This window comes from Capsicum annuum, chromosome 7 (assembly GCF_002878395.1).
Source record: "Capsicum annuum cultivar UCD-10X-F1 chromosome 7, UCD10Xv1.1, whole genome shotgun sequence".
NCBI lineage: Eukaryota > Viridiplantae > Streptophyta > Magnoliopsida > Solanales > Solanaceae > Capsicum > Capsicum annuum.
The window spans coordinates 216,016,650-216,088,738 of NC_061117.1; the positions used below are offsets into that span (position 1 = coordinate 216,016,650).

At 30.3% G+C, this 72,089-nt stretch overlaps 5 protein-coding genes and 1 long non-coding RNA gene across 9 annotated transcripts in view; 3 read left to right on the top strand and 3 right to left on the bottom strand.

Moving 5' to 3' along the window:
- Window positions 1-5,162: 5,162 nt before the first annotated feature.
- LOC107878510 (heavy metal-associated isoprenylated plant protein 39) lies at window positions 5,163-6,330 on the top strand. The gene is made up of 3 exons (XM_016725530.2): window positions 5,163-5,438; window positions 5,529-5,613; window positions 5,778-6,330. The coding sequence occupies exons 1-3, from the start codon at window positions 5,433-5,435 to the stop codon at window positions 6,080-6,082; spliced, it is 396 nt and encodes a 131-aa protein (XP_016581016.2). The 5' UTR covers window positions 5,163-5,432; the 3' UTR covers window positions 6,083-6,330.
- Window positions 6,331-18,420: 12,090 nt separating this feature from the next.
- Window positions 18,421-20,315, top strand: LOC107877364. 2 transcript variants are annotated; one of them, XR_007057861.1, is made up of 3 exons: window positions 18,421-18,549; window positions 19,258-19,342; window positions 19,865-20,315. XR_007057861.1 is itself a non-coding variant. In XM_016724021.2 (3 exons), the coding sequence occupies exons 1-3, from the start codon at window positions 19,106-19,108 to the stop codon at window positions 20,158-20,160; spliced, it is 387 nt and encodes a 128-aa protein (XP_016579507.2). In that variant the 5' UTR covers window positions 19,003-19,105; the 3' UTR covers window positions 20,161-20,315. The 2 variants fall into 2 exon arrangements, 1 of the variants encoding a protein (XP_016579507.2); XM_016724021.2 differs by lacking the exon at window positions 18,421-18,549 and adding an exon at window positions 19,003-19,111.
- Window positions 20,316-25,476: 5,161 nt separating this feature from the next.
- LOC107876868 lies at window positions 25,477-26,976 on the bottom strand. The gene is made up of 3 exons (XM_016723691.2): window positions 26,939-26,976; window positions 26,719-26,803; window positions 25,477-25,874 (listed from the first exon to the last, which is right to left on the bottom strand). The coding sequence occupies exons 1-3, from the start codon at window positions 26,945-26,947 to the stop codon at window positions 25,609-25,611; spliced, it is 360 nt and encodes a 119-aa protein (XP_016579177.1). The 5' UTR covers window positions 26,948-26,976; the 3' UTR covers window positions 25,477-25,608.
- A 13,023-nt stretch (window positions 26,977-39,999) lies between these two features.
- Window positions 40,000-42,036, bottom strand: LOC107877365. Of its 2 annotated transcripts, none has more exons than XR_001676342.2 (5): window positions 41,882-42,036; window positions 41,389-41,507; window positions 41,239-41,277; window positions 40,532-40,585; window positions 40,000-40,266 (listed from the first exon to the last, which is right to left on the bottom strand). It is a non-coding gene; the product is annotated as an uncharacterized LOC107877365 (long non-coding RNA). The 2 variants fall into 2 exon arrangements; XR_001676341.2 differs by having other exon boundaries at window positions 41,389-41,523.
- A 20,555-nt stretch (window positions 42,037-62,591) lies between these two features.
- On the top strand, window positions 62,592-67,983 carry LOC107878511 (subtilisin-like protease SBT5.3). Of its 2 annotated transcripts, none has more exons than XM_047415493.1 (11): window positions 62,592-62,741; window positions 62,853-62,962; window positions 63,056-63,153; window positions 63,365-63,532; window positions 65,022-65,130; window positions 65,615-66,149; window positions 66,259-66,356; window positions 66,456-66,701; window positions 66,796-66,913; window positions 67,005-67,218; window positions 67,310-67,983. In XM_047415493.1, the coding sequence occupies exons 1-11, from the start codon at window positions 62,649-62,651 to the stop codon at window positions 67,843-67,845; spliced, it is 2,325 nt and encodes a 774-aa protein (XP_047271449.1). In that variant the 5' UTR covers window positions 62,592-62,648; the 3' UTR covers window positions 67,846-67,983. The 2 variants fall into 2 exon arrangements, with proteins under 2 accessions (XP_047271449.1, XP_016581017.1); XM_016725531.2 differs by having other exon boundaries at window positions 66,799-66,913.
- A 1,343-nt stretch (window positions 67,984-69,326) lies between these two features.
- Window positions 69,327-72,089, bottom strand: part of LOC107877366 (cytochrome P450 724B1) — an 8,551-nt gene continuing 5,788 nt past the window's right edge. The window contains exons 6-9 of the mRNA XM_016724023.2: window positions 71,990-72,068; window positions 71,727-71,833; window positions 70,909-71,030; window positions 69,327-69,637 (exon numbers count right to left, since the gene is read on the bottom strand). Of these exons, the coding sequence (XP_016579509.1) occupies window positions 69,544-69,637; window positions 70,909-71,030; window positions 71,727-71,833; window positions 71,990-72,068 (402 nt within the window). The 3' untranslated portion in view covers window positions 69,327-69,543. The remainder of the gene's footprint in view (window positions 69,638-70,908; window positions 71,031-71,726; window positions 71,834-71,989; window positions 72,069-72,089) is intronic.

Sequence of the window (72,089 nt, forward strand, 5' to 3'; positions counted from 1 at the left end):
AGAGCAATGCTTTCTCTATTTTAAAATCATTCTTGTCCATGGTACAAACACAATTTCAAACTAGAGTTAAAACCATTAGTGTCATACCCTTTTTTTTAACTTCGAAAAAAGTTATGTTTTAAGTTCGAAAGAATTTTTATTATTGAAGTGACAAAAGGTGAAAATTTATTCCGAAAAAGGATTATTTATACTCTCAAAACTCAGAGTCGCCACTTGGCATAATCCGGTGTGCCAAGTCACCTTTGAAAAATCCTTTTCAAAATGATTTGACTCTTTAAAACTGGTTTGTGAACAGTGATTCCGGTTAAGGAATTCTGTTGACCGAGGGAAAGGTATTAGGCACCCCTCGATCCCATGGTTCGACCACGGTCGCTTGGGGGAGCGTATCGGCTAATTTTGACATTATGAATATATAAACTACACAAAAACACTCAAACCAATCAATCAAACAAACAAAACAAATCCGAAATTATAGTGTCCAATCCAATTATTACAACCTGAAATAAAAAAAAGGACTGAAAAGTAAACCTGCACTAATCCTAAACTACGCTTCAAGGCTTTACCCGATGCCTCGGGCCTTCGTCACGAACATCCTCCAAGTACATAATACGTCGGGACATTCTCCGGTGAATAAGTACAATGTGACCTCGGGGCATTCCCTGGCGAATGAATACATTTTTCAAATGCGAGAAAAATAAACTATTCCACAAATATTTCAAATCATTCAACCATACACGATTTCTACTTTTGCCTACCCAACTTAAAATTTGCCTATTCCGTCTCGACCTAAAATATGCTACTATCAAGTTCGATTAATGTTTATTCTAAGTCAAACAACAACCCACGAATCAAATTAACCAAAATTAACCTTTCTATCAAGTGTCGAATCCCGTTCCCTTTATTTCCAATCAATTAACCAAATTCAATATAGGAATCAACCAATCAAGCCACAACAATTATAGTAACTCAACACGCTCAAAATTTATATTATCAATCCATCGCGAACCAAGGAAAATCACGACATCAAACATCACATCACGATAAAATAGAAAGAGATTGAGTTGAAGAATTGTACCTCAATTTTATTTCAATCCACTGAATTGTTCGAACGAAGCCAACGAACTCAAAACGTCGATTCAACGAACTCAACATGGATTCACTAACTCGACTCAATCAAATTCCAAAATAAATACCCAAGCAAACCCGAAACAGTCCCCGCAAAATTACAATAATTTTGAAGGATCAATCACCGATTCCAGGCATTTTTCGGTGAGTTTTCAAAGCTAACTCAACCAGAGTTACTGTTTTCTCGGCGTCGGATCTCCGGTGAGCTCAGACGATGATGAAAGATAATGGACGGACCAAAATTTGGACAGCAGTGGCATTTTTCGGCGAAGAATTCGCCGGAATAGTCAACCCGTGTCTTTTTTCTCTTCTCTCTCGCTCAAATATCTCCCTCTCTGACCAGTTCTCTCTCTCGATCCGCCTCAATTTTCTCTCTACCTCTCTCAATCGATCTCTCTCGACCTCCTTTTGTGTGTGCGTGTTTAGTTTGTGTGTGTTGTAGTATGTGAATCCATATATCATGAGGTGTGGTTATCGTGTGAGTGTAAATTATGGAATCAGTGAGTTTCGTCTGTATTTGATGGGAATTGTTAGTGAGTTTGTTGTGGAGAAGATGATTGTGAGTGTGAGATTCTTCTTTGTGGGTCCCGTATATATATGAATGAAGGGTGTGATGTGAGTTGTGAGTGTAATTTAAGTGGGTCCCTTATTTGTGAGTGGTGTCCTCCAAGTTGTTGTGATATCTTTCTTATCCCCTTTTTTTTTTTTGCTTTTTGGAGAAGAAATGTGAGGGGGGTCACGTGGGTAGGAGAGTGGGTTAGGGTAGTGAGGTGTGAGTTGGTTGAGATAAAATTTGTTACTAAGAGAATAATTGGGGATTGAGTTTGTTAAAGGTTGTTAATTTTTGTATTTTTGTGGGGTATAATCACATGGGTGAGGATATGTAGTAAGGTGAGCTAAAAACGAAAAAAATTTAATTTTGAGAGAGACAAAATTAAGTGTCTACAATTAGATCTGATAATGCTCTAGAATTGGGTACAAGTTCACTTACGTCGGTATATTTTTCTTCTATGGAGATCCTACACCAAACTACTTGCGTCCACACTCTACAACAAAATGGTGTTGTGAAAAGGAAGCACAAACACCTTTTTGAGACATCTAGAGCTTTACTTTTCCAATCCAAGCTTCCTATTGCATATTGGGGAGACTGTATATTAATCGCAACTTTCTTAATAAACAGATTTTCTTCCAAGGTTTTAAATCTTAAATCTCCCTATGAAGTACTTTTTGGGAAACCACCTTATTATGCTCTACTCAAGCCTTTTGGATGTCTTTGTTATGCATCTACTTCATTTCCTCTTAGGTCAAAGTTTGATCCTAGATCCACGAAATGTGTTCTCTTGGGCTATCCTTTTGGGAAGAAAGGATATAAGCTTTTAGATTTAACTATTAGGAAAATTATTATATCTAGGGATGTAATATTTTAGGAAAACAATTTTTTCCTTTTCAGATCAGTCTATTTCCACTCCAATTTTTCCTAACTACTCTACCACTCCATTCAACGAACCTTCTATTGATTTTTTATTTCCTAAGCACACTGTCCAATCTACTTATATCAGGGAACAATCTTCTTTTTCATCTCCCGTTCCTGTTAATTCAGCTATTCATGTTCCTGTCGAACAAGTTCCTACAAATTCTATACCAAGTACTGCTTCTATTATGCCTTCTACACAACCAGCTTCAAGGAAATCCACCAGATTGCACACTAAACCTTCTTATTTGGAGGATTATGTGTGCAATCATGTGTACTTACCTAATCTCACATCTTCTTGTTTTCACGGTTCCCTTAACCCCTCAGTTTTGCCTATTTCTACTCTAACTTCCTCTAATCAGTCCCTCATTCATTCTTTTTCCAGCATTGTTGAACCTAATCATTTTTCCTAGCTTGTTTTACACCCATTTTGGCAGAAAGCAATGGCTAAAAAGTTTCAGGCTTTGGAATCTAATAGAACATGGGATGTTGTTGAATTACCTAAAGGGCATAAAGCATTGCCTTATAAGTGGGTTTATAAGGCTAAATAACGCTCTAATGGGAATGTTGAAAGATATAAAGCACTACTGGTGGTGTGGTTAGGGGATATACTCAACGAGAAGGCATAGATTTCACCGAGACTTTCTACCCCGTAATTAAGATGACTACTGTTCGGTGTCTTTTGGCTATTGCCATTAAAAAGGGATGGGATTTGAATCAATTAGACGTGAACAATGCATTTCTTCATGGAGACCTACAAGAAGAGGTCTATATGAAGTTTCCTCCAAGATTATGTGCTCCTAGTCCTAATCATGTGTGCAGGTTGCGTAAATCTTTGTATGGGATGAAGCAAGGTTCTCGGCAATGGTATTCTCGACTCATTGCAACCCTTAATTTCAAAGGATATTCTCACTCTTTAAATGACTACTCCCTATTTTATAAGAAATCTGACTCTGGGATCACTATATTGGCTGTTTATGTCGACGATATTTTGGTCACTGGCAACAACCCTGCTGAAATTCAAAGTCTGAAAGTATTTCTTGATTCAGAATTTCAAATCAAAGATTTGGCTTGGCAAGTTATTTTCTTGGCATAGAAATCATTTGGGAACAACATGATTTAATTCTGAGTCAATGAAAATTCACATTAGAATTGATTTCTGAGTTTAGTTGTGCTGATCTTCAACCTGTTAACTCTCCACTGGATCCCACTTGCAAGCTTCGTGCAGATTTAGGTGATCTTCTTTCAGACCCTACCATTTATCGGAGACTCTTGGCAAATTTAATTACTTGACCCATACCTGATCTGATTTGTCATTAGTTGTGCAACATCTAAGCCAATTTATGCAACAACCCCGTCGTCCCCATTTTGATGCTGCTTTACATTGTCTAAAGTATCTTCTTTCGACCCCCGGGCTTGGAATTTTCATGTCCTCAGATTCTTCCCTTCAATTGCTTGCTTTTTGTGACTCCGATTGGGGAGCATGTCCCGATTCACGTAGATCAGTGAGTGGTTTTTATATTATTAGCCTTGGGGGATCTCCCATCTCTTGAAAGTCCAAAAAGCAGCCATCGATTTTCCTTTCTTCTGCCGAAGCTGAATACAGATCAATGAGATGAGTAGTTGCAGAACTTACTTGGCTCGTTTGTCTTCTTTCTGATCTATCTGTCAACCCTTCTCTTCTCACTTCTCTTCATTCTGATAGCAAAGCTGCAATTCACATAGCTAAAAATTCGGTCTTTCATGAACGGACGAAACACGTTGATTTGGATTGTCACTTCGTCCGACAACAATTCCTTGCCGATCTCAATTCTCTCTCATTTGTTCCATCAACTTGCCAAATTGCGGACTTATTTACTAAGTCTCTCTCTGGTCCGCAACACCATTGTATTTTAGGCAAGTTGGGTATGTCTTCCTCCCCCTCCGACTTGAGGGGAGATGTTGGAACCAAGAGTTTTATCGACAAAAGGAATGAAGTGAAAATTAAATTTTTACATGGGTAAATTATGGAAGCAACGATTTTATTCCCCTAATTTGTATACAAGTCAGCAAGTTTATTTCTTTCTATACTTATTGTTAGAAATAGGATAAATATGGTAGGTATATATTAAGTGTATATTTTTCTATAGGGTAAATATGGTAAGTATATATTCAGTCGATTAGAAATTTTTGTATATATACGTCCTTATATTACAGATAAATTGACTCAATACAATCAATATTTTTCCAATTCGTACAAGACACTTATCTAATATAGAAAAAAGCATTTTTCTTAAACAGAATTACAAAGAAAAAGTATATATGACACTTGAATTAAAATAAAGGGAATAATTTTCATCCAAACATATACCCCTCTATTTCATTTGAGGTATATTTGACACAACTTTAATTTAAGGCCATAATATTTAAACGTCTTCTTTAATTTCTTAAATTTTGTGTGAAATCAAAATAAATTATTCTTTTTTTAAATGAAGAAAGTATCAAAATATCTTTTTGTGACCCTAAATATGACACATAAAATTTTTTGGGATTGGACTATAAAAAAAAAATATGGTCTCATACAATCAACGTTAAGTCATCCTCATGACGTGCAGATGTTGGCGAGTGACTGAATCATTCTTCTTGAATACGCGTCATTTCTAATTTAATTTACACTAACTACTGTTGTACTACTCCTACTTTATTTTATCCAACTACTATAAATACCCCAAGAATATACAAGTTATTCTCCACTGCAATTTCCCAAACATTTCAAATATTCCTTCTCCTCTCTTTCACTCTCTCTGCCTACTGAATTATATTTCTAAACAAGTTCAGTTTCCACCCAAAAAACAAAATGAAGGTATGCAAATTAATTTGTCTAATTTAATTTTTTATTTTTAGTGTATGATTCAACTCGTTTATTAACTTATGCTGTTAATAACTTGTGCAGCAAAAGGTTGTTATCAGATTGTCTTTGAGTGGAAATGATCAGAAATATCGAACCAAGGCCTTCAAGATTGCTGTTTCCCAATCAGGTACTATAATATCTTTTTTTTTTTTTTTTCATATCTCCATCAAAGTCTGGCATTAATAACTGAACAGGAAAAAAAAAATTACATGACAAGATGTCACGATTTTCTTAGTGATGTGGTGCTTTTTGATACAAATTTAGATATGTTTTATTTTATTTTTAACTTAGGTGTGGAATCAGCAGCTATAAAAGGGGACGATAAGAATCAACTAGAAGTTGTGGGAGAGATAGACGCGGCGGCTCTAACGAGCTTGTTGAGGAAGAATTTGGGTCAGGCGGACCTAGTGAGCGTCGGCCCGGCTGGTGGTGGGGGCGATAAAGGGCCCAAAGCTGGTTCAGATAAAATGCATGAAGTTGCCGCTGCAATGGTTCAGTCACAACCTGCCTTGTACTATTATGCCTATCCATCTTATCAATATCCTGTTTACAAAGTTAACGATCCGTATGACCAACCCAGCTGTTCAATTATGTGAATGCCAATTCGGAATGAAAGAGATTATGGATTCTATAATCATCTCAAGTTGTTGTATGTAAGATAATAATTCAATTTAAAATCGAATATTTATAGGTAGGTATATAGAGTTTAAGAAAACTTATTGGGTTTCTGTGAACGAACAGGCGAGATAGTGGATCCGCCCCTATATGTCAGCCAAGTTTTTGGTCTGGCTAGAGAGCTTAATGGATTATCTAGTAGATGAAAAGTTTTGGTTTTCTTTTTTCATCTTTCTGAGTCTTCGTAAATCCATTGCAAATATTAAATATATGAATTTTTGATTGTATAATTTAAGTGAGTTTATAAATGTATTATGCACACACAATAAAAAAAGAATTCGGTTGAAACAATTGAACTCATGCTCCCATCCATCTATGTCTATGTGGGACAGTAATCAGCCGCAGATACACAATAATTTTTCTAGAATTTTTTATTTAAAAGAAAACAGAGAAAAAAAAATAACTAAATTGTTTTTAGTTATATTGAAATTAGTTATATTGGAATTAATTATTCTAGAAAAGTTCTCCTATTTTTTTTTTAGTGATTGTTTGATTTGTGGTACTAAAAATGATAGACATTGAATTCTTTCTAAGAATAGATAGTTTGTTTACAAAAATATCCTTCACCTTATTTGTCTTAATATTTTTATGTTAAATTACTTATTTTGTCCTAAATTTCATAAGAATTTGATAATCCTATTTTTTTTAAAAAAAAAATTCATCATAAAAAAATGTGAAAAAGAATTATTCGCATCTTACATTATTTAGTATCATTAATATTTGGAAAGTTAAATTGTATTTTTCAAAAAAATTAAATTTTCAAACATGTTTAACTATATATAAAAATATTTTTTTATTTAATAATTAAGCACGTACTGAGCTAGAAAGGAAATATCAATATACTTTAATTACTTGTCCATGATAAATTTGATAGAAAAATGAAAATTTAAACTAAGATTAGTAACTACATAATACAAACACAATAAATCCTCGGATCAATTTTGAATTTGATGATATAAATAGTTAAGCTCATATAATTGTTAAAATTTATCATAATGAACGAAAATTTGTAAAGTAATTAAAATTTAAATTAGAGATAAAATTGTCAAAATAATTTAATGTAAGGACTATCAAAATCTCACGTTTTCTATTACACTATATATATATATATATATATATATATATATATATATATATATATATATATAATGATAATCAAAGGACTTGGAGGGTAATTTTATCATTTTATGATTTTATCCCAAGAATTATGGTAGAATTATTTATACCACTTCTTAGGTAGGATAACTTATTCCGTTACTATTTATTAATTTTGGAATTAATTATTCCGAATTTAACAACTACATATAGCATCAAAAATTTTATCTCAAAATTATTATTTTATCTAAAAACTATATATTTAATATCTCACACCAAACAACCCCAGAGAATTGAATATGAAATTATATACTACTAAACAAAGACTCAGAAAGGTTGATGACTTGGAAGGCGGATTTGGGAACAAGAGGGTAGGCTGGTTGGGGCCTAGAACTAGAAGCAATGGTCTCTTAAGACAGCTAACTTAACAAGTTACGTGGCACTCACGTTCGTTCTAATTCACGTGACATTTTTTTTTCTAAATTTGTTTTGAAACGAAATTAAAACTAATTAAAAACATAAGAGGGTCGAAATAAACATTATATTAAGAGGAAAATTATCAGCGTGCATGGTAACTTTATAGCTAGAAAGAGTCCTGAATACCTTCATTGTTTCAATTTATATGACTCACTTTTTTTTAGCCGATCAAAAAAAGAATGACAAATTTTAGTAACAATTAACTTTAAAATGCGTATTTTACCATTAATAAAATAATTTATAATCACACAAACACTTATACTTATTTTAGACTATAAATTTCAAAAAGTCTTAACCAAATATATATCATCAACTAATTAGTTATAGGAACAAAATTGTCAATAGTGACATGCTCTTGGACGGTGATCATTCACCTTCTTCGAATTATCAGGGCAACTCATCCTCCTAAGAATTGTCAATAATTTCAAGATTTCACTAAATAGTGAATATAATATTTTAAAATAACTTCTTGGTCTCTGGGTCAAAAGGAAAGCAATATTACTTTTTTCGTGTGAACAAGTCTTTAAAATATTACTCATAGTAAAAGAAACGAGTTAACGAGATAATTTTATAAATTGTATGCGAATGCCTCCTTTTATTGCAATTTTAGAGCTAAATGATCGTAGGAAGAGTCAGAATTTAAAATTTATCATTTTATAGATTTGAAATATTAGTTGTTTAAAGTAAATGAGTTCTTAATTGTAATGATTATACATATTCAGTAAATTTTTTAATACAGATAGAAGGTTCAGATCAAAATTATTGAATTCAAACATTAAATAGATTATTGTATGATTTAACTGCTTCAATTTGCACTCTTGAGGCATTTTCCGATATGGTCTTTCTGTTCCCACTTGTACTACCAATGACTCTTTCAATTCATGGCCTATTAATAAACGAAAAAGGAAGACTGACTTATTGACCCAAAATCAGGGGCGGGGTCATTGAGTCAACGTAACTCCATAGTTTTTTTTTGTTATATCATTTATAGTAGTGTTATATTTTTTAAAAAATATTTAAATACAGATGTGTGAACTCATGCTTGAAATTTTTTTATAATATTAATATCATATTCTCTCGAAATCCTGAATACGACTCTGACAAAAATCTGACTATGTGAATCATAGGACTTACAATATTCCTTATTGCAACTTCCCAATAGATATCAAAGTAGATCTTGATAGACATTCACTATAATGCAAATACATTTATAACACCCCCCCTGGATGTCTAATTGGTAGATAATGTGCCTCATTAAAACCTTACTAGAAAAAACCCAGTAGGAAAAAAATCTAGTGAAGGAAAAAGAGTACGCATCTCTAATAATACGCATTTCGGCTGCCTCATTAAAAACCTTACAAGGAAAATCCAGTGGGAAAAAACCTCGTAAGGAAAAAAGAGTACAACAAGTATTAACTCCCATTAATGAGAACATCCTTGACCTTTGCATCTCGATCTTGTGCAACATATTCTTGAAAGTTACAATTGGAGAAGATTTGGTGAATAAATCAGTCACATTGTCAGTTGAACGAATCTGTTGCACGTTAATATCATCATTCTTTTGTAGCTCATGTATGTAGAAAAGCTTTGGCAAAATGTGCTTCGTTCTATCTCCATTTGTGAATCCTCCCTTAAGATGTGCTATGTATGCTGAATTATCTCTGTATAAAATTATAGATAGATTGTCATATTTTACTCCACATTTTTCTCGAATGAGATGTATCATGGATCTCAACCATACACATTCTCTCGGCTTGCTTCATGAATAGTTATTATCTCAGCATGATTCGATGAAGTGGCTACGATAGACTGCTTTGTCTATCTCCAAGATATGTCAGTACCACAGCATGATTTGATGAAGTGGCTACGATAGACTGCTTTGTCTATCTCAAAGATATGTCAGTACTACCACATATGAACACATAACCTATTTGAGACCGAACTTTATGCGGGTCAGATAAGTACCCAACATCAGCATGACCAATAAGATTGGAACTGCAATCTTTAGAATAAAACAAGTTCATGTGTTTTATCCCATTTTGATGTCTCATAGTAGGAGCAGAAATAAACCTTGCTAACAAATTGACTGAAAAGGCTATAGGCCTTGTAGTATTTGCAAGGTACATGAGTGCATCAATTGCACTAAGATATGGTACTTCATAACCAATCAAATTCGATATATTTTGAATTTCAGCAAATAATCTATTGCTTTGAAAACTCTCCAAGAGTTCCAATGATGTTAAAGCAATAAGCTTATACAATATAAGGATTATAAAAAAGTTTTCCAGAAACTTTTATATACTTCAAGCATTTTGAATCCTTAAAAGTTTTTCACATAAGTTTTGTCAAGTGACAATATTCAACATTTCATGAGTGAAATCTTCAAATATCTGGACTGCAAATCAAATAAGTTTAATACTTTCCAAGATGCATCATTTCATGTCACTTGATAAAATGTTTCTACGTCAGCATGTTTAAATTAACGTAGAATTAAGATCCTCGTAATCTTTCACAATATTGCGTCAATATTGTGTCAAATATATTGATGATATATCATTTAGTATTGGTTCACAATGTGACATAACATTTTGTGATCTCATCACTTCATTATTTTCAGGTACATGAACCTCTCATAAGGTTTCATGAAGTGTTATGTCGTAGGCTCTTCAAGAGCTCATTGCCTTCTTATTATGATTAGTTGCTCCTTATTTTTCAAGGACTATTTCATTTGGAATCGATCAGTCTGCCACACTTCACGCATGCATAGACTTTGTCCTTTAGGAACACAAAATAAGAGCACTTGCGCTTAATATGAGATGCATTCAACATTTGATTTGAATTATCTTTTGGATGAGGATATGGTGATAATTCCTAACATATTTCATAGCGCTTATAATCTCCCCCTTATGTTAGGAAAACTAGCATGCATCCTCTACTTCTTTGAGGAATCCATCTATGTGTATTATGGTATATTCATTAATCGTATACCGCACATCAAAATTATTAGATGGAATAATTAGTTCCCGACCTTAAACCAATTGAGAGGGAAGAAATAATCATAATTTATTGATCTAATGCATACAAATGCTATTGCAATATATCATATTTTAAACTAATACATGAAATTTTGTTCTCATTAATAATGGTTTATCGAAGGCATTCAATGTCAAACCATCATCATCAAGATAACTTTCTTGATTGCACAATCTGAAAATTATGTTCTTAACTCAATTTTATTGAGCAAGCAACTTTATGAATGTCAAACTGCAGGTTGACAATGAATGTACATGTGATCATCTTATTGATGCATCTTTTCAACATATCACATGATAGATGAACGGGCCCTTATTCACCTTTTATTCTTATCAGATTTGAAGGGATCCAATCTCAATATTAGTTGGTCCAACTAACTTATCATGAGAACAAACGACATAAACAATTCTTGAAGAATATTCTAGTTCTTCAATACATGCACATCTTCGAGATGTCACAATCGTTCATATCAATTTATGAACTTTTATTCTAGTAAACTCCTAGTTTACCATGACATGTACTTTTTCTTTAATAAATTTCAGATTTACTATTACATGAATAAATTTCAGATTTACTACTTCAGAAGTAGATTTCAAAATTACTCAATCTCTTTCGGAGGTGAGTTGTGATACAGTCACAATCAAGTGCACGTTTGCATTAATAAGTTTTTCATTCCCTAGGAATGGAATATAATCGTGCCTTAAGTCTATCAAATTTTGAAAGCTTAGAACCTTTTTCAAAATATTGTTACTTCAGGAGCAAATCGAGGCATACATATGATTTAGAGAATTTTTCTCTAACATATCTTATGATCATAATACGCGTGCGAAAATATCATCACTTTTGATGATCATTATCATATTGTCCCTCCACGCGTATATTCGTGCATTCAATCACTTGTCTTCTTTCAGACATATTATCTACTGCTACCACATACACCTCAAAAATGAAGTAAGTTGTCATATTTCAGACTTATCATATATTGCTACCATATTCATGGAATGGAGCATATTTAATGGGTCGAATTTCATGACTTTTCACCCAATACCCATGATTTTGTCTTAGCCATAATCATCAGTATGGTATATTGAGATTCAAACTCGATATCTTATACATATAAAGGCGTCTTAGGCATAAATCGATGGGACTTGAACCCACCATATTATCATTCTTTTTTATAATATTATTTTTGAGGAATAAATTAAAAATATAAATGGTTCCTAACCAATTATTTTTCCTCAAATCCAATAATAATTATATTAATAGTAGCAAAAGAAAGATAACATAAAGAATTACTAACCTTGAAATCCTTCATATTTATAATCTCACATATTTGGCAGAGTCTCGTGCTGATAACATAAATTAGTTAGAGACTCGAAAACTTGTGTAGCTACGTACGAACAAATCTCAATTGGTAAGAGATTTCGTACAGATCTCAATTGGTAAGAGACTTTGTGCTGATAACGTGTTATAAAATAATAAAGAACAATAAGAAGAGTAAAGAGAATAGAGATATTGATTCTTATTTCTCTTCTTGAGGGATGAGAGATCATATGATTGTAAATACAATGAACAAAACTCTTCTATTTATAGGAAAAATTTACTCCTAGTTTGAGTAAAAAACAGATGCTTCAAATCCTAATAGATATCAAAGTAAATCTTGATAGACATTCACTATAATGTAAATACATTTATAACAATTACATAAATATCAAATTTATTACTAAAATCCCCTATTTTTTTACTTTCTCTCTCATTCCTCTTATACATCCAAAAAAAAAAAGAATCTTTATCATTACTTTATCTCTTTTTTTCATAATTACTCCCCTTTTTCTCTCTCTTTCTCATTTATTGTCTCTCTCTTTCCCATTTACTTTCTCTCTCTTTTTCATATGTGCTCCATTTTTTTCCATTAAACAACTGATTGTTTCTCCATTGTTGAATACCTTTTTTCACGCTCAAATTCAAGCAATCGTATACTTAGAGGTTACTAATTTGTAAGTTATCAAACATTTATTGGACTTATATACTGATTTTTTTCAATAATTTTTAGTTTTTTTTTCAACTTTACCAAATCATAGTCTGGTTTGATTTTTGGTTGCATGTTTGTTTTTTATGAAATTAATTGCTTTTACAAATCCATTTCAGTGTAATAGTTCGATAATATCATTTTTTTTCATTTATTAAAAGTCAGATCTTTGCATTTTTGTTTTAAAGTTGTTAGTTCTTATTCGGATTCTTTTTTGGTTGCATGTTGATTTTTATGAAATTACCTTATTTTGCAATCCCATTCTAGTTTGTTAGTCTCTTTTTTTCATTTTTTTCATATAATTCAAGTCAGATCTTTAAATTTCTTGTTTATAGTTGCGATTGCTTAATCAATATAATATAAATTTGGTAATGGATTTTCGTCCTACCTTTAGTTTTGGACTTAGTCAGTTAGATGCTCAAGAACAAAATATTTTCGTTGGTTTTGTTTCTTGCATATTTGATATTATACATTTATATTATTTGATTATACATTACTTTATTTTTTCAAAATAATGTATAATATTAGTCTTCTGCTTTATATTCCATTATATTATACAATAAAAAGATGTACATAAAAGAGGCAGTTATTGCAATAAGTGAAATTATACGTTGTGAATGTTTGAATATTGTATAAGGTGACATTATACATTCTAACTTTGATCAAAGTTTTGCACTTTTTAATATTGTATAAGGTGACATTATACATTCTTACTTTAGCCAAAGTTTTGCACTTAATAGTGTGATATTATACATTATGGAATACTACATTATAATGTATAAGTTTTAATATATCAGTCATTATACATTACTTATTTTGAAAGGTGACATTATACATTCTAACAAGCATATAGGTCATATATAATTAAGAAAAAACTGTGTATTATGACATTATATATTACTGCAGATTATTTTTTAAATGCATAAGTTACCCTCATACATGTCTAGCTGTTGTTTGATTAGGGTCTGATTTATTTTTTTAAATGTATAAGTTATCATCATATGTGTGTAACTGTTGTGTAATTAGAGTCTGATTTTATTTTTTCAGGGCATGAAATATCGATTGAACCGTTTAAGTAAATTTAATTTTTTTTACATGTATAACGATGTTATAATTATTGAACGGACTGTGACTTTATCGTATTTTTTTAAATCAGGGACTGTGGCGTCTTTGTGTCTACCTATGTAGAAATATTAAGTGAAGGGCAGCAAGTCCATTCATGTGGGTTTGATGCACACTATGCTTCATTACTATGGCATTACGGAGTGACAAAGGCAAAAGAAGGGTACACGAGTGATAATGAGGATCCTCATCGGTCGTGGAATAGTTATCTCCAAACAATTGATGAAAGTGCACTTGTTACATTAGAGTAACATTTTTTTTATAATAGTTGGCATTGAAACAACTAATTCTTGGTTTTGTAGTTGATGTTAAACGGTTACAATGTTACTTTTTGGATGTTAATTCACATTTTATGGATGTCCTTATTCTTATCATACATATATAACTTCTGAAGAAATCTTTTGCAATTACTTACATTATATTGTAATATTACTAATATAGTTTGGTAGTTATTGAGTTTGCCTTACATTTTATTATATATTACATATAAAACTAAATTATAAAATAATATATGTTATTGTATATCAACATATTGAATTTTTAGCAGTGGGTAAATTATGTTATAAGTTAATAATACATTGAACAAGTGTTTCATACGTTAAAATATATGTATTACATAACATCATACATGTTGTTAAACGTTCATGACTTAATAGAAAATAAAGAATATATTTAACGTCATACATATTTATAAACTATAACACTATATCATACATTATTAACATATTTTTAATGTATTTTTTACATTAAATGCTTTGTGAACATATCATACATTTACACGAAAGTATAATCTATAACCATACACATAAAACAAAATGGAAAAGGCCACTTAAATTATCATGATTTATGTTATATAAGTCTATCATTTCTTATGTTGTTTAAACAAAAAATAATACATGTAGTCAGTTAAAAGTCATTATTGTTAGTAAAACATCAAGCATGTTAATAAAGTATAATAGTATATCATACATTATATATATGAAAGTTTAATGTATAATTATGTAATACACATTACGTTTTAATAACTATTTACTATAATAGTTGTCAAATTACATAGTATATACACACCCACAACGTATGTGTAAGGAGTATGAATAAGGATAAGACGCCTTCAACACCCACTTACAGTCTTTGTTACAACAAATCAGTACATAGCTTCATAAATTTTTTTACACTGAGTCAATGGATTAAACAAACATGTTAAAAATAATAAAATCAGAACAAAATGCAATTTCTGTAAGTGCGGCAGTTTTCATTATACACATAGACGAATGTATAATCAAATATTATACATTCGAATGTTTACTGGAATGACACAGTTTCATTATACAATGATTTGAATGTATAACAACATATTATATATTCGTAAGTTTACTGGAATGGCACAGTTTCATTATACATCGTCTTTAATGTATGCTAACATATCATACAAAAAGGGAGCAAATGTAATATTGAAAATTCCCATAACCAACTCAAAAATATTTCACTATTTTCCTAATTTTTGCAATCTTTAATAAGAAGCAAAGGAAATTCTCATAAAACAGTGTTAAAGACAAAGCTAAACCAAAAAAAAACAAAGAAAAAAATAAAATAAAAAGTTATCAGCTAAAGAACATCACAGTGATCAAGCAATTAACAATTTTGCAATTCACATTCATATTATTCACAAAAAAAAAAATCAAGAAGCTACAATTATTAAGCCCCAAAAAAGGACTCTGAATCAACCGATTCTGATGATACCCATTTCAGTTGTAATATTTACAATAAATTACCCATGATATATCAAAAGGATTTACAACTAAACTCTCATCAGTGGAAGATAGATAAAAGAGAGTGCAAAAAATAAAATGAGAAAAAAAGAAAAAAAAAAAAGTAAAGCGAGAAAAGAACCTGAAATTGTGGGAGAAAATAGTGAGAGAAAAAGATAAAAATAAATTGGATGATTCTATTCTTTGGAAGATTTCAGATTTCAAAGGTCAAAAAAGTCAGCTAGCTAATTATTGCCATTAATTAAGAAAAAGTAAAACAATTAATGATTTCAATTACCTTAAATTTAGGAATGGATGTTTCATCATACATTCGTCAATGTTTAATAGTTGGGCGAATGTATGAGTATATTTGCCAAAATTCAAGAGAGAGAAAACAAGAGGGAATTTTATATAATTACTTTCATTAACTAGGGGATTTATGTTGTTTACCCTTTATTTTTCTTTATAAAGCCCAAGAGCCCACATAATGAAGGTAAAATTAGCATGTCTAATTTAATTTTTTGTAATTTTATTCCCTCCGTTTAAAATTATTTCTCTTTTACATGTTTTCTAGAAAATATTAGTTAGGATGTGTCTTTAACTTATTTACCCTTTATTGGTACTTGAACATGAATTATTATATCACCCTATAATTGAGGTGTTTGTAGCCTTCATGAACAATAATAACTATTAACATTAGAATGAAAAAAACTAATTAGTATTATGTCGAACTTTTAAGACGACAATTAGTAAGCGTTGGCCCTGCTAGTGGGGAAGCCAAGAAGGACGATAAAGCTGGTTCAGATACAAAGCTCGGAGATGCAGCTATATCTGGTGACACAGTAGCAAGCTCCCTTGTACCATTATACGTATCCGCCTCAATATCCTGTGTATCAAGTTAGAGATTCATATGATCAACACGATTGTTGTATAATGTAAACAGAAATATGGCTATTATCTTATTTTGAATTGAGTGTATATTATAGATACTCTGCAAAATTTAATAGCACTGAAATTTCTGATCGAGCTATAATATTTTCAATATTGAAAGCTTAATTGACGTAATATTAACTTAACTTACCATAATATCATAACTACTTAAAATCTCTAACTCTTTTAAATAATTACTTAAATTTTTCATTTTACTTTATCTGTACTTTGATACAACACATTTTCTCCTTCAATTTGATTACCCATTTTAAATTCTCCTCCACCACCACTGCAACTCCTCTGTAAAGCTTCCACGTCCGTGACTCCTACCGTTGAGCCACCATCTCCAGTCATCTCCAATCAAAAATACCACCGGTGGACAACCATCAAAACGTAAACCTCCCAAAACTTCATCTTTTCTAGCGAATGTTAGAGAATTTTGCCGAAACAGGTGGAGATCTGGTCAGAAATATTTGTTTTCTCCATTTGAAGAATTTCACGAGGAGGCTAGTAGAAGTAGGAAAAAGATCAGGTGTTGTAGCTTCACAAAAATAAAAGGAGATGAAGATACATTACAGGACCCTCTAAAAAAGGGTACAAAAGTTACACATATTGTAATAATTTTGTATTAATGAACATAAGACTTATGTATTTGATTGAAAATTTGACAAAAAATATGCATCAAAATAATTTTGTGTCACTAATACACAAGAGTTATGTATCAATAACTATTGAGGTGTGATTTACTCCCCGGTTAAAGAGATTTTCGTTATTTTTCTTTTTTGTGCTGCTTAATTAGTAAGTAATGTATGTGTGAATGTGATGTATCCAGCAATAATTAATGTATCTGTCTAAATAGAATCTGAAATTTATAGTAATTTTATTAAAAGTTGAAATACGAAGTAATTAGCTTAAAAAAAACTTGAAGTTTATGAAATTTACCCAAAAAAATTAATTCTAATAAGATTGCCCATGATTACATACTTTGTCATTCCTCAGGAATTATATCTAACATAAAATTCAATCCATGAGCTATGGTTAAATCCTAATTTTGATCCTTGTTATATATAACATTCAATACGTTTAGTTTTAAATAATTAAAATGTGTTATTTTAATGAATTTATGTAGAAAATATGGTATATTTAGATTATTTTTTTTGGAAGTACATTATCCTCAAGTAACGAGTTATAATACAATTTTAACGTATACATGTATAATTAAGTTATTGAATGGTTTATACTTTACAAAAATTGTGATATTCACAAATAAAAAGATCAAAAATAGACATTTCAAATAACTAAAATCTAACTATACGTCAAACGACTATACGAAGTATAAAATCAATCTTATTGATAACTGACGAATTAAAAGTACTATTAACCTTAAAAAAAAATAGTATCATGTCAAAAGAAAAACATACTCCATTTAATTTTTAGGACTTAAACAATGTTTTTTCGCCCAAATTAACTAAGCAAAAATAACTAGGTATATTACAATTTAGCAAATTATAATTTGTAGTTGAGCAAACTATTTCAGTTGACATCTTCCCGTATTGCGTCTACATTAATTTTCACTTACTGCTATGACTTTTTATTCTTGAAGATTGCAGGGAAGATGACTAATTATTTTTTTTTTATAGTAATATGAAAACCAAAAGGCATATTGACTAATTAAGTTTTCTGGGACCCAAAATTTTGCTTGTTCATCACACATCAAAATGATTAAGTCATATCCCTGACGTATACATGATGGAGAAAATAACAAAACTGGTCCCTTACATTTGAGAATAAATTTAAAGTAGTTCCTTGAATATATACATGAACAATTTGTTCATCTAAGTTTACTTAATATGAATATTTTTGGTCTTCGTTTCATACATATCCAAAATATTCCATCTGCTAGACTAGGCGAGATATTGGAAATAAGAGATTTAGCAAAAACGCACATTCGGAGGTACAATTTCTATTATTTTTTTTGTGTGTGTGTATGTGATTGTCTTTTGAAAAACAATTTTTGTTATTTATATCTAGTTTTGATATCTAATGTAATTTATTATGTTGTAGTTTCTACTATTTAATGAGACTGTGATATTCCGACTTTAAATTGTATCTCTTTCATAGTTTCCCTCAAATCTAACAGACAGAGATTATATCCTTTTTTTAATTAAAGACTTGAGAGGATCGTTCAACTTATTTATCTATAAATGTTATGACACACTAAAACTGCTCAAAAATATATATTAAGGAGCCTCTTTCAACCTATCCAAAACATAAAACTTTTTTGTCATTTTCTTTTCGTTTGTTGATGGATGAGATATTTATTTTTTTCAAAAAAATAAATAAAAAATCTTAAGGACGTGTCCTTTTCGTGGTGTGATCAACTATAAATACTCCAAATTTAGAAGTATTAGTTGTCCAAGCCAATTTCTAAGCATTTCAAGATTTACAAATCTCTCCCTATTGAAATAGTATTATATTGTGGATCAAGTTTTTTATCAAGATTAGCAAAAATGACTGTATGCATGTGTTGATTCTTGAGCATACTTAGTTTAATCTAAGTTTTAGTTTTATAAAATATATGTATCTTGCATTACTTTTTATATTTGTGGTATCATTTGAGTTGCCATTACTGGGTACTGACATAAATTCATAAATTGGACAGCAAAAGGTGATTATCAAATTATTCATTGACAGGAATGATCAAAGATCTAGGACCAAAGCCTTCAAGATTGCTGTTTCTCAACCAGGTATTAATTTAATTTGTCTTCTTCCATTTTCTTGATTTTAATGATTCCAATCAAAATCTTGTGAAACTTATTATTAAAGTTGGGTCTATGTGGGGTGATAAATTAGCTCATAAAACAATGATTAACCCATTTCCTCTTAGTCCAGGTGAATTGTGGTGTGGGTCGGTTCAAGTTAATTCATCTAAAAGTTGAGTTGAATTGAGTCGAATATATAGTCCAAATTGATCCATAAGAAAAGCTAACAATATATTTCAACAAATAAAATTGATATATTAGATATAACCATAATAAAGAAAATTATTTTGTTTGATAACTAAATAAATCATTAAATTTTTTTTTATAAAACTAAAACTTGATTAGAGTGTCGTGGGATTAGACTACCACCTATTAGTTTAGCATATTTTAATCCAATTAATTTCAATTCAAGTAACTGAAAAATTACGGATCTATATTTGATCTGTTTCAAATTCAGCTCAATTTGTTTACTTGATATCTTAATTTTATTATTGTGCTTTTACCTAGGTGTGGATTCAGCAGCTATAAAGGAAGGTGAAAGTTACGAATTAGAAGTTGTTGGAGAGCATATTGACGCAGTAATTCTTACCAACTGCCTCAGGAAGAAATTGGGCCACGTCGAATTGATAAGCGTTGGCCCTATTGACGACGACAACGACAACGACAACGACAATACCGTTAGCACAAACTCCGATGCAAATCCTCAACCCAATATATATAGTTATTTCCCCGATTTTGGCGCACCACAATACCAAGTTTACGAAGTTAGAGATCCAAATCCAGAATGTTGCTCCATTATGTGAATGCTAATTAATTAATTAGTTGAATTATCTTACATTTATAAAATCATCAGTATACTGTATATTCCTTTGAATTATTAGAGTTTTATTGAGGTGAATCAATTAATTTAATGTATGATTACTGGGTTTTATATGATATAATATTGAAATCTTTTATCAAATTTAAGTTATTTACTTTTTACCTGTTATATCGGTAAGATCGTGAAATTAGCTTGTCATAATAACAATATATTCAGTGTAATTATATGTGGATGAAGGGATAAAATTTAAGTAGGTTATACCACTGCCTTAAAAGTAGAGAGGTATTCCTTTTGGTTGTTAGCAATTTTTTTTTGTAAAATTTATGTAACTCCCGATAAGTTTATCCATATTTACATGTTATCTCGATTTTTTTAAAAATCTCATAAAATTCCTCTTTTTATAATTTCAGATGCATATAACATAAACGAGATACATCTTATTAGTTGACTAATTAGCTTAAATTAAGGGTTGTAATACATCTTATTAACGACTAGTAAATCATTAAATTTGTCATTAACTCAACCAATCAACTAGATAACTAAAAAAAAATCTCCCAAAAAATGGTAATTAGTTAATAATTACAATTTTGAACAAATTTATTTCCATAATCATTTTAGCATATTTATTTTGCATCTTCTTTTTTTGTTTCCGAGGTTCTTGATTCTTGTTGAACTATTTTCAATGAATATTTCTGTATTATTACATCATTTCGGTGTTTGGAATAATGATGTCAAGTACGAAGGCTATAAGAGTGATGACATCATATTATGATTATTTTTTTTCATATGCAGATTCATTCTTCTCATTTTTTTTTCTTTCGTGCTAATCATTCTTTTTCAACTATTTGCAATGAATATTTCTGTGTTATTATGTTATTTCAGTATTTGGATTAGTGATGTTAAATACGAGGGCTATAAGAGTTGATTTCGGTCATTGTTGTAGAACTTGAAATCAACAAAACAAGGAAAAGAATAAAAATCTGATACATTGTTGACGGAAACTCGTCTCCCTTACTTATCCGTAATGATATAAGGTGTAAAGCTATACATAGAGATCCCAAAAAGTATGTCCATAGAATGTTGTATATGTATTCATAGTGATATGGGTGTAAAGTTATTCATTTCTCATAGAATGTTGTATAAGTATTTGTTATTTTAGATTCTTGTATGTCTTTTGGTTAATATGTATCTCATAGAATATTCTGATAGTATTAGTATGTATATTTTTTTTGTTTTTATTAATTGTATCTCTTTGTGATAATATGTATCTCATGGAATGTTTGGTTGTATTAATTTGTATCTTTTAGAATGCAGTGGTAGAATTACATATACATATATTAACATATGTCTATGTATCTGTTAAACTAATATCTTTTATTTTATGTTTTAACGTACAATGAGATATAAGTTGATAAAACGTTATTGATCTACTTAAATATGTATTCGTCATATATGTATAATTGTAACAAACTTGTATATGATAGAAATAACCATATATATGTAAAACACTTCAAACAACAAAAAACTACCGCAATATGAATTATAGATAAGTTCAAAGATATAAAACACTTGAAATAATTCCTAAAAAAGTTATTGAATGCTTACTATTCAAACAAAACACTTCAACTTTGATTCAACCTACAAAATCATCCTCACTATTTATTGAAAATTAATAGTTTAGATGACGAAAACATGCATCTCATCTTGATTGTTTTGCTTAATCTCAAGCATAAGTAAATATTTTGTAATCTGTCCAATGTAATTGAACGGTAAAATATTGAGATAACAATAAAATATCGCCTCGACAAACAAGTCAAGTCCAAATTTGTTATAAAAACATCTATAAAAAAAAGATACAAAATTTATCTCTTACAATCATAACATGTATCTCTCTTATGCATACTACATTCAAAATTTCCAACAAAAGATACATATAAGAAAGGTGTTACATAAAAAGAGATACAAAATGAGAAAAAAATATTGGATGCATATAACCCGATCAACATCAAAAATCAATCACCAATTTGCTTAGACAAATACTTAAAGTGTTTACATATTTGCACCTAAAAACAACATAACTAAATCTACTCAATGGAAATCACTTTGTTTTCATCTAAAGTAATGAAGTTGAATTTAGGTCTTGGTGGATCTCAGTGTCACTAATATAGACATTTTTAGCCTTGACATATCCATAATTACACAAGTATAAAGCATATCTCATTCAAAAAAATTCAGCATCATTTTCATAATATGATACTTATAGTCCATCACTTAGAAACTTAGCTAATAAAGTAATAAATAAATCATAATTCCTGCATAATTTAACATTTATTAGTAGGCTAGAACATTTACGTGGTAAATGAACAGAAAATGTTAAATAAAAATGATACAATAAAACTGTAGTATAACAAATTTACAAATAATAGATACATAATTCTGCACACGTAACATAACTAAAATAAACAACACATGTAACATAACTAAAATAAACAACACATGTAACATAACTAATATAACAAGAGATACATAATTTTACACATGTAACATAACTAAAATTAACAGGAGATGCATAATTCTGCATATTTTACAAATTAAAATTAACGAGAGATACAAAATTATGCATATATAACTGACTAAAAATAACAATAGATACATAATTATACACTTTTAACTGACTAAAAATAAGAAGAGATAAAAAGAGATACTAGAAAATTAAACTAAGCATTTGAGAGATACAAACTTATCCTTAATTAACAAACTCAGATAACATGAGATACAAGAAAACTGCATAGGTAATTTTATTTAAGATACAAGAAAATTGTATTAGTAATTTGCCTAATATGCACACATATAATGCCCTCATAAAAGATTTTCTTGATGTAACTTCAACATTTCTTTGTTTGCACCATGAGAAATACGTTTTGAAGCACCATGGACTATTTTTTTGCCATCAGAACCTCCTTTCTTCTTTCTCTTAAGTGCTTTCTTTATTTTCTTCATCGTAATAGGATAGTTGTTATTTTTTGATCGATTTTTGCTTAACGCCTCAAATTACGTAACTTTCAACAACAATAAAAATAAACTAATTTAAGAAAAATGAGGTTCAAAGTTTACTGTGGATGAATCGATTCGCAGTAAACTTTGAACCTTATTTTTTCAACAAGACTAACGAAAGTTTACTGTATTTCATCCCAACAAATTGTTAAATTTGTTGAGATGAAAAATAAAGATGAAGATGGAGAAATCTTGCATAACTTAGAAAATGGATAGTAGGGGAATAATTGCATCAATTACTGCATGATTTGCGCCGCACCTTCAAAATTCTGAAGGAGTTGAGATAATAATGGCAAGAAATCAACAAAAATGCGACTCTTTTAGGCTGTATCTTTACCTTTAGATTAAAAAATAAAAAATAGAGATTTTTATATGTTCAAATTGAAAGAATTTTTAGTATTTTTGATATATTAAGTTGTGCTTTTATGAATTTTTTTTATTTTTTTTGTCTAATCATAATCATAAGAAGCCTACTCTTCTGCTCTTACGAATGGCTAAGAAATAAAGTATCGAATTGTAAGCAGACTTGACTTTGAATAGATACAAGATACAAACTTACAAATTCTTTTTGTTTTTTGAAATTAGAGCAGTCGATATGGATCATACCAGTTCAATCTCGACCTGTCAGGTTTTAAAATTTTGATGGGTTTGGATGAAATGGTCCACCAATCACAACCTATGTGGGTAGCAGACTGAGTCAAGCCGGCTCACAACTTTTAAAAATTATTTATATATTTTTCTAAAATTTAAGTTTTAACCTAATCTATAATATGTTAAAAGTATGAAGAGCCTTAGAAAAGTGATTTGTACTTTTTATCCTTCATTAAAAGACTGACAAAAGTGTCTTTTCACTATTTTTTAATTTATTATTTAATTTTTTTATTATATTGACTAGACTTCCTAAAATATATGAGACTTTTAAAATATATGGTAGGAGAATTAATTATAGTAATATTTTTCTTTCTACTAGACTTTCTATATTTTTTTTTCTACTAGACTTCCTAAAATATATGGGATTCCTAAAAATTATATTTTAGGAGAATTAATTAATATTTTTCTTTATACTGTTCAATTAGAACAATACTTCTAAAATATGACTCTTTTAATGAAATACTTTTATAAATATTGAGATGTAAGTTAAACTAGAGAACAAATCGGTTTGCCTACGGGGAGAATATGGTTGATGCTCATCTAACTAATTGATTTGATTGCATGTCTAGATTGGTGAATGTTTGATCTTCTAACCCTCAACTTCTCCACTGTTTTTGTCAGCATAATAGAATTCAACATGTGTGTATATATATATCTTCTTTATTTTCATTTAAAATCATTCTTTAGGGTCGTAGATGAATGTCGGTTGGTTTTGAAGAATTTCTTGTGTAAAGGTTAGGTTTAATTGTATTGTTTTGATAGCTGTATTATCTTATTGTTTTATTTTAATTTACAAATGTTAGATGAATGTGAGTCGGTTTTAATTTTTTTTTTTAAGGTAAAAGTTAGGTTTAATTGTATTATCATAATATCTCTATTAGTTTGTTAATTTATGTTAGTTTACAGTTCATAGATGAAACTCAATCAGCTTTGAGAAATTTTTGTGTGTAAAATTTAAGTTTAATTGTATTGTTTTGATATCACTTTTATCGTATTATTTTGTTGCAGTTTACAGGTGATAGATAAATATTGGTCGGCTTTGAGGAACTTTTTTTTTATGTAAAGGTTAGGTTTAGTTGTATTATTTTGATATCTCTATTATCGTATTATTACGTTATTGTTTACAGGTGGTAGATGAGTGTCGAACGACTTTGAGAAAATTTTTATGTGTAAAGATTAGATTTAATTGTATTATTTTGATGTCTCTACCATTGTATTATTTTATTGCACTTTACAGATGGTAAATGAATGTCGATCGACTTTTTAAAATATTTTTGGTAAAGATTAGGTTTATTAAATAAATTCTCCATCCTTACATACTCAAAAAATATTAAATTTAATTATTATATTCATATTTATTATTTAAATAAATATACTATTTAACGTAATGTTTGAACTCATTAAAGTGAGGTACACGCGCAAATTATCTCAATAAAAATAAATAGATTCATCAAATTACTATCGATACACTAGATTGTGTCGCTTATATTCATATTGAATTTTTTTCTTATTATATGAGATATACTTATGATGTGACAAACAAAACTTGTATGACACTTTTCATACATTTTGACAGATAGATTATTGGATCCGACTTTCATTACAAAAGGCCAAAGTCCACTATTAAAATCAAAACAGGTAATCAATCTAGCTAGCTAGATCATCAATAACTCCAATATACAAACAGTTTTACAAATATAAATAAATCCAATTAATTACTTAACATTCACATTATGGAGCAGCATTCTGGATTCGGGTCTGTAACTTCGTAAACTTGGTGTTGAGGTACGCCAAGGTAACTATAGGGTTGCTGCGGCCACTGAGTCGCCGCAGGTGAAGCTTGGGGTGTTGCAGGCCCCAAGCTCACCAATTGGGCCTGACCCAATTTCTTTCTGACGGAGTTGGTAAGAATTGCGGCGTCAATATACTCTCCCACTACTTCTAAATAGTAATTTTCAAATCCACCTCCCTGTATAGCTGCCGATAACACCCCTGAGAGTAAAAAGACATGATCAATTAATTAATATAACTGCGTTAAGGGAAATTTTAATAGCTCGATTAGTTGGTTAGCTGAACTTACGACATCCTTATTGGTAAGGGTTCGAGCCCCATCATGTAATACCCTCCCCATTTTTCCCTTTCCCGATCCCCAGTACTTTTGTACAATCTATATATGTGTGTTATCGAATAAGTACTCAGCGACATGCATGCAAAATCCCTTTGCCTTTTTGTGTATTAAGTGAAAATCTTGACCACGCCATGGATTGTGCTGAATCCACCGAAGTCCTAATCAAGCCAAAATTTTATTTCTTTGCTCTCTTATGACTAAAAACTAATGTATCAAAAAAAAAAAAATTGAAAAAAAAAATAAAAAAAAAAACTTGCCCAAATTTTCTTATGGGAGCTACATATTTGACTCAATTTAGCGTAACTCTTAAATGAGCTAGTTAAGGATATCCCGATTGACCCGTCATGAAAATATGTTCAGTATAAAACTTGAACGAATTGATCTATCATGAAAATATGCTCATCCTAATCAATAAAGAGCTTAAGTTTTGTGCACTGACAGTGTACAAAATATATAACGCTTAAGCTGAGAACGATAGCCAGGGCCTATTGAGATGAGATTTTTGCACTTCTTTCTTTCCCGAAGACGGGGGATCAGGCTTTGCCAAATAGAGAAATCGGCTTTTATTTATAGACGTTGGAAGCCTTTCCAGGTAAACTTGACTTGCTATTACACGCTACCCAATTTTTTACATAAAAATTGAGAAGAAAAGATTTTGGATAACCTACTATTAGATATTTTATACACTGACAAGAAGTACATACATACCTGGTTGAGAAACAGCAATCTTGAAGGCTTTGGTCCGAGATTTCTGATCATTCCCATTTATGTATAGTTTGATAACTACCTTTTGCTGCCCAATTTATGAATTTGTGTTAGTAAGTACAACTTAAACAATACCACAAAGGTAATAAGTAATGCAGGATATACACATATACATAATATAGAGAGTTCTAAAACTTTGATTAAGATTATAAGACATGCATACTCTCGTCATTTTGCTAGGGACGTTGATAGAATACTTAGTTTGCAAGATATTACTAAGTAGAAAAATAGTGGAGAATGAGTACTTATAGATATTGAAGACAAGAATATTTCAACAGATAAATGACAAAAATGGTCCCTAATGTTTGAATAGGTACAAACTAGTCTCTTAAAATTATACTTTTGAGTAGTTTGAGTCTTGTAAATTTGTCATACTGAGCATGTCAGATATTCAATAATATTTATCCGATTTATAAAAATCAATTGATAATTTATCTATTTATGTTCATTTCATCCTTAGTTATTAATTACAATCATTATTTAATATATTTTTCAAATCATTAAATGTCTAGTTAAATTATCCTATTATTTATTTTTTCTTAAGGACGTGCCTAGGCAATAATGGATAGTAAAGATAGACGGAAAGAGTTTTGTTCTTCCATGAAACTAGATAATTAATGTCATTTAATTTTATATTTGATCAATAACTTTCTTGGTTTCTTAATAGAATTTCGTCCTGAAAAAAAATGGTTCAGAAAATTAAAGTTATAGAGTCAATTTTCCTTTTAATTTACAGAAAAATAATTTGTCATCTTCCATGCAATCTCCAGAAATAAAAGTCAAGACAATAAATGGGAAATGAGAATTAAGGATTATTACAGCCAGCCGCAATATTGGGGAAAATGTCTTCTGGAGGTGGCCAAATGAAATAGCTTGCTAAATTGCAGAAACCTTCTTTCTCATTTCCTAAAATAGCAATATTATCTCTCTAGTTCACTAAATTAGAATATATAGTTCACTAAATTACTATATAAAATGTTATGTTTCGTTTTTTGAAAATTAATTTAAATTATTTTTTAAATTAAATTAGATTATATTAATTTTACATATTTAAATTATATTTAGATATTAAAAAATTATACGAGAAATACGATAAGTGTATAGACTAAGTTGCAATTCTTCTTATATCAATATAGTGATAAAATGTATCTTAAAATATTAGTAGAAATTTTAGTGGTTCAACTCTTGAAAATAAAGAATGAAAACTAGTTTAGGACGGAGGGAGTATGAAATACTAGTATTAATTAATTGCTTCTAACTTCTGATTTCCAAAATTTACAAACATATTTCTCTATGAGTAGTCATAGAGTGATGTCCGTAGGGCTGGACATATTTTGGTTCAAATCGAAAAATCAAAAAATTAAATCAAAATTTATTTTTGTTTCGATTTTTTAATTTTTCGAACTGATTTTGATTTCAAATTTTAGAAATCCAGTTAAATGGTTCGGTTTTTATTTTTTCTAAAAAAAATTTGGTTAAATCAAAAAATTGAAATTATATAAATATCATATATTTTTTATTATATATATATATATTCAGTATAAATAATATTTTTCGGTTATTTCATTTCATTTCATCCATGTTGAGTTATTTATATTTGGAAATGAAAAATATATTTGAAAAAAAATAGTTTTTCTAAAAAAATCATCAATTTTAAATGCTCAGTCATGACAAGAAAGGCTCACTATTTTAATCTTCAAAAATGAAATAAAAATTCAAAATAACCGAACCGTATTGTAGAAACCGAACCAAACCAAATTTATTTCGATTTGATTACGGTTGTCATTTTTATCAATCCGAAAATCAAAAAATCTAATCGATATTAAATAATCAAATCGAACAAATTGAATGCCCACCCCTAAATGTCGGTATTAAAAGGACGGTGACAAGTTGGTAATAATTTCTGAAGAATTAACAAAATAAATATTTGAGGCAATTTGCAAAAGAATATTATATTGGGAACTTCCAACGAGATATTTTTCTTTTTTATAGATTGAAACTTGAGATCTCCCATTAAAGCATTTTACCATTACACCGTAATCTAGATTGACGTTCAATATAAAACTTAACAATATAGTTATCCTTCTTGGAGTGTAGACACTATTATTATATGCAATAATAACTAGTGCAATGTAATTAGGGATGAATAACATATCAACGAGACAGTAAGGGGGAAACTCCTGCTGAGAATGAAGAATAGATTGAAGGAAATGGAATAGCACCCATGAAAATTGGGGCTTAAGTCAGGTATGGAAGGGGAAGGGAGTAATCTTCACTGAGGAACCAAGTGGTAGTAATATCTAAGCCCAAAGGGCATGCCGACGCTAGATAATCAGCAAGAGGAAAAGGAAGATGGTGCGAACAAGCTAATGGTATGGCGCTTAAATTCATAGCGCCAATGGTTATTGATGGGAAACCTAGAGTTACACTAGAAGGAGTTGACATAGAGGGATCTACGAAGGAATGGAGGAAGCACCAGATTTTACATACTTGAAAGCTTACATTGCGGGAAATTGGAATACGGTGATTTTGACTTATTAAGAGTCGCCATTTAATTTTGAAAAGGAATTAAAAAAACCTTTAGAGAGTTAATTTAAATGATTCAAAACAGAAAAATCCTTTTAAGTTAGACATTCTGAATAAGCGGTTCCTATTAACTAACTAAATAAATAAAGACAACAATAATAAATGACTAAATAAATAAATGAGATGGAAACCGAGACTTTAAGTCTCTTGGTCGCTTCAAATATGGGTTTTTAACCCGCCTTTCCTCTTCAAACTCCTCGTATTTGTACTATAGGATTGACTATAAACTTTCTTTGGGGCTTCACTCGAAAGCTAGGCCTCATTGGCCCATGATGAATATGCAAAAAGGGAAAAGTCCATTTGGACTCCCAAAATTGATCCACATGCAAAGGAAGAAATAGAGCAAATTAGCACATATATTCGAAATGCAAAGAGAGAAGTGAAGAAATTAACATATATTTAAGGATTGATTTAAAAAAAAAAAAAAGAACACCCTCACGCATAAAGAACATAAGATTGAATAATGTAGGAGTAAAAATGCGAATGATTTAACTCGACAAGAAACTCGACATAGACAAGATCTTATTAGGCTAGCATGTAATTTACGAGGACTAAGCAATCATACCACCACCAAAAAAATGGTGGAGGAAAGAGGAGAACACAGATCACCAAGCATGTAAATATTCCTACTTTGCTTTAGCACAATAGAACTAATACTTACATATAGACCAAAACGCATATTGGCTATTTCATATTTGTTATCGTTTTAGCTTTTCGCATTCATTAAAGGAATATTAATTTCACATATAATGAGATGACGGGAGTTAATAGTGTCAACTTTATCATCAGGCATTAAAAAAACGTGATATAATTTTCTATAGAGGCATCTACAATTCTGTAAAGAAAAAGAAAAGAGTACCTGGTTGACAAACAAATGATTTGGTTTACATATAAATTTAGTACTATAAAACGTTTTCGTCTTGACACTAATTGTCAAGTATTAATAAGCAGACATATAATTAAGGACTTCATGATGGGGTAGCTATAGTAGGCATATCTCACACAAAAGTTTCAGCTACATTAACAAAACAAATGAACTTTAAAAGATCACACAAGCCAGAAACTTAGAACCCAGCATATACCAATTTAAGCTCTAATCCAACATATGCAAATTTGCCTCTCGATATGTAAATAAGTAAAGCGATAAAAGGAAGAAGCTTTAGCTGATCAAACATCTTGTCTCTTCTCGTGAGTTAATTACACCCACCTTGAACACACTAACAGAATGTAACCATGAAATTAAGTGTAGCGAGATATCAATAACCCGAGACAAAATTAAAGCGTGCGACTTGACCACGAAAATAACTATAATGACCCGCTATTAGCCCGAAACTATTTAACAGACTTAAAGCAAAGAACTTTGTTACTAAATCAACTTAATCCAAATATCATTAATCTGAAAACTGTCAAAAATAAAATTAAAAGCACGAAACCTTACAACAGAACCAGCTTATTCAAGACATCATTAATCCGGAATTGGTAAACGAATTCAAAGCATGAATCTTTGTCACTAAAACTAGCTATCCATCTCAAACAGTAACCATTTCATTGCAAATTCATCAACAACATCAAGACTAGACAACAAGTTTCAAACTGAGTCGAAATCAACAGAAATTGCACATAGGCAGCCATGACAAAGGTTATCCTAACGTAACAGTGCAACCAAATACTTCTTTACTAAAAAAACCCATGGCCTTTGAGGCCTCCACAGCAAGCAATTTTCAGGAAGCAAAATTACGACTACGACTACATCAATTACGAAGAGGAAAAGCGATCAAATTAAGGGGAAAACAGAGTGTATTTACCTCTTTAAGGGCAGCAAACGGGACGACGAGCTATCGAAAGAACTGTCACCACCGGGAGTTGATGTTATTGTCTCGGAAACTTCCGATTGATCGACCAACTTCCCAAAAAGAAGAACGAAAGAGAAAATTTTCACCAAAAAATAAACTATTTTGTTTTCAGAACTTTCCTCCTCTCTTCTTTTCTCCTGACCAAAATTTTTTCCAACCCCAGAATTTCTCTCCTTTCTTCTTTTTCGGACCTCGCTAGCTTAGAAAAAATCCCCCCTCTCCTCTTTTTTCTCCAAAACAGTGAAGCAATGGGTCCTTATATAGAAGACCGAATTAGGATTTTTAGGGATTCTATAAATAGAATATTTTGGAATTTGAAATTCAAATTTCCCCTTTGGCTTGGGGTTTCATCAACAAGGACCCCCATTTTGGATTATCTTCAACCAATTTCCAAGAAAGGCCAATAGAAAATGGGAGAAATGGAATAGTCTCCCCCAAACCAATAAAAATAGCCCAAACATGTACCAAATTTGTACCTTCATCCCGAGATTCACAAATTTGAGCCGTTGGAGGTGACACCTAAGCTGTTTTCTAGAAGCTTCACAGTTCTTCTTCGTTGTAATATCACGTGAGACGCATGTGAGAATGATCGGGTCGGGTTGTTCGGATCGTTGGCGAGTTGTTCGGGGTGTTATCGGGTCCTTGAATTTGGGTGGAGAGTTGTTGTTTGTAGTCGAAGGTTGTACGTTGATTGTCATATCGAAAATTGGAAGCTGATACTGTTATTTTGGCTGAAGGAGAGGAGATATATGGGATGGGCCGGGTTGGAAGGTTGTTCTTGGGATGAAATAAAATGATAATACAAAAGAAACTGGGCTGCTGGTGGGCTGAAATTGTTGTTGTGTTAAATTGGGCAGGTTAGGTTGATTATTGTTGGGTTGTTGTGTTGGGCTTGAGAAATTGGGGATTAATTTAAACTAACCCTCAATTAAATTATAATATGGATAGGTTAGGCTATTTTGACTATTTATTAAATAGCCAAAAGAAAGAAACTTTAGGCAATTTCATTTAAAATTTAGCCTATTAAACTCAATCGACCAATTGCATTGAAATTATGGCCGAATTAATTTCAATTAAGGTCCAAATTTAAATAGATTGACTAAATTCAATTGAAGTTAGATACGAATTAATCCTTTGTTCGATCCCGAGCTTCTTGATTTAATAAAACCAAACAAGTATTTCTCCAAATAGATTATTTGTAAGAAGAAATTGTATTTAAATCAAGATTTAATTATTTAAATTTATTTTTCAAATAATCCTTAATTTAAAGTCCAATTTTGATAAAAATGTTCATTTAAATAACATCATTTATACAATCTCGTATATGCAAATACGAAAATATATAATTATCACTTAAGTGACAAATTTAGCCCAAATACCTATTTTAAAATACATTTATTTGGAAAAAATAACTGTTGTGATTTTATTTGAAAATCGAAGAAACTTGAGATTAAACGTAGTTGTGGAGGGCAAAAATTACGTGTCAACAGGCATGACGAAGGCTATTATATTGCTAAATTCAACAACTCACAGAACAGGGATGAGATCCTCTACTCAGGTCCTTACACTATAAATGGCATGCCTCTTTATTTAAAGGTTTGGAGTCCTAAATTTGATTTTCAGCAGGAAATGCCCACTACGCTACCACTTTGGGTAAGATTGTATAATTTACCTTTAAATTGCTGGGGCCAAAGGACATTAAGTAAGATTGCGAATAGCTTGGGTGAGCCATTATTTGCGGATGAATGCACTAAAAATTAAACATGAATCTACTATGCAAGAGTTCTTGTTGATATGAATATAATCAGGAACTGCCTAAGGAAATTGAAATTATTGATCCAGATGAGAAAGTGTTTATTCAAAAGGTCTCTTCTGACTGGAGACCGCTATTCTGCCCTGTGTGCACTCAATTTGGACATATCTGCAGAGATAAAACATTTCAGCCTAAGGTAAATGCTAAAAATTAGGAATCTGATCAAAATCAGAAAGGAAGAAAACCTGCATGGAAGAAAATGATATAGAAATGGATAGGGAAAGGAATAAAGATACAAGACAATCCAAAGACTAGTAAGGAACCAGAGCCAAAGCAAAATGCAAGTCAGCAAATAGCTTCTAGTATAACTGCCGCAGACACACAAACCCCAAAGAACATAGAGCAGGCCAACTAGTCTGTTACCCCACCTAATGGGATAAGAAGTATATCTTATGCTGATCTGCTAGTAACGGTACCAACTCGAGAGCACAAAAAACCAGTAATGAAGTTACAGAACTCGTTTTCACCGTTAGTGTAGGAGGATATGGTGGGTAAGATAGCGGGAAGACCTCCTGATAGGAGGAAAAACCTTCACTATGAAATGGCTAATATGGAATGTGAGAGGTCTAAATAAACCTCTTAAGCAAAAGGAGATGGACAACTATTTGCGTAAAAATAAGGTAAGTCTAGCCGAATTATTAGAGACAAAAGTGAAGACGGCTAAGTTCCAAACTATTATAAATACTTATGCTAAATGCTGAAAATACATAAATAATTATATTTTTGATACAAATAATCGTATATGGGTGATATGAGGGGAAGAAGAGGTTCATATACAGGAGCTGAAAATTCATAAGCAACTTATTCATTGTAAAGTGCATGATAGACCCTCTGATTTTAGCTGTGTATTAACAGTAATCTATGGAAGCAATAGTTTAGAGAAGAGAAAGGATATGTGGCAAGGACTTCACAGAATAGGGGCATTGATTGATGTACCTTGGTGCATTTGTGGGGATTTCAATTCTCCCCTCACAAGTGCTGATAGAGTGGGTGGCCAATCTACTGTTAAGGCTGAAACTAAAGAATTTCAAGAGACTGTGGATATGATGAAACTGGTAGATATGAAGGCATATGAAAGACGTTATAGCTGGATGAACAAACATGTGTGGTTCAAGATAGATAGAGCAATATGTAATGAAGAGTAGGTATTGCAGTATGGGGGCTTCACAACTCAATTTCTTGAGAATTATTTCTTTGATCACTCGCCTATTCATATTGATATACAACCTGAAGGGAAATAAGGGAAGAAGCCTTTTAGATTTTTAAATATATTAGCCGAGGAGGAAGGACTTCTGTCTACTGTGCAACAAATATGGAGTGAACTAATAAAAGACACTAGTATGTTCAAAGTTTGGAAGAAATTGCAGATGTACAAAGACCTTTTGAAGCAGATGCAAACCTTAAGAATATGAAAACTGGAGGGAAGAATCACTCAATCAAGAGAGCAGTTACAACTGATACAAAGTCAGATAGGCAATAAACAAGAGTTGGAGGTGGTGGAAAAGGAGCATTTATCTACTATGGAGATACAAAAATGATTCAAAACACAGAAAAAATATTAAAACGAAAGTCTAAAGCTCATTGGATTGAGGTGAGAGATGGAAATAACAGTTATTTTTTCAAACATATAAAGTCCAGAGCAAGCATAAACATGATATCTGTATTGAAAGTTGCAGATAGAAGAACACTTTATAAAGTTATTGATATCGAGAATGAGGTTTTGCAATTCTATAAAAAGCTGTAGGGTTTCGCTGCCACAAGCCTGCCTTAAGTTGATCTGACTTGTATGAGAATGGGACCAAAACTCACAGTCCAGCAAATATTTTAGTTAAGCAGACCAATAACAGAGGAAGAAATTTAGAAGGCACTGTTTGTTATTGATAGCCATAAGACCCCTGGTATTAATGGTTTTATTGCTTATTTCTTCAAAAAGACATGGAAAATCATCAAACGGAATCTGTAAGAGGGTGTCCAGGAGTTCTTTGAGAGGAATAAACTCTTAAAAGCTGTGAATAATACAGTAGTTACTTTGGTACCAAAGAAAGCTCACCCAGAAAATATGAGAGACTTCAGACCCATAGCATGTTGCACCATCCTTTATAAAATCCTCTCAAAAATCATACTGAAAGACTAAAAAGGGTGTTGACTGACCTTATGGGACACAGATAATTTGCTTTTGTGCCAGGAAGACTAATAAGTGATAATATTATGTGAAACCAAGAATTGGTAAATGGATGTACAAGGAAGCATATATCTCTTAGATATATGATCAAGGTAGACCTACAAAAAACTTATGATTCTGTGGAATGGTGCTTCATTGAACAGGTGCTGAAGCAACTAGGATGTCCAAAGAAGAGGACTACATGGATTATGCAATGTATCAAAACAGTAAGCTGCACTTTTGTTGTTAATGGGCAGTTGATTGATACAATTCAAGCTAAGAGGGGTATAAGGCAAGGAGATCCTATGTCTCCTTATATCTTTGTGTTGGCAAAGGAATATCTCAATAGATGCCTCAAGGGATTACAACATGAAGTAGGATTTTCTTACCATCTAACATGCAAAAAATTGTGTACAACTTATTTATGTTTTACGGATGATCTGTTATTGTTTGCTAGGGGTGACTTTAAATCAGTTCAATGTTTAAAGAGGAGATTTGACATGTTCTCTATAGAATTAGGATTAAAAGCCAACCCCAACAAGAGTTAGGTATTTTTTGGAGGCGTGAATCTAAATGTTCAACAGAAAATAATCTAGGCCCTTATGTATGAAAAAGGGGATCTTCCTTTTAAGTACTTAGGAGTACCTTTATCCACTAATAAACTTACAGTGAAACAATGTAAGTCTTTAGTAGAAAATATTACCTCTAGAATTACTTCCTGGATGTCTAGGAATCTAACTTATGCTGGAAGATTGCAATTTATTAGATCGGTGTTATTTGTTGTACAAGCTTACTAGTCTCAGTTATTTTTACTGTCTAAAAAGATCATCAAGCTAATTGAGGCCACTTGTAGAAGCTATCTATAGTTAGGTGAAGTAATAATTACTAAAAAAGCTTTGGTGGCTTGGGAGAAAGTTTGTCAACCAAAGAGAGCAGGACGTCTTAATCTAATCGATCTGCAAGTTTGAAATCAAGCAGCCATGTGCAAGATGCTATGGGATCTCAGATAATAAAAATAGAAACTATGAATTGTGTGGGTACATTATTACTATATAAAGAGGCAGAATGTGTTTGATATAAACATCTTTCAGCAGGCTTGCTGGATGATCAAAAAAATATGTACAATAAAGAAATTTTGGCAAAAGTTAGGTGACATGAATCAAATAGTAGTGCAAGAAAAGTTTCAAATCACCAAAGCATACAAGAAAATCAGAGGTGAACTGAAGAGTGCCCCTTGGACGAAACTAATATGCCATAATGCCGCAGAACCAAAACATATTTTTTTTGCTATGGCTATGTATGCATGGAAGTATAAGAACAAAAGACAAGTTGCTGAAATGGGGCATGAATGTGGAGCATGAATGTATATTCTGCCAAACACAGCTCGAGACTAGAGATCACTTGTTCTTTGAATGTAGAGTGACTAATACAATATGAAAGGCTATCTTGAAATGACAGAGATGGAGTGGATGTCCCGGGGACTGGACACACATGTGGGAATAGGTTGAACACCAAACAAGAGGAACACACCCTCGAGGGGTGATCTTGAAGGCAAGCTTGGCAGGAGTTGTACACATTATTTGATTAGAAAGAAATAGCAGAATTTTTCAGAAACAAGCAATTGCTTGGAAGGAGCTAATCCGAGCCATAAAATTGATGATAAGCATTAGAGTTAGAGCTAATCCTAAGTTTTTTGGATGTATTAGAAGTCTATGAGACATACTGTTGGTAAAAACTAGTTAGCAGGGTATGGAGTATATTTGAGAAGGGACTGATGGTCTGTATCATCCCTTAGATTTGTAAATATTTCACATGGTAATTAATAAAGTGATCTTAATTGCCAAAAAAAAAAAACATATCAATTATCTACTAAGAAAAATATGTTTCTGAAAAAAATAATTTGATAGATTTCTATTCATAAGTTAATTTGACATTATATCCATTCAAGTTTTTATAAATAAAAATTGGTTAAGCTGATAAATGACCAAGTCAATAATTAATTTAAATTTGAACGAAGCGAACGAATCATATTTTTATTTACTAACCCTAACTAAATCAAATCGTTATATTAAGTAAACAAGTTTGTCTAACCGTGGGATTCTAATTATTTTTGACAAGTGGCTAAATGTGTAACTTTTCATAGTTGTAATGTTTAATTGGGTCTCCCTTTAACAGAGGCCCAATGTCTATAATGGACTTTTTACTGGTGGGCTTGCTACTCGAAGAGTTTAACGGGTCATTTTCACTTCTGCCCCTATTTTGTGATTGGTCTTTAATGTGTCTCTTATAAACAAATAATAACTATTTCACGAGGCATAATACTGGATAGCCAAGGATCTCTCTCTGTATAAAAGCAAAATTAAAAGTTAGACAAGAAGCCACATGATAAGATATTAAAAAGCTATGTGATAATTTTTAGAACATAAATTAATAATGTTGTAATAATAATGTATTAAAAAATTTGAAATATTTGAATTTGAATATATATTATTCTTTATTTGAAAATAAAAGATTTCATTAGTTTTAAAATAGAAATTCATGGTTAAAAATTTTTGAATGAACTTTTACTCTTTAATGTTTATCTCTTTAAAAATTCAAATAATTATTATATAACTATCTAAATATAATTTATGTAAATATTAAATAATAGTTAAAAATATAATAATAATAATATTAATAATAAATAATAGCAGTAAAATTAGTAGTAGTAGTGCGTAACAATAATATAATAATAATTAAATAAGTAAATAGTAGTAGTGACAATACATATAATAAAAACGGTAATAGAAGTAGTAGTAGTATTAATAATAATATTAACCAAAAAAAACAAATAGTAGTAGTAGTAGTAACAATAATAATAATAAATAAATATATCAAAAAATTAAAATATTTAAATTTGAAGATATATTATTTTTTATTTGAAAAGAAGATTTCATTAGTCTAAAAACAGAAACTCATGGTTAAAGAGTTTTGAATAAACTTTTACTCTTTTATGTTTATCTCTTTAATAATTTAAATAAATATTATAAAACTATCTAAATATATTTTATGTAAATATTAAATAAAAAATAAAAATATACTAATAATATGAATAATAAATAATAGCAGTAAGATTAGTAGTAGTAGTGCGTACTAGTAGTAGTAATAATAATAATAATAAGTAAATAGTAATAGTGACAATACATATAATAAAAAAAGTAATAGGAGAAGTAGTAGTATTAGTAATAATATTAACCAAAAAAGTAGTAGTAGTTGTAGTAGTAGTAGTAATAATAATAATAATAATAATAATAATAATAAATAAATAAATAAATAAACAAGAACTATTGCATACTTGGTAGGAGTAGTAGTGGTAATAATAAATAATAGCAGTAAAATTAGTAGTAGTAGTGCGTAACAACAACAACAACAACAACAATAATAATAATAATTAAAAAAGTAAATAGTATGCTACTACTATTTACTTATTTAATTATTATTAAATATTTAAATTTGAAAATATATTATTCTTTATTTAAAAAAAATATTTCATTAGCTTAAAAATAGAAATTCGTGGTTAAAGAGTTTTGAATAAACTCTTACTCTTGCATGTTTATCTCTTTAAAAATTCAAATAAAAAATATAAAACTATCTAAATATAATTTATGTAAATATTAAATAAAATTTAAAAATATAATAATAATATTAATAATAAATAATAGCAGCAAAATTAGTCGTAGTAGTGCGTAACAATAATAATAATAATAATTAAATAGTAGTAATGACAATACATATAATAGAAACGATAATAGGAGTATTATTATTATTATTATTATTATTATTATTATTAATAATAATAATAATAATAATAATAATAATAATAATAATAATAATAATCTATATATATATTATAAAGCAGAGGACGAAATATCAGAAGAAGCCACGTGACAAACTATTATCAAGCCACGCGACAATTCTTAGGACAACTAACAAGTATAGTTACAAAAAATTTAAATTAAAAAATATTAAATATTTGAATGTGAAAATAATAATGCTAGAAAAAAATTGAAATTGCATTAAGTTAAACCTAGGAACTATATTTTAAGAGTCCTAACTAAGCTCTAAAAATTAATTGATAAATTTTTTCAACCCAAAAGCTTGGTCGAAAAAGAGGCGTGAGTAATCTATAATCCTAATTGAAGGATTTTAACAAAAGACTACGATTTAGGATTAACTAAATTGTTTTTCATAAGACTGCTATTTAGGATTTTACTAGAGGTGCGAAACCTGTGTCAGCACGGGCCCAACAATAGGATTTATGTTTGATTAAGAAGTTTGAGTAGTGGGAGAGGCGAACACATACACACATTTATATACATACATATATATGTGAACATTAAGGAGCCATATTTTGCAAAATAGTATTGTACATATTACTTACATAGATACAAAAAGAGAGTTGATGCATCCTCAGATTGAGCTCTGCAAATGTATGACTGTATGACTGTACATATTATTTACATAGATACAAAAAGAAAGTTGATGCATCCTCAGGTTGAGCTCTGCAAATGTATGACTGAGACTTGCTGTATGAAAGAATACAATACATTATCTTTAAGATTTTTTGAATAGACGTTAAATTAACTGAAATAGTCGATTACTAACTTAGGGAAATTAATTAGTCAAATTAGCAAAGCATTCAACAGTTCTGCCAGATATCGCGACAAAAAAAGAGGGATTGACAACTAGATTCACTTTCTTATACAGAAAATAAAAAAACCACTTCCTAATACAACCCTTCATGTAGACACAACATCACATGCCAACACTAATGATGTAAATACCCTCTTAAGTTTTCCATTTTTTTCTCAGCATACGTACAAAAATTGAACCATGAGATGTTGCAACTCAAGAACAAAAAAGCCCTCAAAATAAGCTGTGGCATCACAGTACAACATCACAGTGATTCTCATGGTAAATTTACAAGCCATTATTTAATTTGAAGCTTAATAATTCATTAATTTTTGGTCTTTCTTACATAGCTACATACACTGGTCTTCTACGTAAACCCTGAACTGGTCTTGTATTTCTTGAAATTCCTGTCAAAAACATACAAAGATACTATGAGTAAAGACGTCTTGGCACATGAAGCATCCCATGTTAATAGAATTCGCAAAAGGGCTACATTCTAAAAATTATGAGTAAAGACGGCATGGAGCACAAAGCATCCCACATTAGTAGGATTCACGATAGAGTTACATGTGACTTATAGATCACACGAAGACAATTTCACCATTGCTCCAAGACACACTTCAATCCGAGTATTTTGCCTAAATAAAAAACGGAGTTACTTATGATACTTACATCACGAAGAGCACTCCTCAATGCTATCATTTGTTCCATGGAAACATTCCTCGCCTAAATTAGCCAATAAACAATATAGTAGTCAGTACCATACAAATTAATATATCTTCTCCCTTTTTTTTCATTTTATAATTTCTATATATAAAGTACTTGTGTTGAGAAAGACAGCATGATACACTAAAATTTTTGCTATGTGCAAGAACCGCTAAGACTTGGACTATCAAGAGTTAATTGTACGTAACTTCATTTTATATTTCAGCATGCATATCCAAAATTAAGTGCTGATTTTTGTTTATTGATCGTTCTGCTATTCGTTTGTCCATATCAATAAAATAGCAAGAGCCCATGTTTGATTTGAAAACCAAATTTCAATTATGGGTCCGTTTTTAGAAACAAAACATCAGGATTAACTTTACTTAAACAAGATTAGGGATAAGGAGATACGCTCAAAGTTTAGAAAACAAATATGTAGTTTCCCTTACTAAACTGCATTGACACTTGGACTCTAACGACATCCAGCTGTTTAGTCTTTACACTTCTACACATGAATGCAATGCTTATTCCTGCTATCAGATTTTAACCTTGTATAATAGCAGCATATTATCCCATAAAACTATAAAAAAGATTCTAAGAAGAAAACCAGAGGACAAAGATTAACTATTAGTAGCTTAGTAGGAGTATTTAGGCACATTAACAACAACATTTACCGTTAGAGTTGGGACTTGAATTGTTCCTCCCACAACTGCCTGCAGCAAATAAAGAATCAGCACACAAATGATCAAATCAAGTCAACAAACCAAAAAACTCATCAAAATTTCATTTTTCAAAAGCTCCTAACAAAATCTAAAAATTCATACCAGGCAAATCTTCTAGCTCACACTTGTATAGGTCAGTCTCAGCGATAGCATTAAGATAAATCATGCACCGACAAATCTTCTTCTTCTAGTAGTATAGAACAAGATTTCTTCTATGAAATCTGAACCCATCAACGACTGTATAACATCAAAGCTATAACTAATGATGTTCTCTTATTCTTATTTATCCAAAAAATTAAGAAATTTTGTTCATTTACTATTGTAAAAAGGGGGAAAACTGCTAGTGCTAATTTTTTTTGTCAAATCTATTGCTCTGCAATTAGAAAATGAAAGTCACGACTTTTTGAACTAACAAATGGATAATTTTTTTATATTTTTTAATTTTTTCACTTCAAATTTGTGGATTGGGGATCATCTTCCGTTAGAAATTCTTGAAGAAGAAGAGAAATCCAAAGCACAACCTAAAGATATCATCCAAAATACAAAAGATAGTAACCAAAATGAAAGATGGTATGATTTTGTTAAAGAAACATACCTCAGAATAGCAGAAGAGTTCTCATCTTATTAATATACCAAGAGAGGAGAAAGATAGGAACAAATTTTTTGATAGATAAATCTCAATGATAGAGGTGCACTAATAAAAATAGCAGAAAAGATAGAAACAAACTTTTTGGTAGATAAATCTCAATGATAGAGATGCAACGTGTCTAATAAAAATAGCAGAAAGACACATAATTAAAATTAATGGAGTGCAATCAGATTAATGAAGTTCGTTGACTAAAATGCACTCTGGTCGAAACCAACTTTTCTATAATATAGAAAATTCAAATAAACCTAACTTTAAGCATCTAAAAAAGATATTTTAACCAGATAATAATTTTAAATTTTACTGATTATAACTATCTCTATAATTTTAGAGTTTTAGTTTTATCTAAACTCTTTTATCATTATCTCTGTAATTCAAAACTAAAAGCAAGACAAGGAGCCTTGGAGTTGTAGACACGTGATTTTGACCCTCCCCGAGTTTAATATATATATATATATATATTCGATATTAAATATTTATATTTGGTCTAATATTATTTAAATTCTTATTTTATTTTAGTAAATTTTTAGTTAAGAAATAAAGTTAATTTGAGTTGTTTTATTTTATTTTATTCTAATTTTTTTAAAATAATACAAAAAATTTAAAAAAATATATTTTTATTTTTTTAAAAAAAAATTAAAAATAAATTAGTAGTTTTAGTACTATCTTAATTATATTTATTTTTAACTATTTTTAAAATTTTATTGTATTTTATTAAATATAAAAATTAATTGATTATTATTATATTATTATTATTTTATTTATTTATTATTTTTATTTGTCATTATCTTCTTTTGTTTCAAAAAGAAAAAAAAGAAAAAGAAAAAATTTTAAAATTTTAAAATCTAATCCTATCCTAAACTACCCCAACCACCTCAACTTTTCCTCCAACTCCCTCAATTTCCCCCCTCCTACATATCTATATAACACAACACACACAACATATGACAAAAAAGAAAAAAAAACTCACAAAAAAAAATAAAAATAAAAAACTTGAGATAAACCAAAACCAAAACCAAAACCAAGACTCACAGACAAAAAAATGGAAAAGAAAAAACACTTAAAAAAAAAAGGACTGGAAACAAGAAACAATGAGTGAAAACAAGAAATAGTGAGAAAAACAAAAAAGGGAAAAAGAAATGGGAAGTTCTTTGAGTTTGGATCCCCGTTCAACTTTTTCGATGACGACATTTTCATTTTCATCTTAAGTTAACTTATCTCAGAGGTTCTACTTGAGATCCTTTCTATTTATTTTGTAAGCTTTATTATGAATCAAATAATGATTAAAATTATTTTAATAATTCCGTAATTTAAGATGTAAAGTTTAATATTCATGTAAAGTTCTTTTTTTTATTGTTTTATGTTTTTATTTGTAATTTATTTATTGTATTGAATCAAAGATAAAATGTAATCTTAGTTGGTTTGTAAGTGATTGTCAATTGTTATGTTGTGACTTGTTTGCTTACTGTTCTCCGTGATTCATTTTGTTAATTATAAATATTAAAGTTCTTGGATGATAAAAAATATAACGTTTTTTTTAAATGCCAATATTATTTTGTCATTGTTTATTTTTTTATTTTTTAATGAATTATGAAAATTTTATAATATAATTAAAAAGGGATTAAAATAGATAGGTGCATGCACACTAAAAATTTTCATGCACATACAAAGTTAGAAACAACTTAGAGAACCCATTTCTAAGATTAATCCCTTTAGCTTAAAAAGATTTAAAAATATGTAAATATAAATAATAATTGATAAACTGAAAAGAGAGGAAAAACCCATTTGTAAGGGAGCGAGACGAGTTGCGGAATAATTCAAAATTTGTTGCAAAATAAAGAGAGAAAAAGAATAAAAATGGATAATGTAAAATTATTTCGAGTTTACGAAAGATGAAGCAAATGCCTTTAACGCTAGGTGAATTTTTGACACATTTAAAATTTTCGTCTCAACTAAGAATGCGGCACACACATCTTTCTGAGATATTTTCAAGTAATTCAAGGATGCAATGATGCACTTTGATAAATATTTTTAAAATTAATTTTTCACCGATTTAATATACGAGATATAGAGATATTATAGGTATATTAAAAATGAGCAAATTTAGGCTTTAACACGATTTTTCTAAATAATTTAAGTTAAGTATAAGTCAATAAAGCGACCGTGCTAGAACCACGGGACTCGAGGGGTGCCTCACACCTTCCCCTCGGTCAACAGAATTCCTTACCCGATCTTCTGTTTTCGCAGACCAAAATAAAAGAGTCAGTTCCTTTTGACTAGGGATTCAAAAAGTTGACTTGGAACACCATAACTCAATTCCAAGTGGCGACTCTGAAAATAATAAAAATAATCTTTATTCAATACCGTCACTTTAATTGGAAAAAACCCTTTGACCTCTACCTGAGAGCGAAAAAGGGGTGTGACAGGAGTAACTGGTAAAGTTGTTGCCATATGACCAGGAGGTCACGGGTTCAAGCCTTGGAAACAGTCTCTAGCAGAAATGCAAGGTAAGGTTGCGTACGATACACCCTTGTGGTGGGGCCCTTTCTCGAACACCGCGCATAGCGGTAGTTTTAGTGCACCAGGCTGTCCTTTTTTAAAAGTAAGACAAGAAGCTAAGTGGCAAGATATTAAAAACTCACGTGACAGTTTTTAGGATAAAATTAAAAAATATTATAATAAATATTTTGAATAATAATAATAATAATAATAATAATAATAATTTATTCTCTATATATATAATTAGCCAAAGATATTTGTGATAAGGATAAATAGGATTTGAAAATTTAATTTCGAGATATATTATTTTTCAAGAAATATGTTAGTGACGGGATTTTGAAATTTGAATTCAAATAGAATTCGAGTTGGAATAAAATTCTAACTTCTTAATCTTCTATTATATACGTTTCAAGCGTTGCTCCCATCCTGAATCCTTGCTATATGATACTGTAAAAAATTTTGAAACCTAAATTTTAGATTTGGATTTGTTTCTTTTGCAAGTTCTCTTTCTATTCCTTCTACTATTATCTTTGCTTGCTTTGTTTTATCTCAATTTCTACTTAGGATTGCTCGACTTACTTCTGCCCATACAACTGTTGATTCACTTGGCGTTACAACCTAATAAGGACAAGAGAAGTAGTTATTAAAATTTCTAACAAATTTTTTGCATTAACATTTTTTATTCTTTCTCCTCAGTTTATCTCATGTGAATTTAGAAAAAGAATTAACTCAATATTGTATATTAAAAGTACTCTATTTTTATGCATGTATATTAAGTGAAAGTTGCATTTTATTATTTGTTAGTTTATTTTTAAATGACTAATTTAATTGTCATTGTTAATTTGATTAGTAAAAGAGAACAACAAGAATAAAGGAGGGGAGAAGAAGATAGGCGAAATATAAAAGAAGACAATTAAAAGGTAAGAACGATGATGAGTTATATGTGATTCTAAAATTACATTTTTATTAAGAAAGTTGTGTCTCCAAATTCTTCAAACCAATTTAAATTAACTCTTAAATGTATGTTTTCACTAATCTATTTCACTAAATTATTTTAAAACATTTTTTTTTAAGTATTGTCTTTAATATTATTATTGTTATTCCTTTTTATGGTGCTTTTTTTCATGATTTTTACATTTAATTTTTCATATACACATTGACAATTATAAATAGTAAATTATCTATCTTTTGAATTGACAAATTATTCTTTAACTTAAATTAAAGAGAAAAGAACACCTTTCCTTATTTTTTAATTTATTTTCTTCGAGTCATTTTGAGAAATCAAATAGAGTAAGAAAAAACACTTGAAGATGTTCTTGAAAAGTTTAAACTATGAAAATATAACAAGCAACAAAATTTTATGTCATTTAATCGATTAAAATATAATATATTTGAATTTAAATTGAAGGAACATATTTGAATCAGAATCCGATTTATTTTGAATGAAAAAATTATAACTTTTGACTCAATATTTTAGTTTTGAATTTGAAATATATAAAGTTCTTAAATGTTTTCTTTTATCATGCAAGTGCTGACATTATAGATATGACTATTGCACGGCTTCAAATGACAAATATATACTAGCTACAGTCATATTGTCTTTGTAATTACAAATATGATGTGAAATTGTTCCTTCCATCTTAAATTAACACTCCATCAAAAATAATAATAATACTTCCTAACTAAATCTAAGAATATAAGGGATATTATATATATTTTTTAGTTAGTAAGTTTACTTTGTATAGAAAAATTATGTTAAGAAAAGTATGTATTTGATTTTGAGATACATTTTTATTAAATAATATTATATCAAGAAAAGTATGTGAATCAAATGATAATATTTTGATTCAACTTACTTTGTTCGTTGCTTTTCCTCACTATTACAGCAATATTTAATGTATAATTGAAATTAAGACCAAATTATTTGATATTTGACATATAGATATTCATATATCAAGTTAAAGATTATTTTATAAATATATTATATTTTTTTTATATTTAGTTGAATTTCTCTTAAAATTACCTCAGCAATGTTTGGCATAAATTAATTTTATAAGAGGTCCAATATGTACACATTAAGCAACATATCGAATCTAAATTTTAGCGCAAAGACAATCAACTAAAGACTTCGTAGGGATAAGATGACTTTGAAATTTAATGAAATATTTGAATGTGATTAAAGTAAAGCTATTATAAATAAGGTGGCAAGTTAATAAAATATTAAATACAAAAAGTTAAAATAATAAACTCATGAACTATGTACAATGTTGGATTGGGTAGGTCTGGTTGGAGGGGGTTGGGGGGCAGTGAATAACTAATACTAAAAAAAAAAATTAAATTTTCAAAAATAAAAGCTTATGCTGTATTAAAAAAGTGTAGTAGTGTCACAACCCGACCCGAGGTCCTGGCCGCGACGGGCATCCCGACCCACGAAGGCCCGAGATAACTCTGAATTCCTCCACCCACTAGTGATATTTTCCGCTTTGGGTCCAGGCCCGCACGACTTTAAAATACGTCACTAGGGAGTAATGCTTTCTTACTTATATACCCAACATCCCTCCCGTGTTTTGTCGATATGGGACTCCTTCCTAAGTTGGGGTATTACATACACCCTCCCTTATGGACTCAGCGTCCTTGCTGAGGTTTGCCCCACCGAATGAGATTTTCCTACACTCAGGACTGAGGTTTGCCCCGCCTTATCGGAATTTACCTACATTCAGTTTGAACTTTGGCCCACATCGACAGGATTGATACAGGAACGACTCTGATACCATTTTGTCAGAAATGATGGACAATGGAACTCTATGAAGTCGGACAATTTCATTCATAAATAACTGAGCATATTTCACTCCACTATAAATAGTCTTTGCTAGCAGAAAGTGAGCATACTTTGTAAGTCAGTCTACAACTACCCATACAGAGTCATGGCCTTTAATGATTCGCGGTAGCCCGATAAAAAAATTCATGGTAACTCTTTCCCATTTTCACTCTGGAATCGTGATCTCTTGCAATAATCATGCTGGTCGTTGATGTTCCGCTTTTACCCGTTAATAAGTCAAGCAACTAGAAACAAAATTAGCAACATCTTTCTTCATACCTTTCCACCAGTACAACTGCTTTAGGTTATGACACATCTTAGTGGAACCAGGGAGAATGGTATATTTGGAGTTGTGAGCTTCCTCACGAATAGCTCGTCTTAACCCATCTGTAGCTGGTACACATAATCGATTACCCACTCGAAGAATACCATCACAATCAATATTCATCGTGTTATTTTGACCAGCTAGGACCTCATCTTGATATTTTCACAACTGCGCATCCTCAAATTGAGTGGCCTTTATGCGCTCTACCAAGGAAGATTTAGCTTGAACATAAGCCAACAAGACCCATGACTTTACAACACCAAATCTCTTCTTCTCTTGTCTGCATAAGACTTTTGTTTATTTTGAGCTGTAAGCAACCTCTGCCTAATCAATTGGACCTTGTCCATAACATCCTGTACCAAGTCTGGTCCTAAAACTTTAGTCTCTCCAACTTTAAATCACCCGATAAGAAAACGATATCGCCTACCATATAAGGCTTCATATGGATCCATCTGAATGCTTGACTAAAAACTATTATTGTAAGCGAATTCAGCTAAGGGTAAGTAAGTATCCCAGCTATCTCCAAAATCAAGAATGCAAGCTCTTAACATATCCTCCAAGATTTGTATAGTACGCTCAGATTGTTCGTCCGTCTGCGGATGAAATACAGTACTAAGATCTACCCAAGTACCCAATGCTTTTTGGAAAGATCTCTAAAAGCGTGAAGTGAACTGTGGATCAAATAATAGTTGCAAGACTTGCTAGATAAGAGTTTTATCAGAACGAGTATATCGCTATGGGGTACACCAATTTTATTTGTAAAGAAGAAAGATGGAACTCTAAGGATGTGTGTTGACTACAGGCAGCTAAACAAGGTAACAATACATAACAAGTATTCGTTGCCTCGTATAGAGGACCTGTTTGATCAGTTACAAGGGGCTATCCATTTTCTTAAGATTGATCTTCGGTCTGATTATCATCATCTTAGAATCAAGGAGGAAGATATATCCAAGACAACATTCAGAACTCAATATGGGCATTATGAGTTTCTTATGATGCCTTTCGGGTTAACCAATACTCCTGCTGCATTCATGAACTTGATGAATAGGGTGTTCACTGTTGGGGAAAAGGTTTTGCTACGAGTCTCTCCTATAAAGAGTGTGATGCGATTCGAAAAAAAAGGTAAATTGAGCCCGAGGTATGTAGGACCTTATGAGATACTAAAGCATATAGGAGGAGTGGCATATCGTGTGGCACTCCCTCCCGAGATGTCTTTCATACATCAAGTGTCTCATGTTTCTATGCTAAGGAAGTGTATATCAGACTCCTCTCGCGTGCTCGAAGCACCGACCCTAGCTCAGTTGGTAGAGCAAAAGATTGTAGTTGGCAAAAAGAACCTGGCTTTGATACCATTCTGTCACGACCCGACCCGAGATCCTGGCCATGACGGGCATCCCGACCCACGAAGGCCCGAGATATCCCTGAATTCCTCCACCCACTAGTGATATTGTCCACTTTGGGTCCAGGCCCGCACGACTTTAAAACGCATCACTAGGGAGTAAGACTTTCTTACTTATATACCCAACATCCCTCCCGTGCTTTGTCGATGTGGGACTCCTTCCTAAGTTGGGGTGTTACATATAGACATTCATATTAAGTTACATGACAGACTGATTAAAGGTTATATTAATATTATATGCATATACATATCGTTATGACAAAAATAACAATAATAAATATATTGTAGTTCTACAATACATATCATTATGATAATTTTATTAATCCTATTTGTGAATAATAGAATAAAAAAATCTAAAACATATTTTTTTTTATAATTACATAATTATTTTTTAGTATAGATTTGATTAAAAATGAAAATTGAGTGGAGAAGGGTGGATAGGGGTGGAGGCATGGGGGGCTAAGGTGTAAAAGAAGTTTTTATTTTTTAAAAAAATTGAGGGGAGCAGAGGAGGAGATGAAACTGGAGGGTGGGGTGGGAAGGTGGATTGGGTTAGATTTTCTTTTTTTGTGAATAATATAATAAAGTAAAATATAAAATAGTTGCATGACTATTTTTTTAAATATAAATTTGGTTAGAGGTTGGGTGAGAGGTGAGGTGTGTTGATGTGGAAGGAGGGTGGGTGGGTATGTGGAGGTGGAGGTTGAAGGGGAGGTTGGTTGGGATAGATTTGTTTTTCGCATTTCATTGAGAAATAATATGAATAATTAAAAATAATATTTTAATATTATCCGTGCATCGCACGAGTACGTATACTAATAATATATACAAGCAAAACTAAAAGTAAGACAACAAGCCACATGGCAAGATATTAAAAAGCCACGTGACAATTTTTTGGACATAACTTAATAATGTATTAAAAAATTTAAAATGTTTGAATTTGAAAATATATTATTCTTTATTTGAAAAAAAGATTTCATTAGTTTAAAAATAGAAATTCATGGTTAAAGAGTTTTGAATGAACTTTTACTCTTTCTTGTTTATCTCTTTAAAAATTTAAATAAATATTATATAACTATCTAAATATAATTTATGTAAATATTAAATAAAATTTAAAAATATAATAATAATATTAATAATAAATAATAGCAGTAAAATTAGTAGTAGTAGTGCGTAACAACAACAACAACAACAACAACAACAATAATAATAATAATAATTAAATAATAGTAGTGACAGTACATATAATAGAAACGGTAATAGGAATAGTAGTAGTATTAATAATAATATTAACCTAGTAGTAGTAGTAGTAGTAGTATAATAAATAAATAAATAAAATAAATAAATGTATTAAAAAATTTAAAATATTTAAATTTAAAAATATATTATTCTTTATTTGATAAAAAGATTTCATTAGCTTAAAAATAGAAATTCATGGTTAAAGAGTTTTGAATGAACTTTTACTCTTTTATGTTTATCTCTTTAAAAATTCACATAAATATTATGAAACTATCTAAATATAATTTATGTAAATATTAAATAAAAATAAAAATAGAATAATAATATTAATAATAAATAATAGCAGTAAGATTTTATTTTATTTTTTGTTTAAACCAGCCGGTGTCCGATACCCGCTTTTTAGGAGTCCGACTATATCCAAATTCGCCCCGTGTCGGGCTCCATTCGAGGGGAGAGAGCTCCCAACAGAGTGTTTGTCCATACCCAGGATTGAACCCCCGACCTCTGGGTTGGTTGGGGCAGCCCCTTTCCACTGCTGTTGGTAGTAGCAGAAAGATTAGTAGTAATAGTGCGTAATAATAATAATAATAATAATAATAATAATAATAATAATAATAATAATAAGTAAATAGTAGTAGTGACAATGCATATAATAAAAATAGTAATAGAAGTAGTAATAGTAGTATTAATAATAATATTAACCAAAAAAAAGTAATAGTAGTATTACTACTACTACTAATAAATAAATAAATAAATAAACAAGAACAACTGCATACGTGGTAGAAGTAGTAGTGGTTAAATTTAGATACAAATAAAAAATATCTCAAGGTATATCCAATGATAAATTTTATTAAATTTAAATTAAAAATTAAAATATTATTAATTTTAAATAAAAAATCAGTTGTTTGATTTTGAATGCTCCCTTTTTATAGTAGAAGAATTATGGTTCTCTTTAGCTCCTTTTTATTTTTTAAAATTTATATTTATCTAAAGCAATATCCTAAAATAGAATATAACATTATTTGCATTATAAGTGAAAAACTGAATGTTACATATTCAAATATCAAAATGGAAAAAATAATATATCATAAAATAATAAAAATATTATAACAATTTATAAGAAAGTAACTTTTGAAAATAATGCAGAAGAAATTACTAGACTATTTGAGGAAGGACGATCTTCGACTTGAGGGGTGATGTAAATGAATTAAAACTAACTTGAGATGATAATGTAATATTATTTATAATTTCTGTTATTTTAGAAAATAACATGAGTAAATGATACTTCAAAATATTATTGTTAAATATAATTAATGAAATAATCTCAATCAATAGAATAATGTTTTAAAGTTGACTAACTTTAGGTGTATGAATAATTTATATTTATGGATTTTATATTAAAAGAGATTAATAGATAAGAATGTCAAATCAAGTAACAATTAAATTAAAGTTATATTGTAATTTTACAATATTAAGTAATGGGTAATGTAGTAGCAATAAATAAAAGAACACAAAGAAAGAGTTAATATAAAATAAAAAGTATAAGACCTATCTAAACATAGACATTTAAATACAGAAGACATACGACTTAAAATATGAATACAATATGTATAATATGTGGCAGAGCACTATTATGAGATTTTTAAAAAAAAAATTGTGTGAATTTTAGGAGACTGTAATCCAAATTGATGAAATAGAACGTCCAGTAAATATGACAATGATTAAAAATCAATTATAGCAGTGAATTTAAAGATACTAAAGATTGAACAATTCAAATTCAAAGTATTAAAGCATTATTTTACAGCGGATACCCATGTCATATGATTACACATATTTTCTTAAATTTGACACATTCTTATTTATTTTCAACAAAATGAACTTCATTTCAAGGTGCATGTAATTCAATTTGAATAAAGTGAAAAAAACTGACAATGAAATTTTGAATAGGTAGAATCATGATATATTTTGAAATGTTGGTATAAAAAATGATTTAATTATAATATTTAATTGTATCAAAATGTTATTTGATGATTGTGCATATGTATTAATATTTTATTAAGTGTATATTATTAAATACATTTCATTAAAAAGTAAGATGACAATTATATTTTAATAAAACCAAAATGATGTGATATGTTCAAACTATTAAAATCTTTTAATTTCGCGCATCGTGCGGGTATGCATGCTAGTTATTTTAAAAACAAATGTTTCTTTCATCTATTTCATTTTATATGACATAAATTGATTGAGTATATAGTATAATATATGGCAATTAATTTGATTCATCAACTGCTAGATATATATATAGACTTAGTAGGACAGGAAAACTGATAAAGTAATTGTTGTAAGTAAGTTTGATAAGAAAAAGTTAAAACTGTTAATATGGGTCGGTTCATTCCACACGAGCTTTGAGTTTAACGGGTCAAGTTAAGTTGGCCCATCAAAATAATGGACCAAAAAATACCAAGCCCACACTATTACTCTATGGGTTGCGGATCTCACCGGTCAGCCCACTTTTAAAAAAATATATTTTATAATTTAATTAGAATGTTAGTAAGCATAAGTATTATCAACAATATTACATACTGTTAATACTTTCTAATCAAGTCTTCAACACCCCAAAAGATACTCCTAATAGCGAAATTAAATGACTTTTGACATGATATTCTTCGAATCAAATAAAAATACTAATAAGAAATCTAAATAGTTACATGTATTTGACTTATGAGCCGGTTCATGGGCTAACCCAATCCATATTGCTCAAGCCCCACGGGCCACGGGCTTATCCGGGCTGAGCTAAAAAGCTCTGTTCTTAAATGGATTGTAAAAACTGAAGTCCAACTTCATCAAATTACAGGTTTGATCGGGCCGGCCCAAAGAACTTGGCGGCTCTAGGAAAAACGTTTGTAAGTTTTGAAATTTGTCCAAGTTTCGTGAAATAATATCCATTAATACATAGTTCAAAGACATAACATGTTTTGACACTTTATAAAATTTGAAAATATATATATATGACATTAGTTTGAGACATAAGGTGCAAATGATGAGTATATAGTAATCAATTCAATTATCAATTACATATAAGCTCTAAAATTAAAGTTGATACATTAGGTACTATGGGCAAAAATTTAAAATTTTTAAAATTTGTGATCTAGATGAATCATAGATATTTATATGATTATAAATAACCTCTAAATGAGAAGTTCAAAGTTTAAATTTAAGAGTGATCGAGTCATTGTCCTTCTGACTTGAAAACACGCTCATAAAAAAATTCTAAGTTTGAACCGAAAGTCTAACAAACCAGTACTTTACATATGTGTTCGATCAATTAAAACAAGTAGTGTCTAACTAAAATTTATTAGCAAGCTTAAAGAGCTAGCTATCGATGTATTCAACCCAATTTTAATATCGCATGTTGGCGGTATAGACAACCTATCATTTCATGTAGATAATAGTAGTTTACTTTAAAGGAGCTTATAGATCTGTTACTAACACACACTATGATATATTGCAAGTTAGTTTCGAAATTTAAAGTTTATGAGTTACTCATATGTGAGCAACTACAACTCCTTTTTGCTTATTGTTCTAGACTAGATAATTATTTGTATAGTAAATTATGCAAGAAATTTTATTCAAGATTTAGGAAAAATAGTAGGACCATTATACGCAAAGATCGGTAGTAAAGGGAAGAAAAACTTCAATATAGAAGATATTAATATATATATTCAGGCAACGTGGTAAGATACCTTAATTATATGTTGCTAATTCATTTTGTTTTGACTAATTAGTCTCAAGAAACATATACTAATAATTCTGAAATATGGTCAGTACATGTGCACTAAGGTTTTCTTTAGAAAAATGATAGTCTGGTGCACTAAGGTTTTAGCCATGCATAGGGTTTGGTGAAGCACCGAATCACAAAAGTATATTGTACGCAATCGTATTCTGCGTTTCTGCAAGAGGTAATTTCCACTGTTTGAACCCATGACCTACGAGTCACATTGTAACAACTTTAAAATTACTCAAAATTCTTAATGTTTGGTTGGTTATCCAGTACTGTTGTCCAAAAAGAGGGCATGAACCATTGAAGGTGCAAACAAAATTGTATATATACTTGCATATCATGGATGTGTCAACTTCAATAGTTCTCAACAACAACAACAACAACAAACCCAGTGTATTCCCACTTGGTGGGGTTTGGGGGGGTAAGATGTACGCAGTCCATACCTCTACCTCTGATGTGTCAACTTCAATAGTTCTAACTTTGTTAATTTTATTTTTTTTAAATAGAAACATGGAAATTAGAAAACAACATTTAACCATCTTTCAGTATTAGTCAGAATAGTCACATTTTGAGAAAATTACTCAAAATATTTTTCTGTCCTTCTAACTTTTTCAAACAACTTTTTATTTAATGAAAGCAGAAGTAGAAAAGTTTTATTGAGCCTAACATTACTACATGACTACGTTGAAACTTGAAGTTAAAACTCAGTGAGCCAAAGAATTATAACAATGAAATTGAAGTTATACAAACTTGGTCCACAATTAACTTATATATACGGAAGACGTATACATCCTATTTTGATCAAAGTGAAACTTTGATTCTAATTTAAAGCATAGTAAGGGTTAGCAACTTTTATTCAATGTTGTTGGCCTACTTACAAACTTGTTACTTATTGCTGGTGAGAGGTGACAGATATCTCATAAAATTAGTCGAGCTACTAGCTACAATTTCGATAACTCGAAGCCTTCTTTCATCATCTAGGCTCGACCATTTAAGGTCGATCTTATGTGGACACTCCACCCAAGTACACTTCACCAGGAATGAATATCACAGTCAAATGGGGTTCAACATCTAATTAATATATATATATATATAGAAATAGTTTTAGCAATATATAAATCGTAAATTTTATGCGAAAGAAGATTCGGATGAACTCCTCGACCCTACCTAGATCCATCGCGGCGGCCGTTAAGTCAAACGTACATCTCTCAAAATATGGTGCTGTTTTCACACTTTTATTTTCTCTTCCATTAAAATTGTCAAGTTGATTGGTCAGCTGATTATGAGGAGAAAATACAATTTTAGCTGTTCCAATATGCACCTTAAAACCCGCAGAAAATAAAGCCATATATTCCTATCACAGTACCTAGTATTTGTCAATATTTTAAAAATAGGTTTTCAATTTTACATATTAAAATAATTATTCTTTACCTATTTTACGCTCAACACCAATTACTTATTTTCTAAATTAATTTTCAAGAATTAAGAATAATCTTCAATTAATATAAATATTATAGTAAAAGGTTTTTCTTAAAAAGAAAGAAAACTTTAAAGTAAACAAGTAAAAACGAACAGAAGGATGGTAAATTTTAGAGTTATTTCCTCCAGTCATATTCTTTACATGTATAATTGAGTTATGCTAGGTAAGGACACTGCTTAGAGAAGAGGCCAAGATTGGAGAGAAGGAATAATATCATACCCTTCAAATTGAATCTTGTACTTCTATGTATGAGTATGTATATGTATTGTATTGTAGTGTAATATTCTTTCCGTCTTAATTTAATTATCTTATTTTTATTTTAATTTGGCCTAAAAAGAATATATTTTCTTATATTTGCTAAGTTTTTCAATTCTAACATACTAGCAAATTTAAGGCCACAAAATTTAAAATAATTTTTTTATTTAAAGGATTACAAGAATTAAAAGTTTCTCTTTATTTCTTAAATTTTAATTTCTGATCAAAATAAGACGTTTAAATTAGGATAAATGGAATATTTTATTATTGTCTTGATGGTACTTAATGTGGATCAGAACCATAATAAGCATATATCGAATAAGATAGTTTTCTATTATAAATTTTTACATTGATAAGTCACATTTATGTGGTAGATAGTAACTCATTTTTAATTTGGCCAAACTCATCGACGGCTTTTTAAATTTGACTCGATCTTTTATTTTGGCACCTTAACTGGACGTTGTTCACTTTTGGTACCTCAAGTAGCAATTAACTGTGTCATTTTGACACTTATTTTACAATCAGCTAAAATTATAAAGAGTGTGTCATACATACGCTGCTGACATGACATGAGACCAATTAAAAAAATATATATGGCATTTTTTTGTATAAAATAATAATTTTAAATAAATTATAATTAAAAAATCTATTTTTAACTAATTAACTTAAAATTTTTTTTTAATACCCCCCCCCCCCCATTCAAATCACCTTCTCCAAACACCCCAGCCCCCCTCCTACCCACTCGAATCACCATCTCCAAACACCCAGCCCCCACCCCCGATCATCTTCTCAAAAACACCACAACAACCCCACTCCCACCTCCAAATCTTCTTCTTCAAAACACACATCAATGGAATTTGAATTTAACAAATTTATTCTCACCAACTTAATTTAATTTTAACCAATTTTTAACTTATCAAAGACAATTACTCTCAAGTTAATGAAAAACTTCTAACATCAATGGCGACGGAAAACTTGTAACATCAATTTTCGAAACTTTATATTAACAAATCTTTTGCTCTTCTTCTTAATGAAAATTTAGATTTGATGATAATAAAAATAGAGAGATTGTGTGTATCGACTTTATGAAAGTGTTCTATGCTATATTGATATCATTGGGGAAGATGACAGTTGTGATTCATTTATTTTACTGAAAATTTTCTAACAAAAAAAAATGTTGATAAATGGGCAAAATTGATGTTTAGAAATAAAAGAAAGGGTATAAGAAAATGAAAGTAATTAAATATTATTATTATGGTCAAGTTGGACGCAATATCAGACAAAAAACAGTAATCACGCGCCTGAAATGGGTGAAAAAAACGCGAGTTGCCATCGATGCAAAAAGTGCCAAATGACACAGTCATACACTAGTTGAGGTGTCAAAAATGAACAACGTCCAGTTGAGGTGCCAAAGTGAAAGATTGTGCCAAATTTAGGGGGCCGTCGATGAATTTGGCCTTTTAATTTTGAGGGTATGAATCTCACACGTTAATAAGAAGACTTACCAAGATATAATTTGAATGACCTAAATAGTGAAAAAAAATATTCTTATAGTTCCGACGTGGATATTATTATTCCATCTATATTGATATGCTTTCCTTTTTTGTGTTACTTAATCTTTCGTATCTCATAATTATGGATTGAGTGATATATTTATTCTTTTATTGTAATAAAGTTGCTCTAGAATTTCATTTTGTACATAGGTATCTTTTTCTTTTTTCTCTTTTTTTTTTTTACAACATTACATAGATATCTCATTATATTGAAGAAAATAGGGTAAAAAATAGGATCCCCAATTCTTCTTGATTTGTGATAATTCAGATCAATATAAACATCGGTCAATCAATTAAAATCTAGAAGGAAAAGAAAAAATATCCATTGGTCATTTGAATTTTTTTTTATATAAAATAAAAAATACGACAAGATGGTTGGTCTTTACTAGTGTCCCATTTGTTACATTTGTTAGAAAAAACAAAACCGCCAAACAAGTAACAAACTCTATTATATTATAGAGTAAGTTCTCACTTATTCTCACTGGTCCCATATTTCATTTCACATACCAATAAGAGAAATGACTTTATATCACGCTATTACTTTGCTATCGATCATCCAAACATATTTAGCCTTATAAAATAATTCTTGTTAATTCACACACGATTACCTTTCACACACTAGTAAGTAACTTTTTAAAAAAATTTGAAAAAGAACTTGAAAAGGTTAGCTAGCTAGCACTAGTGTAAAACATATATATATCGATAGAATGACTAAATTGGGGGGGGGGGGGGGGGGGACAGAATTAAAATACATGAAAATCTTACTTATACATTAATATATCTAGATACAAGTGGTGAATCTTTTAACAAACCAACAAAGTTTAAGACCAAAAAAATTCAAAAATATATATACATTTTGTTTATTTAAGACGATTGAAATTCAAAAGTTTCTCTTTGATTTAAACTTTGTATCCATTAATCTGAGAGACTGAGACACTTAAATTAGGATGGAATGATTTCTTTGCTATTATCTTGACGCTAATATGGATCAGAACCATAAGCATTGGACATTTGGTTTTCTATTACTATAACATTGTCATTGTGAGAAATTTTTATACTGTAAAATTATATTTATTTGTGGTGAACGGTAGCTTATTTTAAAATTAATATTATAATTCTCACATTTTAAGAAGGTTTATTTGTAAATATAATTTAAGCGATAACTCCATTTATTATTAGTCAATCTATAATGATATTCATACCTTTTCTTCATTACTTAAGATCTTTCGTATATTATAATTTATTTATATATAGATTGAGTGTTGTTTTTATTCTTTTATTGTACGTACAAATAAGTTGACCTAAAATTTTATTTTTGTCCATAGATATTTCACTGGAGAAAACTCAAAATAGAGTAAGAAAATCGTATCTAAATCTTCTTGATTTATGTTCATCCAAATCAACAAAGATTAGCCAATTAATAACAATTTAGAAGGAAAAAAGATCCATTTGTCATTTGAAAAAGTATAATTTTCTCCCTACCAAAAAAATAAAAATAAAAATATGGCAATCACTGGTCCCATATTTCATTTCATATTTACCAATAAAAGAAATCACTTTATCCCTTCCCTCACGCTATTATTTTGTTATCGGTCACCCAAAAATATTTAATTACTTTTCACACACTAGTAATTAACTTCTTTAACAAATTTGAAAAAGAACTTGAAAGGGCTAGCTAGCACTAGTGTAAAACATAATCATAAAATGATTAATATGGGAAGAACATAGTAATTAAAATACATAAAAGGATAGTCTCTTTCTACAATTTTTTTTTAGTGATGAGCCTTTGAACAACTAACAAATTTAAGATCATAAGATTTTAAATAATTATATACATTATTTTTAAAAAAAATCATGAAATTTAAAGGTTTATTTTTATTTCTTGAAATTTGTGTCTTTTGAAATTAAGGCACTTAAATTAGGATGGAGCGAGCATTTTATTATTTACTATATGCGCCGGACATATGGTTTTCTATTATTATAACACTAGTGAAGTTTGCCGCGCTTTGCGCGGTCATTAAATTATTTGTGCTTCATGCAGTCATTAAAGACTTCATTAAATTTATGACATAGTTTTTAATATTTAATTAAATTTAAAAGTTAAAAAAATTTAAAGTCTTTTTTTGACATTAAAACATTAAGGTACTTTCATGTAAAATGTTTTAATCTCTTTTGGATAGTTAAACACATTAACTGATGTGCCTTAACTTCCAATCATTACAATATTAATTCAAGAAAGAAGTTACCATAGAGATGGAGAGAAAGAAGAGACGAGTGCTCATTAAATTTATTTTTTTGTGACATTTAAATCTTTTTAAATTTTATTTCATAAGATAAAATATACATATATCTTTAATAAGTGAATAAATCTTGAATATTCAAATTCCTTCAACAATAACATAAATCCAATGAATACAACAATCTGTCCTTAGATCTGTTAAGGTGAGTGATCTCAAGATCCTCAAGAAGGAACAATCCATCAGATCCAACTTTTATGGAATAAAAAATTATCCGCAAAAATGTATAATACGGTAAACGAACATTGACAACTACAACATCTATTCCGTGCTTTGCTTTCAACCAATCATTTAGGTTGATAGGGGTTATCACTTTCGCGTGCAGTAATTCCTTGCCCCTTATTTCACTTACTTATAGATATGATTTAAGCGATAACTCCATTTATTATTAACCAATCTATATTGATATTCTTGCCTTTCTTCGTTACTTAATATCTTTCATATATTATAATTTATTTATGGATTGAGTGTTATTTTTATTCTTATATTATACGTAATAAGTTGCACTAAAATTTCATTTTTGTCCATAGACATTTCAGTAGAGAAAAATTCAAAATTAAGTAACAAAATCGTATCTAAATCTTCTTGATTTATGTTCATCCAAATCAACAAAGATCGGCCAATTAATAACAATTTAGAAGGAAAAAAGATCTATTGATAATTTGAAAAATTATACAAAATAATTGGCCCTTCTTGATTTGTCATGTTTCTTGAAAATATTTATTTGTTATTTATTTTATCAAATTAGCTTTATTAATTATGATTTAAAAATATATAATTGAATATATATACTTTTTTTAATCATTTAACGATAAGAATATTATTGAAAAAATATAATAAATTTTTTTAAATTTTATAAAAAATAATTAAATTAAAATAAATATTTTTAAAAAAATCAACTATTTTGAAACGGAATTATTTTTCCCAAAAAGAAAAGAAAGATGACGAAAATTTTGGCGTTCACTAGTGTCCCTTTGGATACGTCTGTTAGAAAAAACAAAACCGTCAAACAGCCTCAATTATTTTTTTTAATTAAAAATAAGTAGTTACTTATTTTTCACTGGTCCAATGCTCCAATTTCATATTTACCAATTAAAGAAATGGCTTTATTCAAAGAATTTCATAGAGTAGTAATTAACTTTTGGAAAAGGGTCAAAAATATTTCTAAACTATTGAAAATAGATTAAAAATACCTTTTATTTATTTTTTGGCTAAAAAATATTTCTCTGTTTGTCATTTTGGCTCAAAAATATCCCTCCATTAATTTTATGATTCAAAAATACCTCTCCATTAATTTTTGGCTCAAAAATACCCTTCTCTCTAAGGAAATGTCATCGGACATGCCACGTGGATAAAAAAAGCCACTTCACCGGTCCATATCAGCATACACGTAGAAAATAACTCTATTTAATCCATCTAACCATCAATACATTTTGTTCTATTTAAAAACCCAACCCAACCATATTCAAAAAATCCGAACCAAGAGGCAAAAATCAATTATTCAATTTTTTTTTAAATCATCCTTTTCACCACATTTCATTTCATTATTAATATTTTTATAGTTACGAGACTTACTCGAGCAATTCTTGACCTCATCAACTTGTGGTTGTCCGACATTGCCACTAAATTTTCTATCTTCAAATTTCAATTTCGTCTTCAAATTACCATTCCTCTCACTACAATTAGATTTCTCATTAGACTAATTTAGATAGGACATCCGGTAGCTATCCAAGCTCTTAAACACCGAATTGATTATTCGAAGATCCAATTGTTTAGGGTCAACCGAATTAAAACTTGATTCTTTCATGTCAACAATTTGAGGATCTGATTGTTTCCTCATCTTTTGTCTTGATCAATCCGAAATATCTGAACCCATCACATAAAAAATAAGCAATCAAATTCTTCAATTTGTTTCCTCTTGGTTTGGGTTTTTGGAATAAGGGTCAGGTTGGATTTTTAAATACAATAAAATGGGCTAATGATAAGATGATTAAATAGAGTGATTTTCCACGTGTATGTTGACATGAATCAACTAAGTAATTTTTTTTCCACGTGGTGTATTTGGTGGCATTCCGTTTGAGAGAAGGGTATTTTTGAGCCAAAAATTAATGAAAGGGTATTTTTAAGCCAAAAAAAGAAATAGAAGGGTATTTTTGAGCCAAAAATCAAACGAAGGATATTTTTAATTCATTTTCAATATTTCAGAAGTATTTTTTTACCCTTTTCCAATTAACTTTTTTAACAAATTAGAAAAAGAACCTGAAAAGGCTATCTAGCACTAGTGTACTCATTAGTTTCATATTAGTTGTCTATTTTCCTATACACATTTCTTACGAATTTATTTTTATAAATAAGATGCATAATTTTACTAATTTACCCTTTATTCACTCCTTTGGAAAATAAACTTTTTGAAACTTAAACTTATATTACTCCCTTCATTTCATTTTACTTGACGTTCTTTCTAAATATGTTTAGTTTCAAATTAGTTGTTTATTTTCATAAATTAATTGTGTTTTATTGTTTCTTTCTCAAATTATTTCAGTATTAAATAACTACAAAAAATAGTAGTATAGTTAGTTTTAGAGTTTCAAGACATTATTCATAAGGTTAATTTTGTAAAATATACTTTAATTAATATTTTCTTAATGAGTGGACCATGCCAAAAGAGACCGGGTAAAATGAAATTGAGGGAGTATAATAGTCTTACAAAGAAAATAATTGAAGGGGGTAAAATACGACAGTTTTAATTTAAGACATTTATTTACAGTAAGAAGGATAACTAATATGAGTTGGAGGGAGTAAAACATATCCATAGGATGATTAATTTAGGAAGAACATAATTAAAATACATGAAGAGATTGTTTATACATAATTGTATCAAGACATAAGCCGTGAATATTTGAATTTAAGTCATGCAATAAATGGATACATTTCCCACTAATTAAAAATAAAGATTCATTATTATTATTATTATTATTTTTTAATATAGAAAATAATTCATTGAAAGGTCAACTACAACTCTTTAAATAGAAACACTGTGTTATTGAGAGTGAAATGACTAAAGAACATGAAGATACCAATGGGAGAAAACTCTGCCATGTTATGTCTAATATCTCTTCTTTTTATGTTATTGGTTAGTCCCACATTGGCCATTAAAAAGGTAATTATTTAGCATGAACTTTAAGTTTTTAACTCTAGTTTTTTCCATTGTTTATAGAATTAATGTTTGAAAAATAAATAAATTGTGTAATGTGATTTGATTTGTGTGAAGTCATATGTGGTGTATATGGGTGCACATTCACATGGAAAAGAAGTTTCATCAATTGATTATGATAGAGTAAGAGATTCACATCATGAGTTTCTTGGATCATATTTAGGAAGGTAACATAATTACGTAATTATGTAATGTTTTTAATTAATTACTTGATTTATATGAATTTTATAATCTTGCATGTTTGGAAATCTTAATAACAGCACTGACAAAGCAAAGGAAGCAATTTTCTATTCTTATACAAAACACATCAATGGCTTTTCTGCTATGCTTGAGGATGAAGAAGCAATGGAAATTTCAAGTAAGCAATCTTGGATTATCTTTATCATTTGTATAATGTTGTATTTGCCTCTTGTTTCGGATTTGTGCCGAGTAGGGTCTACTAGACCTTTTATCTGGCGCGACTAATTCAAATTCAGGCCACGTAGCACTCACTAAAACACTAATTAAATGCGAAACCTCTGGTTAATCCTATAATGTTGAAAATATGAACTACTTTTTTGTTTTGGCAGAGCATCCACAAGTAGTATCAGTATTTGAAAACAAGGGGAAAAAATTACATACAACAAGATCATGGAACTTTTTGAGGTTGGAGATTGATAATGGAATAATACATCCAAGTTCATTATGGAACAAAGCAAGATTTGGAGAAGATACAATTATTGGCAATCTTGATACTGGTAATTCTTTTTTATTTTTTTAATCATCATCAGATCACCATTAATTAATTTTGTATTAAGACAGATCCAAACTTAAAGTTGTTTTCATGTTTGAAAATTATTCAGCAATATTTTCAATCATTTCTCTAATAGTCATTTTGTTCCAAAATATGTCTACTTTGAAAAATGTTTTTTTTTGGGAAGTACTTTTTGAAAAATAGCATGTTTGGCTAATCAGTTTGAGAGGAATTATTGCACAAAAAGGACTTATTTACACGCTTTTCCTCTATGCATGTTGCTTGGACTCTTAAAAAAGCTATTACACCCGTGTTAGATTCTCGACACACATCAAATTTTATTTTTTGAAAAGTTCGAGCAACATACGTTTGCTTGTTGGGGTACTTTGGTCAAGCAGACTATTAGCTCATGGTTTAGTCAACAATAGGCATGTGAAGAAAATTGAGCTTGTAATAAGTAGCACCTTAGATCGTTGACTTAGTTGATGTAAAGATGTGTTGTTTTGTGATCCCATAATTGTGATAAAGACCTTATTGGAAACTTGTGTGATTTGATCTTGATGACAATAAACTATAGTAGTTGAATTGAATATTGATAAATCAAGATCTCATTAATCTCCCTACTTTGGCCAACCCACTTTCACATATACCAAAATATTAATCTATCTAACAGAAGGTTCTTTTCTTTTATCAACAATTTCTGCACCTTTCAGCAGTTGAAAGAGTAAGCATCAAAGAAGTAGAATTATTTTATTCACATTAGTATTACAAAAGTAATTGGTAGGATTCTAGTGTTTTTGGGTTGGTGGGGTCAATTAAAGTATAGTACTCCTATTTTAATTAGAATTGTATTTAATATTCCGATTGTGTGAAAATCAAAAGTCATTTTGCTTTCTCTACAACTCTAATCAAAGTCGTGTTGGTCTAGAAGGTTAACTCATGCATTTATTTGATAAATAATGTTCATAAAAGTTTAGGAACTCGAATTATTTTATTGCATGTTGTTCAATCATCCACATAACTTGTGTTGTCCAATCATAGACAAAAGCCTACATTATAGTGGACAGTGGCGGAGCCACACTTGTCTAAGGGGTATCTCTTTGAATAAAAATAACAATGTGTATATAAAAGTAAGAAGTTCAAGTTCTGTTAGGTATATGTACTATATATGTTGAATCTCTGTTGGTAAAAGTTACCAATAGTGAATAGTGCTATCACTGAAAGCAAAGAATAATTTCTGATGTCCTTGCCTAAAAAGATGGATGTTTTCATCCTTTCTTCTTTGTCTTAAATAGTCAACCTTTTGCAATACACAATTCCCATACAACTTTTCCACTTTAACAGCTCATGTCCAAGCTATTTTTTCTGTATAAACTTAGACTAAAAGTATAACTGTAAAGAGTTCATGATGATTTATTTTCTTTGTTACATTATGACATTTGCTGTTTTCCTCAATTGTTCAAACTTTTTGTCTGATGGGGTTTGTGGACCAGGTGCCTGGCCTGAATCAGAAAGCTTTAGTGATGAAGGATTTGGACCAATTCCATCAAAGTGGAGAGGAATTTGCCAAAGTGATTCTGATCCCACCTTTCATTGCAATAGGTAAATTGTATATCCCTATGACCACTTCTTTTAGTACCTTATCTGCACAGCTCAACAAATAGAATATTTTGCACTTTGGAACATTCAGCTCACTGACATTGTACCCCCCTTGAAATTTAAACCATACACTTTTCTTTATTTGCTTTAGTATAATTTGTAACTTTTAATAATCCATGTAACACTACGTACAATATACCCTTGTGGTCCGGGCAGAGCGAGAGCTTTAGTGTACGTAATTTTTGGACAAGATAAGTTAATCCTAAAGTTTATGTTGATCCGTTCCTAAGTAACCAAATCCGCGATAACTTAAAATGGGCTTAAGTACGACATCATACCAGTGTAATACCACAAGTGGAGTATGGGGAGGGTAGTGTACACAAACCTTATCCCTACCTTGTGGAAATACAGAGGATGTTTAGGATATGTAGTTAATGGTATCAGAATGATGATTTTGGCATTGAAGTTATGTCTATTTTCATTGAAGGAAGCTAATTGGGGCAAGGTATTTCAACAAAGGGTATGCTACTCTAGCGGGACCTCTAAATTCAACCTTCAATACACCGCGAGACACTGATGGCCATGGTTCCCACACGCTGTCCACAGCCGGTGGGAACTTTGTTGAGGGAGCAAGTGTTTTCGGGTATGGAAACGGGACAGCAAAGGGTGGATCACCAAAAGCAAGAGTAGCAGCTTATAGAGTTTGCTGGCCTCCAATTTCGGGCAATGAGTGCTTTGATGCAGATATCTTGGCTGCATTTGATAAGGCAATTCATGATGGCGTGGACGTGCTTTCTGTATCACTTGGAGGAGGTGCCGGAGCTTATGTCAATGATAGTGTGGCCATCGGTTCATTTCATGCTGTTAAAAATGGCATTCTTGTTGTCACATCTGCTGGTAACTCTGGTCCTGATGCTGGTACAGTATCAAATGTTGCACCTTGGCTTATCACTGTTGGGGCAAGCACCATGGATCGCCAGTTTCCTAGCTATGTAATACTTGGAAACAAGAAGCGTTACAAGGTAATATTCTTTTTTCTTTGCATAAAATTATTCTATACTTATAAATTGTTGAATCCTGGATGTGACTTTTTTATTGTTGTATTGATTTTACTTGATGAAATGTTGATAGGGAGAAAGCTTATCAGTTGAAGCACTGCCCAAAGGCAAGTCCTTCCCAATCATTAATGCTGCTTCAGCAAAAGCTCCTCATGCTAGAACTGAAGACGCGTAAGTATAATCATCTTATTCCCCTAGTTCTCAGTACAAACAAATTTGAAATTTTAATTTGCTTGTTTAGTGTTTACTTGTATCTATGTTCTTCTGCAGCCAACTATGCAAAGCTGGTGCATTGGACCCTAAGAAGGTAAAGGGAACTATTTTAGTTTGCCTAAGAGGAGATAATGCAAGGGTTGACAAGGGCCAGCAAGCTGCTCTGGCAGGTGCAGTTGGAATGGTTCTAGCCAACGATTATGCATCTGGCAACGAAATCATTGCTGATCCTCACGTCTTACCAGCTACGCATATTAGTTACGCTGATGGCCTTGCTGTCTTCGCTTATGTTAATGCAACAAGGTAGAGCAATTTATGAACAGATTTAACTTATATATACTAACAGTATAAGGATTGTATCTTACTATGTCGCTTCATTTTCTTGTTAAAATGTAAGTAGAGAACCTACGGCTTCCATTACACATCCAACAACTCAATTGGGTACAAAGCCAGCTCCGGTCATGGCAGCCTTTTCATCGATAGGGCCTAACACAGTTACACCAGAGATTCTCAAGGTCTTACTACAAATTCAAGAATATTGTAATTTTTCGCGCTTGTTAGATTATTGTCATTCATTGGGTCATTTATTTGGTATTGTGTTTGCAGCCTGATATCACTGCTCCAGGAGTGAGTGTAATCGCTGCCTATACTGGCGGTCAAGGTCCTACAGGTCAAGATTTTGATAAACGTAGAGTCAAATATAACTCGGTTTCAGGCACTTCTATGTCATGTCCTCATGTGTCTGGTATTGTTGGTCTTCTGAAAACTCTCCACCCTACTTGGAGTCCTTCAGCTATCAAGTCTGCCATCATGACAACTGGTAAGAAAAAAAAAACCTTTTCAAGTACATAAGTTTCTAATTACTATCGTGGTTCTGGTTCTGATGCCATGTTATATTTCTTGTTGTACAGCAAGAACGCGAGATAATGTTGTGGAGCCAATGTTGAATGCTAATCACATCAAGGCAGGTCCATTCGCTTATGGATCAGGGCATGTAAGGCCAAACCGCGCAATGGACCCTGGCTTGGTCTACGACTTGACAATCGATGATTATTTGAGCTTTTTATGTGGACAAGGCTACAATGAAACTCAAATCAAGACATTTACACAAGGCCCTTTCAAATGCCCCAAGCCGGTTAATTTCATCAACATGAATTTACCATCAATCACAGTGCCTAGTCTCAACGGGTCTGTTACTGTCACTAGAACGTTGAAGAATGTTGGATCTCCAGCTACATATAAAGCGCGTATTCGCAGCCCCATTGGAATTTCTGCTGTAGTTGAGCCAAATAGTCTGGAATTCAAGGATGTTGGTGAGGAGAAATCATTCAAGATTACATTTAAGGTTGAAGAATCCAAAGCACCAAAAGATTATGTTTTTGGAAATTTAATTTGGTCTGATAGAAAGCACTATGTTAGAAGTCCAATTATAGTAAAATGTACCTAGGTTGTTTTATTAGATTGTTTGAAGTAGTGATTTCTAAGTTGATCCACTGATATAATTTCTCTGTTCTACAAAAAAGAAAGAAACAAGAAAGTGTAGTTCTTAGTATTTCTTAATGAAAATCTTTTAGTTATACTTTAATGATATCTGAAGATAACCAATTGTTAATTGTGAAATGTCGTTTGAGAAACAACAAGTGAAGAATCCTTAACAATTGGTAGGGAGAGGGAAGGGCCGAGTGTATGCAGAAAAAAGTTATAATGAGTCATTTTTGGTGTTGCTAGAAGCGATACATGCGCTCGTCTTCTGCTTGCCGACTCGAAGTAGGGGCCTTTTGACTCCCAGGGACACACGTAATTGGCTAAGTCATTGTCGCGGAAGAGTTGTGCATGTCTTGAAGTACAATCTCCATCAGGTGGCAGGTAAAATCCTTTTTGCAAACGACTAAAATAACCAAGGATATTGTAAGTGAACCACTTACCTTATTGCCGATCCATTAAGATTCAGCCCTTTGATAATTCTTTGCAAATGACTTAAATACACAATTGGATATTATAAGTGGCCAGACTAGCCTTGTTGCCATTCAATCTTTTGTCACTTCGATTTGTACGAGACAAAAATAAAACAAGTCATCTTTTTGGTGTTCAATTTTCAAAATATTTTCCAAAAACACTTTCAGTTAAAAGCACAAATAGTTTTCCCTTACAACTATATAATATATATTTAAACTTCATATTACTTGCTTCAACTAATGATATCATCCAACACTTAGAGATACATCTTAGACGGTCGATTACAATTCACGTGAACTAGTAACTATATGTAAAGAATTTCACTAAATATTTTACAAATAACTGACTGTCCATTTAGTTATTATCATAATTAGGGATTTACATAGGTCGGATTGGTTTGATTTTTATTAAAAAAAATAAAAAATCAAACCAATCATGTCGGTTTATTAAAACTATAAATCAAATCAAACCAACATAAAATTAGTTTTTTTAGTTTAGGTTTTAGTCGGTTTTTTGGGGTTTTTCATTTTTTTTTGGGTTTTTTTATGATGATATGTATTTTGTATTTTTGCAAACTGTTGCTACAAAAATACAAATACATATGCTACATAATGTAATTTGATAAAAGTGTTGTTATTTTTTATAATTTAATACTTAAGTATGCTACTTTATGTATTTTATATATCTACATCTACTTTCAAATTATTGAAAATTACTAAAACTAGTTGAAAAGTATTTAAAAAGTAGATTATAATTAATATTTTATGTATAAAAAAGTTTGAATATATATATATATATTATGTCAGTTTGATTCGGGTTCGGTTTGACCTTTTTTTTGTTAACATCAAACCAAACCATAAGTCGATTTTTTTTTCTCGATTTGGTTTGATTCGTTGATTCGGTTTGACTTGACTGTTTGGTCTGTATACTCCTAATCATAATAATAACTTGAAGTTGATAAAAAAAATAGGATTTGAGTCATGAATATGAATCGACTAATACTTAGACATTAAAGAAAGTGCAGAAAAATTATTACATTTCTCCCCGGAATTATGTATGCATACACCAAAAAAAGAAAAAGAAATAAAAAAAGGAAATCCTGTTTTCTTTCTGTACTAGGGAAAACAGATGATTATCATAAGTATACTAATGACATATCATTGGACTTTCAATTGCCTAATCCATGGGCCTAAATAGAATTTTGATGAAGTCTGATTGTTAAACCATTTTTGAACTCCACATATGGATATGCAATAGGCCCTTCTCCTTCTTGTACCTCCCATCTACATAACATGTAACCATATTATATAAATTTATTTAGCACAATAAAATATAGAATTAAACAGTGAAAAATACGTTTAAAGTATCCCCATTTTTGATAGATGATAAAAAAAAAAGTGAATACTTAATAGAAGTATGTGTTGTGTGTTGATTAATAGTTAGTGACAGTTCAAATAGTATCACGCCTAGTAATTTAGGTGTGAAACTCAGAAAACCAAGATGCTTTACGTGTATTTTTCACCCTTCGTTGTATATGTTAGATAGAGATAAATTTAGAAATAAGTTATTTTATAATCTTTGTAATTGATAAATAATTACGGCCACGGAGTTTCTAATTTCATGACTGAAACTTTAGGGTATTATCATTAAGTTTCACGTGTGCAATTTGAGTTAACTCGAGATAAAAATAACTATCTATATATGTTAGATGGAGATAAATTGACAAATAAGCTATTTTACATTCTTTGTAACGGAAACATGGTTACTTTCATAGAGTTTCTAATTCCACGACTGAAATTTAGGATATTATCGTTGAGGTTCACGTTTGAAATTTGAAACTCGAGATGACAATAACTATCTAATGTTAGATAGAGATAATTTACAAATAAGCTGTATTTTATGATTTTTGTAATTGAAAAATAGTTACTACTATCATACCAGAGGCGTCTCAATAAAATTAGTGGTTTAAAGACAAATTTTAATAAGATCTGTTACATATATAAACGTACACATAAAAATAATATTCTAATAATTTAGAGTTGTTTTATTTGTTGATGTATAGCAGTTGTTTTGGTGTAGTATTTTTTTAGAAGACATATATATAACCTTAACTTCATATATTAACATGATTATTAATAAATGTAAGGATTAATTCTAGTTAATAAGATGTTAGTCATTTATTTGCAATGCATTAACTTGGATGTTGTTATTAAAATTTTATTCATTAATGTAAAGTTTGAATTGTTTAGTTTAAAGTTCTAAAATATATTCTTGTAAAAATGAGATAACTTGTGTTCTCTTTTTTTTTTTTAGCGTAATTTTCATGATTATTTCAAGTGAAGTTGAAATCATAGAGTTCACTATTAAAGTTTTTGAGGCCTAAAGCGAAAGTTTTACTAGCCTTACACTTGAACCACCCCTATATCATAGAGTTTCTAATGCACGACTGAAACTTTAGGATATTATCATTGAGTTTCATGTGTGAAATTTGAAACTCGAAGATCACGATAACTATCTACTTTTACAATTATAAGACTAGAAAAATTATAATTACCTGTAATTTTGTACTAGGTGGTGGAGGAAAAATGCTACTTCAACCTTTGCAAGTTCAAATCCAGGACAACATCTTGACCCTCCACCAAATGGAGTCAATTTCTTGCATATTTGCTCATCACTCTAAACATTTTAATTTTAATGCAAAAAAGACAAGGAGTTATTAAATGATAATGAACCTTAGTTTAAAAGAAAAAATATGAGAGATATGGAGCTTAATTAATCCTTTGTTATGACATAATCACTTGTCATAAAGTAGATACAGGTCATTAAAGATTAAATTTTATTATCATCTAATTAATTTTCCCTTTTTCCCACAAATAATTATCACGTGTCTTCTATTATTGAGACGTTGAAGACCCACAATGCCAGCTTTAGTTTTAACAAAAATCTAGGGTTAATATATTAAAATACGTTATTATAATATTTACAGGCAAACCTTCTTAAACTATAAAATTTTTAAGACCGAAATAAGACAGATTATCTATTACTATAATAATAAGTAAATATAATATTAGTTCATTATATTTTGACTATGTATATAATTTAAGTTTTTGACCGTACATCTTAAAATTATATACACCATCAATATAAATACTTTTTACTACTAGTATTAGATTTGCCCAAATGAAACCACAATAACCAAGCCTTCTTGAAATATGCAATTTGTGAACTTCTATATAAAAGATAAGATTCTATTGAAAATAATCTCCCGTCCTCGTAAAAACACATATAACCTACCATTTTAGATCTTGCGATATGGCAAGCATTTCTTATATTGACTATGTATATAATTTAAACTCGGAGTAATATAGTTACCTCCCATCTCCAAGGATTAAAGTGTAGGGCATTAGGATGAACTGTTGGGTCCAAATGAACTGCACTGAATATTGGTAGGACCTTCCAACCCGCTGGAATCACGTAATCTATAATTTACAATTTCACATTATTATAAATAAATAAATAAATAATAGTATATAAAATTGTTGCAATGCAAAAGGCTCATGCATGCATTATTACATATGAACATGTTTAAAATATAAGTAATATATTTGTACCATTACAGGTCAACTTAAACAGACCTCTAAATTTGACATCTTTAAGGGCCTTTCGGTGCACAAATTTGACAACATTCCCATATCTCAGAGCTTCATTTATTACCTGTATTTAATAACAATAAAA

Coding starts and splice junctions, on each gene's coding strand:
- LOC107878510 (XM_016725530.2), top strand. Junction 5,614..5,777: donor GATTGCTGTTTCCCAATCAG/GTACTATAATAT, acceptor TTTTTAACTTAG/GTGTGGAATCAGCAGCTATA.
- LOC107877364 (XM_016724021.2), top strand. Junction 19,343..19,864: donor GATTGCTGTTTCTCAACCAG/GTATTAATTTAA, acceptor GCTTTTACCTAG/GTGTGGATTCAGCAGCTATA.
- LOC107876868 (XM_016723691.2), bottom strand. Junction 25,875..26,718: donor GATTGCTGTTTCTCAACCAG/GTATGTATGTAC, acceptor TTTTACTCTCAG/GGGTGTTATCGGCAGCTATA.
- LOC107878511 (XM_047415493.1), top strand. CDS start 62,649: ATGAAGATACCAATGGGAGAAAACTCTGCCATGTTATGTCTAATATCT. Junction 62,742..62,852: donor CCACATTGGCCATTAAAAAG/GTAATTATTTAG, acceptor ATTTGTGTGAAG/TCATATGTGGTGTATATGGG. Junction 62,963..63,055: donor CTTGGATCATATTTAGGAAG/GTAACATAATTA, acceptor TCTTAATAACAG/CACTGACAAAGCAAAGGAAG.